The following is a 72089-nucleotide window of genomic DNA, read 5'->3' as shown; positions in this document are numbered from 1 at the left end:
ACAAAGTGAATAAAGTTGGAATGGGTTGAATCGGTTGAAAAATGTGGAAAAAAGAGTAGAAAAACGAAATTGTAGAGAATTTTGGTAAGTGGAAAGTTGTGGAATAGGCAGGCAAAGGATGAACAGTTGAATGTTGGAACGGGTTGAATCGGTTAAAAAATGTAGAAGTGAGAGCAAATGTTGAATCCCCATAGAGAATGAATGGGAATCAAAAGAAAAAGCAATTGCGCCAAAATATTTTGAAATTTGGAACAAAACGTAAAAAAAAAGCTTCAGGAGGTTCACTTTTGGGGTTAAAATGTTGAAACGGGTTCAATCGGACAAAAAATGCAAAAGTTAGCGCCTAATGTAGCTATTTAGGGCAGTTAATTTTGAAATAAGTTCACTTCCGGGTTGATTTGGGTCACTTCCGGTCTATTTGGGTCACTTCCGGTTTGATTAGAGGCACTTCCGGTCTAGCTGAGGTCACTTCCGGTTTATTTGGGGTCACTTCCGGTTTAAAAAGGTCACTTCCGGTTTAAAAAGGTCACTTCCGGTTTGATTTGGGGTCACTTCCGGTTTACCTAAGGTCACTTCCTGTTTACCTAAGGTCACTTCCGGTTCGATTTGGGGCACTTCCGGTTCATTCTAGGGTCATTGGGAGCACTTCAGGGTCAATCCAAGATGGCCGCCACACTGGAAGTGGGGGTCAAGGGTTGAATTTTGTAAGCATAGTGGAAGTGGGGGTGAAGGTGGTGAATATGGTAAGGATGAGGTGACCAAAGTGAATAAAGTTGGAATGGGTTGAATCGGTTGAAAAATGTAGAAATTAGAGTAGAAAAACCAAATTTTGTAGAATTTGGTTGAATTTCAAAATTGAAAATTTGTAAATTTTGGTAAGTGGGAAGGTGTGGAATAGGTAGGCAAAAGATGAACAGTTGAAAGTTGGAATAGGTTGAATCGGTTGAAAAACGTAGAAGTTAGAGTAGAAAAACGAAATTTTGGAGAATTTGGTTGAATTTCAAATTTGAAATTTTGGAATTTTTGGTAGGTGAGAAGTTGTGGAATAGGCAGGCAAAAGATGAACAGTTGAAAGTTGGAATGGGTTGAATCGGTTGAAAAATGTAGAAGTTAGAGTAGAAAAACGAAATTACGAAGAATTTGGTTGAATTTCAAATTTGAAAATTTGGAATTTTTTTGTAAGTGGGAAGTTGTGGAATAGGTAGGCAAAAGATGAACAGTTGGAAGTTGGAACGGGTTGAATCGGTCGAAAAATGTAGAAATTAGAGGTGAAAAACGAAATTTCGTGAAATTTTGTCGGAATTTTTAACGAGAAAACGTGAAATTTTTGAATTTGGGAATTTTGGGAATGTCGAGAATCATTCCGAATGTGGTTTGAATGTGCTGAATGAGGTGAATGTAAAAGGGGAATGACGTAAATGTGAAATGTCGAATCTGCCATTGAGAATGAATGGGGAAAAATTTGTCGTAAATTCGCGAATTTTGCGAAATCGGAAAATTTTCGGAACGAGAAAAATGGAAGCGCTCATCTCGTGAATATTTGGAATACGTCAAAAGTGGAACGGAGTGAATCGGATGAATTATGTGGAAGAAGAAGCGGGACAAAAAAGTGGCGGGAATAAAATAGAAGAATAATAATAACTAGAAAATGCAATTTCTGGAGAAATTGCGTGTGAAGGCGAAGACTTTGAATCACTTCTTGGGGAATGATGCCGAATGATGTTGAAATGAGTTGAATTTCTTGAGAAATGTGGAAAATAGAAGTGTAATACTAAATTTTGGAGAATGTGGTTGAATTTCAAATTTGAATTTTGGAATTTTTGGTAAGTGGGAGGTTGTGGAATAGGTAGGAAAAAGATGAACAGTTGAAAGTTGGAACGGGTTGAAACGGTTAAAAAATGTAGAAGTTAGAGCAAATCTTGAATCCCCATAGAGAATGACTGGGAATTAAAAGAAAAAGCAATTGCGCCAAAATATTTTGAAATTTGGAACAAAAGGACAAAAAACGGCTTAAGGAGGTTCCCTTTTCCCTTTAAAATGTTGAAACGGGTTTAATCGGACAAAAAATGCAAAAGTTAGCGACTAATGTAGCTATTTAGGGCAGTTAATGTTGAAATAAGGTCACTTCCGGGGTGATTTGGGTCACTTCCGGTCTATTTGGGTCACTTCCGGTTTGAGTAGAGGCACTTCCGGTCTAGCCGAGGTCACTTCCGGTTTATTTGGGGTCACTTCCGGTTTAAAAAGGTCACTTCCGGTTTAAAAAGGTCACTTCCGGTTTGATTTGGGGTCACTTCCGGTTTACTTGAGGTCACTTCCGGTTCATTTGGGGTCACTTCCGGTTTGATTTGGGTCACTTCCGGTCTATTTGGGTCACTTCCGGTTTGACTAGAGGCACTTCCGGTCTAGCTGAGGTCACTTCCGGTTAATTTGGGGTCACTTCCGGTTTAAAAAGGTCACTTCCGGTTTAAAAAGGTCACTTCCGGTTTGATTTGGGGTCACTTCCGGTTTACCTGAGGTCACTTCCTGTTTACCTAAGGTCACTTCCGGTTCGATTTGGGGCACTTCCGGTTCATTCTAGGTTCATTGGGAGCACTTCAGGGTCAATCCAAGATGGCCGCCACACTGGAAGTGGGGGTCAAGGGTTGAATTTTGTAAGCATAGTGGAAGTGGGGGTGAAGGTGGTGAATATGGTAAGGATGAGGTGACCAAAGTGAATAAAGTTGGAATGGGTTGAATCGGTTGAAAAATGTAGAAATTAGAGTAGAAAAACCAAATTTTGTAGAATTTGGTTGAATTTCAAAATTGAAAATTTTGGTAAGTGGGAAGGTGTGGAATAGGTAGGCAAAAGATGAACAGTTGAAAGTTGGAATGGGTTGAATCGGTTGAAAAACGTAGAAGTTAGAGTAGAAAAACGAAATTTTGGAGAATTTGGTTGAATTTCAAATTTGAAATTTTGGAATTTTTGGTAGGTGAGAAGTTGTGGAATAGGCAGGCAAAAGATGAACAGTTGAAAGTTGGAATGGGTTGAATCGGTTGAAAAATGTAGAAGTTAGAGTAGAAAAACGAAATTACGAAGAATTTGGTTGAATTTCAAATTTGAAAATTTGGAATTTTTTTGTAAGTGGGAAGTTGTGGAATAGGTAGGCAAAAGATGAACAGTTGGAAGTTGGAACGGGTTGAATCGGTCGAAAAATGTAGAAATTAGAGGTGAAAAACGAAATTTCGTGAAATTTTGTCGGAATTTTTAACGAGAAAACGTGAAATTTTTGAATTTGGGAATTTTGGGAATGTCGAGAATCATTCCGAATGTGGTTTGAATGTGCTGAATGAGGTGAATTTAAAAGGGGAATGACGTAAATGTGAAATGTCGAATCTGCCATTGAGAATGAATGGGGAAAAATTTGTCGTAAATTCGCGAATTTTGCGAAATCGGAAAATTTTCGGAACGAGAAAAATGGAAGCGCTCATCTCGTGAATATTTGGAATACGTCAAAAGTGGAACGGAGTGAATCGGATGAATTATGTGGAAGAAGAAGCGGGACAAAAAAGTGGCGGGAATAAAATAGAAGAATAATAATAACTAGAAAATGCAATTTCTGGAGAAATTGCGTGTGAAGGCGAAGACTTTGAATCACTTCTTGGCGAATGCTGGCGTATTATGCTGAAACGAGTTGAATTACTTGAGAAATGTAGAAAATAGAGGTGAAAAACGGAATTTTGGAGAATTTGGTGGAATTTCAGAATTTTGGAGAATTTGGTTGAGTTTAAAATCTTAAAATGTGGAATTTATGGCAAGTGGAAATTTGGGGAATAGGTAGGAAAAAGATGAAGAGTTGAAAGTTGGAATGAGTTGAATCGGTTGAACAACGTGAAAATTAGAGTAGAAAAACACATTTTTGGAGAATTTGGTTGAATTTCAAATTTCAAAATTTGGAATTTTTTGTAAGGGGAAGTTGTGGAATAGGTAAGCAAAAGATGAAGAGTTGAAAGTTGGAATGGGTTGAATCGGTAGAGAAATGTAGAAATGAGAGTAGAAAAACGAAATTTTGGAGAATTTGGTTGAATTTCAAATTTGGGATTTTTGGTAAGTGGGAAGTTGTGTAATACGTAGGCAAAAGATGAAGAGTTGAAAGTTGGAATGGGTTGAATCGGTTGAAAAATGTACAAATTAGAGTCGAAAAACGAAATTTTGCAGAATTTGGTTGAATTTCAAATTTGGAATTTTTGGTAAGTGGGAAGTTGTGAAATAGGTAAGCAAAAGATGAAAAGTTGAAAGTTGGAATGGATTGAATCGGTTGCACAATGTAAAGATTAGAGTAGAAAAACAAAATGTTTGAGAATTTGGTTGAATTTCAAATGTTTAATTTTTGGTAAGTGGGAAATTGTGGAATAGGTAGGCAAAAGATGAAGAGTTGAAAGTTGGAATGGGTTGAATCGGTTGAACAATGTAGAAATTACAGTAGAAAAACGAAATTTTGGAGATTTTGGTTGAATTTCAAATTTGGAATTTTTGGTAAGTCGGAAGTTGTGGAATAGGTAGGCCAAAGATGAAGAGTTGAAAGTTGGAATGGGTTGAATCGGTTGAACAATGTAGAAATTAGAGTAGAAAAACAAAATGTTGGAGAATTTGGTTGAATTTCAAATATGGAATTTTTGGTAAGTGGGAAGTTGTGGAATAGGTAGGCAAAAGATGAAGAGTTGAAAGTTGGAATGGGTTGAATCGGTTGAACAATGTAGAAATTAGATTAGAAAAACGAAATTTTTGGAGAATTTGGTTGAATTTCAAATTTGGAATTTTTGGTAAACGGGAAGTTGTGGAATAGGTAGGCAAAACATGAACAGTTGAAAGTTGGAATGAGTTGAATCGGTTAAAAAATGTAGAAATTAGAGTAGAAAAACGAAATTTTGGAGAATTTGGTTGAATTTCAAATTTGGAATTTTTGGTAAACGGGAAGTTGTGGAATAGGTAGGCAAAACATGAACAGTTGAAAGTTGGAATGAGTTGAATCGGTTAAAAAATGTAGAAATTAGAGTAGAAAAACAAAATGTTGGAGAATTTGGTTGAATTTCAAATATGGAATTTTTGGTTAGTGGGAAGTTGTGGAATAGGTAGGCAAAACATGAACAGTTGAAAGTTGGAATGAGTTGAATCGGTTGAAAAATGTAGAAATTAGAGTAGAAAAACAAAATTTTTGAGAATTTGGTTGAATTCCAAATTTGAAAATTTGGAATTTTTCATAAGTTGGAAGTTGTGGAATAGTTAGAAAAAGATGAACAGTTGAAAGTTGGAATGGGTTGAATCGGTTGAAAAACGTAAAAGTTAGAGTGGAAAAACGAATTTTTGGAGAATTTGGTTGAATTTCAAATTTGGAATTTTTGGTAAGTGGGAAGTTGTGGAATAGGTAGGCAAAAGATGAACAGTTGAAAGTTGGAATGAGTTGAATCGGTTGAACAATGTAGAAAAAAGTGGAATGATGTAAATGTGAAATGTCGAATCTGCCATTAAGAATGAATGGGGAAAAATTTGTCGTAAGTTCGCGAATTTTGCGAAATCGGAAAATTTTCGGAACGAGAAAAATGGAAGCGCTCATCTCGTGAATATTTGGAACACGTCAAAAGTGGAACGGAGTGAATCGGATGAACTATGTGGAAGAAGAAGCGGGACAAAAAAGTGTGGAGAATAAAATAGAATAATAATAATAATAACTAGAAAATGCAATTTCTGGAGAAATTGCGTGTGAAGGCGAAGACTTTGAATCACTTCTTGGGGAATGATGCCGAATGATGTTGAAATGAGTTGAATTTCTTGAGAAATGTGGAAAATAGAAGTGTAATACTAAATTTTTGAGAATATGGTTGAATTTCAAATTTGATTTTTGGAATTTTTGGTAAGTGGAAAGTTGTGGAATAGGCAGGCAAAGGATGAACAGTTGAATGTTGGAACGGGTTGAATCGGTTAAAAAATGTAGAAGTGAGAGCAAATGTTGAATCCCCATAGAGAATGAATGGGAATTAAAAGAAAAAGCAATTGCGCCAAAATATTTTGAAATTTGGAACAAAACGTAAAAAAACAGCTTCAGGAGGTTCACTTTTGGGGTTAAAATGTTGAAACGGGTTCAATCGGACAAAAAATGCAAAAGTTAGCGCCTAATGTAGCTATTTATGACAGTTAATGTTGAAATAAGTTCACTTCCGGGTTGATTTGGGTCACTTCCGGTCTATTTGGGTCACTTCCGGTCTGATTAGAGGCACTTCCGGTCCAGCTGAGGTCACTTCCGGTTTATTTGGGGCCACTTCCGGTTTAAAAAGGTCACTTCCGGTTTAAAAAGGTCACTTCCGGTTTGATTTGAGGTCACTTCCGGTTTACCTAAGGTCACTTCCTGTTTACCTAAGGTCACTTCCGGTTCGATTTGGGGCACTTCCGGTTCATTCTAGGGTCATTGGGAGCACTTCAGGGTCAATCCAAGATGGCCGCCACACTGGAAGTGGGGGTCAAGGGTTGAATTGTGTAAGCATAGTGGAAGTTGGGGTGAAGGGGGTGAATATGGTAAGGATGAGGTGACCAAAGTGAATAAAGTTGGAATGGGTTGAATCGGTTGAAAAATGTAGAAATTAGAGTAGAAAAACCAAATTTTGTAGAATTTGGTTGAATTTCAAAATTGAAAATTTGGAAATTTTGGTAAGTGGGAAGGTGTGGAATAGGTAGGCAAAAGATGAACAGTTGAAAGTTGGAATGGGTTGAATCGGTTGAAAAACGTAGAAGTTAGAGTAGAAAAACGAAATTTTGGAGAATTTGGTTGAATTTCAAATTTGAAATTTTGGAATTTTTGGTAGGTGAGAAATTGTGGAATAGGCAGGCAAAAGATGAACAGTTGAAAGTTGGAATGGGTTGAATCGGTTGAAAAATGTAGAAGTTAGAGTAGAAAAACGAAATTACGAAGAATTTGGTTGAATTTCAAATTTGAAAATTTGGAATTTTTTTGTAAGTGGGAAGTTGTGGAATAGGTAGGCAAAAGATGAACAGTTGGAAGTTGGAACGGGTTGAATCGGTCGAAAAATGTAGAAATTAGAGGTGAAAAACGAAATTTCGTGAAATTTTGTCGGAATTTTTAACGAGAAAACGTGAAATTTTTGAATTTGGGAATTTTGGGAATGTCGAGAATCATTCCGAATGTGGTTTGAATGTGCTGAATGAGGTGAATGTAAAAGGGGAATGACGTAAATGTGAAATGTCGAATCTGCCATTGAGAATGAATGGGGAAAAATTTGTCGTAAATTCGCGAATTTTGCGAAATCGGAAAATTTTCGGAACGAGAAAAATGGAAGCGCTCATCTCGTGAATATTTGGAATACGCCAAAAGTGGAACGGAGTGAATCGGATGAATTATGTGGAAGAAGAAGCGGGACAAAAAAGTGGCGGGAATAAAATAGAAGAATAATAATAACTAGAAAATGCAATTTCTGGAGAAATTGCGTGTGAAGGCGAAGACTTAGAATCACTTCTTGGGGAATGATGGCGAATGATGTTGAAATGAGTTGAATTTCTTGAGAAATGTGGAAAATAGAAGTGTAATACTAAATTTTGGAGAATTTGGTTGAATTTCAAATTTGAAGTTTGGAATTTGTGGTAAGTGGGAGGTTGTGGAATAGGTAGGCAAAAGATGAACAGTTGAATATTGGAACGGGTTGAATCGGTTAAAAAATGTAGACGTGAGAGCAAATGTTGAATCTCCATAGAGAATGAATGGGAATTAAAAGAAAAAGCAATTGCGCCAAAATATTTTGAAATTTGGAACAAAACGAAAATAAATAGCTTTAGGAGGTTCACTTTTGGAGTTAAAATGTTGAAACGGGTTCAATCGGACAAAAAATGCAAAAGTTAGCGCCTAATGTAGCTATTTATGGCAGTTAATGTTGAAATAAGGTCACTTCCGGGTTGATTTGGGTCACTTCCGGTCTATTTGGGTCACTTCCGGTCTGATTAGAGGCACTTCCGGTCTAGCCGAGGTCACTTCCGGTTTATTTGGGGTCACTTCCGGTTTAAAAAGGTCACTTCCGGTTTAAAAAGGTCACTTCCGGTTTGATTTGGGGTCACTTCCGGTTTACCTAAGGTCACTTCCTGTTTACCTAAGGTCACTTCCGGTTCGATTTGGGGCACTTCCGGTTCATTCTAGGGTCATTGGGAGCACTTCAGGGTCAATCCAAGATGGCCGCCACACTGGAAGTGGGGGTCAAGGGTTGAATTGTGTAAGCATAGTGGAAGTGGGGGTGAAGGGGGTGAATATGGTAAGGATGAGGTGACCAAAGTGAATAAAGTTGGAATGGGTTGAATCGGTTGAAAAATGTAGAAATTAGAGTAGAAAAACCAAATTTTGTAGAATTTGGTTGAATTTCAAAATTGAAAATTTGGAAATTTTGGTAAGTGGGAAGGTGTGGAATAGGTAGGCAAAAGATGAACAGTTGAAAGTTGGAATGGGTTGAATCGGTTGAAAAACGTAGAAGTTAGAGTAGAAAAACGAAATTTTGGAGAATTTGGTTGAATTTCAAATTTGAAATTTTGGAATTTTTGGTAGGTGAGAAGTTGTGGAATAGGCAGGCAAAAGATGAAAAGTTGAAAATTGGAATGGGTTGAATCGGTTGAAAAATGTAGAAACTAGAGGTGAAAAACGAAATTTCGTGAAATTTTGTCGGAATTTTTAACGAGAAAACGTGAAATTTTTGAATTTGGGAAGTTTGGGAATGTCGAGAATCATTCCGAATGTGGTTTGAATGTGCTGAATGAGGTGAATGTAAAAGGGGAATGACGTAAATGTGAAATGTCGAATCTGCCATTGAGAATGAATGGGGAAAAATTTGTCGTAAATTCGCGAATTTTGCGAAATCGGAAAATTTTCGGAACGAGAAAAATGGAAGCACTCATCTCGTGAATATTTGGAATACGTCAAAAGTGGAACGGAGTGAATCGGATGAATTATGTGGAAGAAGAAGCGGGACAAAAAAGTGGCGGGAATAAAATAGAAGAATAATAATAATAATAATAGAGAATGGTGTAGAATAACATATGTGTGAAGGCCATCGCCTTCACACAATAACTAGAAAATGCAATTTCTGGAGAAATTGCGTGTGAAGGCGAAGACTTTGAATCACTTCTTGGGGAATGATGCCGAATGATGTTGAAATGAGTTGAATTTCTTGAGAAATGTGGAAAATAGAAGTGTAATACTAAATTTTTGAGAATATGGTTGAATTTCAAATTTGATTTTTGGAATTTTTGGTAAGTGGAAAGTTGTGGAATAGGCAGGCAAAGGATGAACAGTTGAATGTTGGAACGGGTTGAATCGGTTAAAAAATGTAGAAGTGAGAGCAAATGTTGAATCCCCATAGAGAATGAATGGGAATTAAAAGAAAAAGCAATTGCGCCAAAATATTTTGAAATTTGGAACAAAACGTAAAAAAACAGCTTCAGGAGGTTCACTTTTGGGGTTAAAATGTTGAAACGGGTTCAATCGGACAAAAAATGCAAAAGTTAGCGCCTAATGTAGCTATTTATGGCAGTTAATGTTGAAATAAGTTCACTTCTGGGTTGATTTGGGTCACTTCCGGTCTATTTGGGTCACTTCCGGTCTGATTAGAGGCACTTCCGGTCCAGCTGAGGTCACTTCCGGTTTATTTGGGGTCACTTCCGGTTTAAAAAGGTCACTTCCGGTTTAAAAAGGTCACTTCCGGTTTGATTTGGGGTCACTTCCGGTTTACCTGAGGTCACTTCCTGTTTACCTAAGGTCACTTCCGGTTTGATTTGGGCCACTTCCGGTTCATTCTAGGTTCATTGGGAGCACTTCAGGGTCAATCCAAGATGGCCGCCACACTGGAAGTGGGGGTCAAGGGTTGAATTTTGTAAGCATAGTGGAAGTGGGGGTGAAGGGGGTGAATATGGTAAGGATGAGGTGACCAAAGTGAATAAAGTTGGAATGGGTTGAATCGGTTGAAAAATGTAGAAATTAGAGTAGAAAAACCAAATTTTGTAGAATTTGGTTGAATTTCAAAATTGAAAATTTGGAAATTTTGGTAAGTGGGAAGGTGTGGAATAGGTAGGCAAAAGATGAACAGTTGAAAGTTGGAATGGGTTGAATCGGTTGAAAAACGTAGAAGTTAGAGTAGAAAAACGAAATTTTGGAGAATTTGGTTGAATTTCAAATTTGAAATTTTGGAATTTTTGATAGGTGAGAAGTTGTGGAATAGGGAGGCAAAAGATGAACAGTTGAAAGTTGGAATGGGTTGAATCGGTTGAAAAATGTAGAAATTAGATTAGAAAAACGAAATTACGAAGAATTTGGTTGAATTTCAAATTTGAAAATTTGGAATTTTTTTGTAAGCGGGAAGTTGTGGAATAGGTAGGCAAAAGATGAACAGTTGGAAGTTGGAACGGGTTCAATCGGTCGAAAAATGTAGAAATTAGAGGTGAAAAACGAAATTTCGTGAAATTTTGTCGGAATTTTTAACGTGAAAACGTGAAATTTTTGAATTTGGGAATTTTGGGAATGTCGAGAATCATTCCGAATGTGGTTTGAATGTGCTGAATGAGGTGAATTTAAAAGGGGAATGACGTAAATGTGAAATGTCGAATCTGCCATTGAGAATGAATGGGGAAAAAATTGTCGTAAATTCGCGAATTTTGCGAAATCGGAAAATTTTCGGAACGAGAAAAATGGAAGCCCTTATCTCGTGAATATTTGGAATACGTCAAAAGTGGAACGGAGTGAATCGGATGAATTATGTGGAAGAAGAAGCGGGACAAAAAAGTGGCGGGAATAAAATAGAAGAATAATAATAATAATAATAGAGAATGGTGTAGAATAACATATGTGTGAAGGCCATCGCCTTCACACAACTAGAAAATGCAATTTCTGGAGAAATTGCGTGTGAAGGCGAAGACTTTGAATCACTTCTTGGGGAATGATGTTGAAATGAGTTGAATTTCTTGAGAAATGTGGAAAATAGAAGTGTAATACTAAATTTTGGAGAATGTGGTTGAATTTCAAATTTGAATTTTGGAATTTTTGGTAAGTAGGAGGTTGTGGAATAGGTAGGCAAAAGATGAACAGTTGAAAGTTGGAACGGGTTGAAACGGTTAAAAAATGTAGAAGTTAGAGCAAATCTTGAATCCCCATAGAGAATGACTGGGAATTAAAAGAAAAAGCAATTGCGCCAAAATATTTTGAAATTTGGAACAAAAGGACAAAAAACGGCTTAAGGAGGTTCCCTTTTCCCTTTAAAATGTTGAAACGGGTTTAATCGGACAAAAAATGCAAAAGTTAGCGACTAATGTAGCTATTTAGGGCAGTTAATGTTGAAATAAGGTCACTTCCGGGGTGATTTGGGTCACTTCCGGTCTATTTGGGTCACTTCCGGTTTGAGTAGAGGCACTTCCGGTCTAGCCGAGGTCACTTCCGGTTTATTTGGGGTCACTTCCGGTTTAAAAAGGTCACTTCCGGTTTAAAAAGGTCACTTCCGGTTTGATTTGGGGTCACTTCCGGTTTACTTGAGGTCACTTCCGGTTCATTTGGGGTCACTTCCGGTTTGATTTGGGTCACTTCCGGTCTATTTGGGTCACTTCCGGTTTGACTAGAGGCACTTCCGGTCTAGCTGAGGTCACTTCCGGTTAATTTGGGGTCACTTCCGGTTTAAAAAGGTCACTTCCGGTTTAAAAAGGTCACTTCCGGTTTGATTTGGGGTCACTTCCGGTTTACCTGAGGTCACTTCCTGTTTACCTAAGGTCACTTCCGGTTCGATTTGGGGCACTTCCGGTTCATTCTAGGTTCATTGGGAGCACTTCAGGGTCAATCCAAGATGGCCGCCACACTGGAAGTGGGGGTCAAGGGTTGAATTTTGTAAGCATAGTGGAAGTGGGGGTGAAGGTGGTGAATATGGTAAGGATGAGGTGAGCAAAGTGAATAAAGTTGGAATGGGTTGAATCGGTTGAAAAATGTAGAAATTAGAGTAGAAAAACCAAATTTTGTAGAATTTGGTTGAATTTCAAAATTGAAAATTTGGAAATTTTGGTAAGTGGGAAGGTGTGGAATAGGTAGGCAAAAGATGAACAGTTGAAAGTTGGAATGGGTTGAATCGGTTGAAAAACGTAGAAGTTAGAGTAGAAAAACGAAATTTTGGAATTTTTGGTAGGTGAGAAGTTGTGGAATAGGCAGGCAAAAGATGAACAGTTGAAAGTTGGAATGGGTTGAATCGGTTGAAAAATGTAGAAGTTAGAGTAGAAAAACGAAATTACGAAGAATTTGGTTGAATTTCAAATTTGAAAATTTGGAATTTTTTTGTAAGTGGGAAGTTGTGGAATAGGTAGGCAAAAGATGAACAGTTGGAAGTTGGAACGGGTTGAATCGGTCGAAAAATGTAGAAATTAGAGGTGAAAAACGAAATTTCGTGAAATTTTGTCGGAATTTTTAACGAGAAAACGTGAAATTTTTGAATTTGGGAATTTTGGGAATGTCGAGAATCATTCCGAATGTGGTTTGAATGTGCTGAATGAGGTGAATTTAAAAGGGGAATGACGTAAATGTGAAATGTCGAATCTGCCATTGAGAATGAATGGGGAAAAATTTGTCGTAAATTCGCGAATTTTGCGAAATCGGAAAATTTTCGGAACGAGAAAAATGGAAGCGCCCATCTCGTGAATATTTGGAATACGTCAAAAGTGGAACGGAGTGAATCGGATGAATTATGTGGAAGAAGAAGCGGGACAAAAAAGTGGCGGGAATAAAATAGAAGAATAATAATAATAACTAGAAAATGCAATTTCTGGAGAAATTGCGTGTGAAGGCGAAGACTTTGAATCACTTCTTGGGGAATGATGCCGAATGATGTTGAAATGAGTTGAATTTCTTGAGAAATGTGGAAAATAGAAGTGTAATACTAAATTTTTGAGAATATGGTTGAATTTCAAATTTGATTTTTGGAATTTTTGGTAAGTGGAAAGTTGTGGAATAGGCAGGCAAAGGATGAACAGTTGAATGTTGGAACGGGTTGAATCGGTTAAAAAATGTAGAAGTGAGAGCAAATGTTGAATCCCCATAGAGAATGAATGGGAATTAAAAGAAAAAGCAATTGCGCCAAAATATTTTGAAATTTGGAACAAAACGTAAAAAAACAGCTTCAGGAGGTTCACTTTTGGGGTTAAAATGTTGAAACGGGTTCAATCGGACAAAAAATGCAAAAGTTAGCGCCTAATGTAGCTATTTATGGCAGTTAATGTTGAAATAAGTTCACTTCCGGGTTGATTTGGGTCACTTCCGGTCTATTTGGGTCACTTCCGGTTTGATTTGGGTCACTTCCGGTCCAGCTGAGGTCACTTCCGGTTTATTTGGGGTTACTTCCGGTTTAAAAAGGTCACTTCCGGTTTAAAAAGGTCACTTCCGGTTTGATTAGGGGTCACTTCCGGTTTACCTGAGGTCACTTCCTGTTTACCTAAGGTCACTTCCGGTTCGATTTGGGCCACTTCCGGTTCATTCTAGGTTCATTGGGAGCACTTCAGGGTCAATCCAAGATGGCCGCCACACTGGAAGTGGGGGTCAAGGGTTGAATTTTGTAAGCATAGTGGAAGTGGGGGTGAAGGGGGTGAATATGGTAAGGATGAGGCGACCAAAGTGAATAAAGTTGGAATGGGTTGAATCGGTTGAAAAATGTAGAAATTAGAGTAGAAAAACCAAATTTTGTAGAATTTGGTTGAATTTCAAAATTGAAAATTTGGAAATTTTGGTAAGTGGGAAGGTGTGGAATAGGTAGGCAAAAGATGAACAGTTGAAAGTTGGAATGGGTTGAATCGGTTGAAAAACGTAGAAGTTAGAGTAGAAAAACGAAATTTTGGAGAATTTGGTTGAATTTCAAATTTGAAATTTTGGAATTTTTGATAGGTGAGAAGTTGTGGAATAGGCAGGCAAAAGATGAACAGTTGAAAGTTGGAATGGGTTGAATCGGTTGAAAAATGTAGAAATTAGAGTAGAAAAACGAAATTACGAAGAATTTGGTTGAATTTCAAATTTGAAAATTTGGAATTTTTTTGTAAGTGGGAAGTTGTGGAATAGGTAGGCAAAAGATGAACAGTTGGAAGTTGGAACGGGTTGAATCGGTCGAAAAATGTAGAAACTAGAGGTGAAAAACGAAATTTCGTGAAATTTTGTCGGAATTTTTAACGTGAAAACGTGAAATTTTTGAATTTGGGAATTTTGGGAATGTCGAGAATCATTCCGAATGTGGTTTGAATGTGCTGAATGAGGTGAATTTAAAAGGGGAATGACGTAAAAGTGAAATGTCGAATCTGCCATTGAGAATGAATGGGGAAAAATTTGTCGTAAATTCGCGAATTTTGCGAAATCGGAAAATTTTCGGAACGAGAAAAATGGAAGCGCTCATCTCGTGAATATTTGGAATACGTCAAAAGTGGAACGGAGTGAATCGGATGAATTATGTGGAAGAAGAAGCGGGACAAAAAAGTGTGGAGAATAAAATATAATAATAATAATAATAATAGAGAATGGTGTAGAATAACATATGTGTGAAGGCCATCGCCTTCACACAACTAGAAAATGCAATTTCTGGAGAAATTGCGTGTGAAGGCGAAGACTTTGAATCACTTCTTGGGAAAAATGGCGAATGATGTTGAAATGAGTTGAATTTCTTGAGAAATGTGGAAAATAGAAGTGTAATACTAAATTTTGGAGAATTTGGTTGAATTTCAAATTTGAAGTTTGGAATTTGTGGTAAGTGGGAGGTTGTGGAATAGGTAGGCAAAAGATGAATAGTTGAATGTTGGAACGGGTTGAATCGGTTAAAAAATGTAGAAGTGAGAGCAAATGTTGAATCTCCGTAGAGAATGAATGGGAATTAAAAGAAAAAGCAATTGCGCCAAAATATTTTGAAATTTGGAACAAAACGAAAAAAAACAGCTTCAGGAGGTTCACTTTTGGGGTTAAAATGTTGAAACGGGTTCAATCGGACAAAAAAAGCAAAAGTTAGCGCCTAATGTAGCTATTTAGGGCAGTTAATGTTGAAATAAGGTCACTTCCGGGTTGATTTGGGTCACTTCCGGTCTATTTGGGTCACTTCCGGTTTGATTAGAGGCACTTCCGGTCTAGCTGAGGTCACTTCCGGTTTATTTGGGGTCACTTCCGGTTTAAAAAGGTCACTTCCGGTTTAAAAAGGTCACTTCCGGTTTGATTTGGGGTCACTTCCGGTTTACCTAAGGTCACTTCCTGTTTACCTAAGGTCACTTCCGGTTCGATTTGGGGCACTTCCGGTTCATTCTAGGGTCATTGGGAGCACTTCAGGGTCAATCCAAGATGGCCGCCACACTGGAAGTGGGGGTCAAGGGTTGAATTGTGTAAGCATAGTGGAAGTGGGGGTGAAGGGGGTGAATATGGTAAGGATGAGGTGACCAAAGTGAATAAAGTTTGAATGGGTTGAATCGGTTGAAAAATGTAGAAATTAGAGTAGAAAAACCAAATTTTGTAGAATTTGGTTGAATTTCAAAATTGAAAATTTGGAAATTTTGGTAAGTGGGAAGGTGTGGAATAGGTAGGCAAAAGATGAACAGTTGAAAGTTGGAATGGGTTGAATCGGTTGAAAAACGTAGAAGTTAGAGTAGAAAAACGAAATTTTGGAGAATTTGGTTGAATTTCAAATTTGAAATTTTGGAATTTTTGGTAGGTGAGAAGTTGTGGAATAGGCAGGCAAAAGATGAACAGTTGAAAATTGGAATGGGTTGAATCGGTTGAAAAATGTAGAAACTAGAGGTGAAAAACGAAATTTCGTGAAATTTTGTCGGAATTTTTAACGTGAAAACGTGAAATTTTTGAATTTGGGAATTTTGGGAATGTCGAGAATCATTCCGAATGTGGTTTGAATGTGCTGAATGAGGTGAATTTAAAAGGGGAATGACGTAAATGTGAAATGTAGAATCTGCCATTGAGAATGAATGGGGAAAAATTTGTCGTAAATTCGCGAATTTTGCGAAATCGGAAAATTTTCGGAACGAGAAAAATGGAAGCGCTCATCTCGTGAATATTTGGAATACGTCAAAAGTGGAACGGAGTGAATCGGATGAATTATGTGGAAGAAGAAGCGGGACAAAAAAGTGTGGAGAATAAAATATAATAATAATAATAATAATAATAATAGAGAATGGTGTAGAATAACATATGTGTGAAGGCCATCGCCTTCACACAATAATAATAATAATAGAGAATGGTGTAGAATAACATATGTGTGAAGGCCATCGCCTTCACACAATAATAATAACTAGAAAATGCAATTTCTGGAGAAATTGCGTGTGAAGGCGAAGACTTTGAATCACTTCTTGGGGAATGATGCCGAATGATGTTGAAATGAGTTGTATTTCTTGAGAAAATAGAAGTGTAATACTAAATTTTGGAGAATTTGGTTGAATTTCAAATTTGAAAGTTTGGAATTTTTGGTAAGTAGAAAGTTGTGGAATAGGTAGAAAAATGATGAACAGTTGAAAGTTGGAATGGGTAGAATCGGTTGAAAAATGTAGAAATTAGAGTAGAAAGACGAAATTTAGAAAAATTTGGTTGAATTTCAAATTTGGAATTTTTGGCAAATGGGAAGTTGCGGAATAGGTTGGCAAAAGATGAACAGTTGAAAGTTGGAATGAGTTGAATAAGTTGAAAAATGTAGAAATTAGAGTCGAAAAACGAAAATTTGGAGAATTTGGTTGAATTTCAAATTTGGAATTTTTGATCAACGGGAAGTTGTGGAATAGGTAGGCAAAAGATGAACAGTTGAAAGTTGGAATGGGTTAAATCGGTTGAACAATGTAGAAATTAGAGTAGAAAAATGAAATTTTGGGTAATTTGGTTGAATTTCAAATTTGGAATTTTTGGTAGGTGGGACGTTGTGCAATAGGTAGGCAAAAGATGAACAGTTGAAAGTTGGAATGGGTAGAATCGGTTGAAAAATGTAGAAATTAGAGTAGAAAAACGAAATTTAGAAAAATTTGGTTGAATTTCAAATTTGGAATTTTTGGCAAATGGGAAGTTGTGGAATAGGTTGGCAAAAGATGAACAGTTGAAAGTTGGAATGAGTTGAATCGGTTGAAAAATGTAGAAGTTAGAGTAGAAGAACGAAATTTTGGAGAATTTGGTTGAATTTCAAATTTAAAAATTTGGAGTTTTTGGTAGGTGAGAAGTTGTGGAATAGGCAGGCAAAAGATGAACAGTTGAAAGTTGGAATGGGTTGAATCGGTTGAAAAACGTAGAAGTTAGAGTAGAAAAACGAAATTTTGGAGAATTTGGTTGAATTTCAAATTTGAAATTTTGGAATTTTTGGTAGGTGAGAAGTTGTGGAATAGGCAGGCAAAAGATGAACAGTTGAAAGTTGGAATGGGTTGAATCGGTTGAAAAATGTAGAAGTTAGAGTAGAAAAACGAAATTACGAAGAATTTGGTTGAATTTCAAATTTGAAAATTTGGAATTTTTTTGTAAGTGGGAAGTTGTGGAATAGGTAGGCAAAAGATGAACAGTTGGAAGTTGGAACGGGTTGAATCGGTCGAAAAATGTAGAAATTAGAGGTGAAAAACGAAATTTCGTGAAATTTTGTCGGAATTTTTAACGAGAAAACGTGAAATTTTTGAATTTGGGAATTTTGGGAATGTCGAGAATCATTCCGAATGTGGTTTGAATGTGCTGAATGAGGTGAATGTAAAAGGGGAATGACGTAAATGTGAAATGTCGAATCTGCCATTGAGAATGAATGGGGAAAAATTTGTCGTAAATTCGCGAATTTTGCGAAATCGGAAAATTTTCGGAACGAGAAAAATGGAAGCGCTCATCTCGTGAATATTTGGAATACGTCAAAAGTGGAACGGAGTGAATCGGATGAATTATGTGGAAGAAGAAGCGGGACAAAAAAGTGGCGGGAATAAAATAGAATAATAATAATAACTAGAAAATGCAATTTCTGGAGAAATTGCGTGTGAAGGCGAAGACTTTGAATCACTTCTTGGGGAATGATGCCGAATGATGTTGAAATGAGTTGAATTTCTTGAGAAATGTGGAAAATAGAAGTGTAATACTAAATATTTGAGAATATGGTTGAATTTCAAATTTGATTTTTGGAATTTTTGGTAAGTGGAAAGTTGTGGAATAGGCAGGCAAAGGATGAACAGTTGAATGTTGGAACGGGTTGAATCGGTTAAAAAATGTAGAAGTGAGAGCAAATGTTGAATCCCCATAGAGAATGAATGGGAATTAAAAGAAAAAGCAATTGCGCCAAAATATTTTGAAATTTGGAACAAAACGTAAAAAAACAGCTTCAGGAGGTTCACTTTTGGGGTTAAAATGTTGAAACGGGTTCAATCGGACAAAAAATGCAAAAGTTAGCGCCTAATGTAGCTATTTATGGCAGTTAATGTTGAAATAAGTTCACTTCCGGGTTGATTTGGGTCACTTCCGGTCTATTTGGGTCACTTCCGGTCTGATTAGAGGCACTTCCGGTCCAGCTGAGGTCACTTCCGGTTTATTTGGGGTCACTTCCGGTTTAAAAAGATCACTTCCGGTTTAAAAAGGTCACTTCCGGTTTGATTTGGGGTCACTTCCGGTTTACCTGAGGTCACTTCCTGTTTACCTAAGGTCACTTCCGGTTTGATTTGGGCCACTTCCGGTTCATTCTAGGTTCATTGGGAGCACTTCAGGGTCAATCCAAGATGGCCGCCACACTGGAAGTGGGGGTCAAGGGTTGAATTTTGTAAGCATAGTGGAAGTGGGGGTGAAGGGGGTGAATATGGTAAGGATGAGGTGACCAAAGTGAATAAAGTTGGAATGGGTTGAATCGGTTGAAAAATGTAGAAATTAGAGTAGAAAAACCAAATTTTGTAGAATTTGGTTGAATTTCAAAATTGAAAATTTGGAAATTTTGGTAAGTGGGAAGGTGCTGAATAGGTAGGCAAAAGATGAACAGTTGAAAGTTGGAATGGGTTGAATCGGTTGAAAAACGTAGAAGTTAGAGTAGAAAAACGAAATTTTGGAGAATTTGGTTGAATTTCAAATTTGAAATTTTGGAATTTTTGGTAGGTGAGAAGTTGTGGAATAGGCAGGCAAAAGATGAACAGTTGAAAATTGGAATGGGTTGAATCGGTTGAAAAATGTAGAAACTAGAGGTGAAAAACGAAATTTCGTGAAATTTTGTCGGAATTTTTAACGTGAAAACGTGAAATTTTTGAATTTGGGAATTTTGGGAATGTCGAGAATCATTCCGAATGTGGTTTGAATGTGCTGAATGAGGTGAATTTAAAAGGGGAATGACGTAAATGTGAAATGTAGAATCTGCCATTGAGAATGAATGGGGAAAAATTTGTCGTAAATTCGCGAATTTTGCGAAATCGGAAAATTTTCGGAACGAGAAAAATGGAAGCGCTCATCTCGTGAATATTTGGAATACGTCAAAAGTGGAACGGAGTGAATCGGATGAATTATGTGGAAGAAGAAGCGGGACAAAAAAGTGTGGAGAATAAAATAGAATAATAATAATAATAATAATAATAATAGAGAATGGTGTAGAATAACATATGTGTGAAGGCCATCGCCTTCACACAATAATAATAATAATAATAATAATAGAGAATGGTGTAGAATAACATATGTGTGAAGGCCATCGCCTTCACACAATAATAGAGAATGGTGTAGAATAACATATGTGTGAAGGCCATCGCCTTCACACAATAACTAGAAAATGCAATTTCTGGAGAAATTGCGTGTGAAGGCGAAGACTTTGAATCACTTCTTGGGGAATGCTGGCGAATTATGCTGAAACGAGTTGAATTACTTGAGAAATGTAGAAAATAGAGGTGAAAAACGGAATTTTGGAGAATTTGGTGGAATTTCAGAATTTTGGAGAATTTGGTTGAGTTTAAAATCTTAAAATGTGGAATTTATGGCAAGTGGAAATTTGGGGAATAGGTAGGAAAAAGATGAAGAGTTGAAAGTTGGAATGAGTTGAATCGGTTGAACAATGTGAAAATTAGAGTAGAAAAACAAATTTTTGGAGAATTTGGTTGAATTTCAAATTTCAAAATTTGGAATTTTTTGTAAGGGGAAGTTGTGGAATAGGTAAGCAAAAGATGAAGAGTTGAAAGTTGGAATGGGTTGAATCGGTAGAGAAATGTAGAAATGAGAGTAGAAAAACGAAATTTTGGAGAATTTGGTTGAATTTCAAATTTGGGATTTTTGGTAAGTGGGAAGTTGTGTAATACGTAGGCAAAAGATGAAGAGTTGAAAGTTGGAATGGGTTGAATTGGTTGAAAAATGTACAAATTAGAGTCGAAAAACGAAATTTTGCAGAATTTGGTTGAATTTCAAATTTGGAATTTTTGGTAAGTGGGAAGTTGTGAAATAGGTAAGCAAAAGATAAAAAGTTGAAAGTTGGAATGGATTGAATCGGTTGCACAATGTAAAGATTAGAGTAGAAAAACAAAATGTTTGAGAATTTGGTTGAATTTCAAATTTTTAATTTTTAATTTTTGGTAAGTGGGAAGTTGTGGAATAGGTAGGCAAAAGATGAAGAGTTGAAAGTTGGAATGGGTTGAATCGGTTGAACAATGTAGAAATTACAGTAGAAAAACGAAATTTTGGAGATTTTGGTTGAATTTCAAATTTGGAATTTTTGGTAAGTCGGAAGTTGTGGAATAGGTAGGCAAAAGATGAAGAGTTGAAAGTTGGAATGGGTTGAATCGGTTGAACAATGTAGAAATTACAGTAGAAAAACAAAATGTTGGAGAATTTGGTTGAATTTCAAATATGGAATTTTTGGTAAGTGGGAAGTTGTGGAATAGGTAGGCAAAAGATGAAGAGTTGAAAGTTGGAATGGGTTGAATCGGTTGAACAATGTAGAAATTAGATTAGAAAAACGAAATTTTGGAGAATTTGGTTGAATTTCAAATTTGGAATTTTTGGTAAACGGGAAGTTGTGGAATAGGTAGGCAAAACATGAACAGTTGAAAGTTGGAATGAGTTGAATCGGTTAAAAAATGTAGAAATTAGAGTAGAAAAACAAAATTTTTGAGAATTTGGTTGAATTCCAAATTTGGAATTTTTGGTAAGTCGGAAGTTGTGGAATAGGTAGGCAAAAGATGAAGAGTTGAAAGTTGGAATGGGTTGAATCGGTTGAACAATGTAGAATTTAGAGTAGAAAAACCAAATGTTGGAGAATTTGGTTGAATTTCAAATATGGAATTTTTGGTAAGTGGGAAGTTGTGGAATAGGTAGGCAAAAGATGAAGAGTTGAAAGTTGGAATGGGTTGAATCGGTTGAACAATGTAGAAATTAGATTAGAAAAACGAAATTTTGGAGAATTTGGTTGAATTTCAAATTTGGAATTTTTGGTAAACGGGAAGTTGTGGAATAGGTAGGCAAAACATGAACAGTTGAAAGTTGGAATGAGTTGAATCGGTTAAAAAATGTAGAAATTAGAGTAGAAAAACAAAATGTTGGAGAATTTGGTTGAATTTCAAATATGGAATTTTTGGTAAGTGGGAAGTTGTGGAATAGGTAGGCAAAACATGAACAGTTGAAAGTTGGAATGAGTTGAATCGGTTGAAAAATGTAGAAATTAGATTAGAAAAACAAAATTTTTGAGAATTTGGTTGAATTCCAAATTTGAAAATTTGGAATTTTTCATAAGTTGGAAGTTGTGGAATAGTTAGAAAAAGATGAACAGTTGAAAGTTGGAATGGGTTGAATCGGTTGAAAAACGTAAAAGTTAGAGTGGAAAAACGAAATTTTGGAGAATTTGGTTGAATTTCAAATTTGGAATTTTTGGTAAGTGGGAAGTTGTGGAATAGGTAGGCAAAAGATGAACAGTTGAAAGTTGGAATGAGTTGAATCGGTTGAACAATGTAGAAAAAAGTGGAATGATGTAAATGTGAAATGTCGAATCTGCCATTAAGAATGAATGGGGAAAAATTTGTCGTAAGTTCGCGAATTTTGCGAAATCGGAAAATTTTCGGAACGAGAAAAATGGAAGCGCTCATCTCGTGAATATTTGGAACGCGTCAAAAGTGGAACGGAGTGAATCGGATGAACTATGTGGAAGAAGAAGCGGGACAAAAAAGTGTGGAGAATAAAATAGAAGAATAATAATAACTAGAAAATGCAATTTCTGGAGAAATTGCGTGTGAAGGCGAAGACTTTGAATCACTTCTTGGGGAATGCTGGCGAATTATGCTGAAACGAGTTGAATTACTTGAGAAATGTAGAAAATAGAGGTGAAAAACGGAATTTTGGAGAATTTGGTGGAATTTCAGAATTTTGGAGAATTTGGTTGAGTTTAAAATCTTAAAATGTGGAATTTATGGCAAGTAGAAATTTGGGGAATAGGTAGGAAAAAGATGAAGAGTTGAAAGTTGGAATGAGTTGAATCGGTTGAACAATGTGAAAATTAGAGTAGAAAAACACATTTTTGGAGAATTTGGTTGAATTTCAAATTTCAAAATTTGGAATTTTTTGTAAGGGGAAGTTGTGGAATAGGTAAGCACAAGATGAAGAGTTGAAAGTTGGAATGGGTTGAATCGGTAGAGAAATGTAGAAATGAGAGTAGAAAAACGAAATTTTGGAGAATTTGGTTGAATTTCAAATTTGGGTTTTTTGGTAAGTGGCAAGTTGTGTAATACGTAGGCAAAAGATGAAGAGTTGAAAGTTGGAATGGGTTGAATGGGTTGAAAAATGTACAAATTAGAGTCGAAAAACGAAATTTTGCAGAATTTGGTTGAATTTCAAATTTGGAATTTTTGGTAAGTGGGAAGTTGTGAAATAGGTAAGCAAAAGATGAAAAGTTGAAAGTTGGAATGGATTGAATCGGTTGCACAATGTAAAGATTAGAGTAGAAAAACAAAATGTTTGAGAAAATTTTTTGAATTTCAAATTTTTAATTTTTGGTAAGTGGGAAATTGTGGAATAGGTAGGCAAAAGATGAAGAGTTGAAAGTTGGAATGGGTTGAATCGGTTGAACAATGTAGAAATTACAGTAGAAAAACGAAATTTTGGAGATTTTGGTTGAATTTCAAATTTGGAATTTTTGGTAAGTCGGAAGTTGTGGAATAGGTAGGCCAAAGATGAAGAGTTGAAAGTTGGAATGGGTTGAATCGGTTGAACAATGTAGAAATTAGAGTAGAAAAACAAAATGTTGGAGAATTTGGTTGAATTTCAAATATGGAATTTTTGGTAAGTGGGAAGTTGTGGAATAGGTAGGCAAAAGATGAAGAGTTGAAAGTTGGAATGGGTTGAATCGGTTGAACAATGTAGAAATTAGATTAGAAAAACGAAATTTTGGAGAATTTGGTTGAATTTCAAATTTGGAATTTTTGGTAAACGGGAAGTTGTGGAATAGGTAGGCAAAACATGAACAGTTGAAAGTTGGAATGAGTTGAATCGGTTAAAAAATGTAGAAATTAGAGTAGAAAAACAACATTTTTGAGAATTTGGTTGAATTCCAAATTTGGAATTTTTGGTAAGTCGGATGTTGTGGAATAGGTAGGCAAAAGTTGAAGAGTTGAAAGTTGGAATGGGTTGAATCGGTTGAACAATGAAGAAATTAGAGTAGAAAAACAAAATGTTGGAGAATTTGGTTGAATTTCAAATATGGAATTTTTTGGTAAGTGGGAAGTTGTGGAATAGGTAGGCAAAAGATGAAGAGTTGAAAGTTGGAATGGGTTGAATCGGTTGAACAATGTAGAAATTAGATTAGAAAAACGAAATTTTGGAGAATTTGGTTGAATTTCAAATTTGGAATTTTTGGTAAACGGGAAGTTGTGGAATAGGTAGGCAAAACATGAACAGTTGAAAGTTGGAATGAGTTGAATCGGTTAAAAAATGTAGAAATTAGAGTAGAAAAACAAAATGTTGGAGAATTTGGTTGAATTTCAAATATGGAATTTTTGGTAAGTGGGAAGTTGTGGAATAGGTAGGCAAAACATGAACAGTTGAAAGTTGGAATGAGTTGAATCGGTTGAAAAATGTAGAAATTAGAGTAGAAAAACAAAATTTTTGAGAATTTGGTTGAATTCCAAATTTGAAAATTTGGAATTTTTCATAAGTTGGAAGTTGTGGAATAGTTAGAAAAAGATGAACAGTTGAAAGTTGGAATGGGTTGAATCGGTTGAAAAACGTAAAAGTTAGAGTGGAAAAACGAAATTTTGGAGAATTTGGTTGAATTTCAAATTTGGAATTTTTGGTAAGTGGGAAGTTGTGGAATAGGTAGGCAAAAGATGAACAGTTGAAAGTTGGAATGAGTTGAATCGGTTGAACAATGTAGAAAAAAGTGGAATGATGTAAATGTGAAATGTCGAATCTGCCATTAAGAATGAATGGGGAAAAATTTGTCGTAAGTTCGCGAATTTTGCGAAATCGGAAAATTTTCGGAACGAGAAAAATGGAAGCGCTCATCTCGTGAATATTTGGAACACGTCAAAAGTGGAACGGAGTGAATCGGATGAACTATGTGGAAGAAGAAGCGGGACAAAAAAGTGTGGAGAATAAAATATAATAATAATAATAATAATAATAATAATAATAGAGAATGGTGTAGAATAACATATGTGTGAAGGCCATCGCCTTCACACAATAACTAGAATTTGCAATTCCTGAAGAAATTGCGTGTGAAGGTGAAGAGGTTGAATAAATACTTGGGGAATGTTGCAGAATGATGTTGAAAAGGGTTGAATCGGTTGAAAAATGTAGAAATTACAAGGGAAAAAGGAAATTTGGGAAAATTGGGTGTGAGTTACAAAATTGAAAATTTGGAATTTTGGGTAAGTGGGAAGTTGTGGAATAGGTAGGAAAATGATGAACAGTTGAAAGGTCGAATGGGTTGAATAAGTTGAAAAATGTAGAAATTAGATTAGAAAAACAAAATTGTAGAGAATTTTTGGTAAGTGGGTAGTTGTGGAATAGGAAGGCAAAAGAAGAACAGTTCAAAGTTGGAACAAGTTGAATCGGTTAAAAAATGTAGAAGTTAGAGCAAATCTTGAATCCTAATAGAGAATGAATGGGAATTAAAAGAAAAAAAATTGCACCAAAATTTTTTGAAATTTGGAACAAAAGGAAAAAAAACAGCTTTAGGAGGTTCACTTTTGGGGTTAAAATGTTGAAATGGGTTTAATCGGGCAAAATTTGCAAAAGTTAGCGCAAATGTAGGTATTTAGGGCACTTAATGTTGAAATATGGTCACTTCCGGTTTGATTTGGGTCACTTCCGGTCTATTTGGGTCACTTCCGGTTTGATTAGAGGCACTTCCGGTCTAGCTGAGGTCACTTCCGGTTTATTTGGGGTCACTTTCGGTTTTAAAAGGTCACTTCCGGTTTGATTTGGGGTCACTTCCGGTTTGATTTGGGGTAACTTCCGGTTTACCTGAGGTCACTTCCGGTTCATTTGGGGTCAATTCCGGTTTGATTTGGGGCACTTCCGGTTCATTCCGAGTTCATTGGGGCACTTCAGGGTCAATCCAAGATGGCCGCCACTCTGGAAGTGGGGGTCAAGGGTTGAATTGTGGAAGTGGGGGTGAAGGGGGTGAATATGGTAAGCATAAGGTGAACAAAGTGAATAAAGTTGGAATTGGTTGAATCGGTTGAAAAATGTAGAAATTAGAAGGGAAAAACTAAATTTTTGGAAAATTTGGTGTCAATTTCAAAATTGAAAATTTGGAAATTTTGCTAAGTGGGAAGGTGTGGAATAGGTAGGCAAAAGATGAACAGTTGAAAGTTGGAACGAGTTGAATCGGCGGAAAAATGTAGAAATTAGAAGTGAAAAACTGAATTTAGCGAAATTTTGCAAAATTTTGTGCAAATTTTAAAAGTGAAAACGTGAAATTTTTGAATTTGGCAAGTTTGGGAATGTCCCCAATGTGATTTGAATGTGTTGAAATAAGTGAATTTCAAACTGGAACAACAAAAATGTGAAATGTTGAATCTGCCATTAAGAATGAATGGGGAAAAAATTGCCATAAAATCGTGAATTTTGTGAAAACGGAAAATTTTTTGAACGAAAAAAATGTAAGCACCTATGTCATGAATATTTGGAATAAGTGAAAAGTGGAACGGAGTCAATCGGTTGAAGTATGTGGAAGTAGTTAACGGACAAAAAAGTGAGCGGAATAAGTAGAATAATAATAATAATAAAGGACAGCAATAACAATAGTGTGAAGGTCTTCACCTTCACACTAACTAGAAAATGCAATTTCTGGAGAAATTGCGTGTGAAGGCGAAGACTTTGAATCACTTCTTGGGGAATGCTGGCGAATTATGCTGAAACGAGTTGAATTACTTGAGAAATGTAGAAAATAGAGGTGAAAAACGGAATTTTGGAGAATTTGGTGGAATTTCAGAATTTTGGAGAATTTGGTTGAGTTTAAAATCTTAAAATGTGGAATTTATGGCAAGTGGAAATTTGGGGAATAGGTAGGAAAAAGATGAAGAGTTGAAAGTTGGAATGGGTTGAATCGGTTCAACAATGTGAAAATTAGAGTAGAAAAACACATTTTTGGAGAATTTGGTTGAATTTCAAAATTCAAAATTTGGAATTTTTTGTAAGGGAAAGTTGTGGAATAGGTAAGAAAAGATGAAGAGTTGAAAGTTGGAATGGGTTGAATCGGTAGAGAAATGTAGAAATGAGAGTAGAAAAACAAAATTTTGGAGAATTTGGTTGAATTTCAAATTTGGGATTTTTGGTAAGTGGGAAGTTGTGTAATACGTAGGCAAAAGATGAGTTGAAAGTTGGAATGGGTTGAATCGGTTGAAAAATGTACAAATTAGAGTCGAAAAATGAAATTTCGCAGAATTTGGTTGAATTTCAAATTTGGAATTTTTGGTAAGTGGGAAGTTGTGAAATAGGTAAGCAAAAGATGAAAAGTTGAAAGTTGGAATGGATTGAATCGGTTGCACAATGTAAAGATTAGAGAAGAAAAACAAAATGTTTGAGAATTTGGTTGAATTTCAAATTTTGAATTTTTTGTAAGTGGGAAGTTGTGGAATAGGTAGGCAAAAGATGAAGAGTTGAAAGTTGAAACGGGTTGAATCGGTTGAACAATGTAGAAATTAGAGTAGAAAAACGAAGTTTTGGAGATTTTGGTTGAATTTCAAATTTGGAATTTTTGGTAAGTCGGAAGTTGTGGAATAGGTAGGCAAAACATGAACAGTTGAAAGTTGGAATGAGTTGAATCGGTTAAAAAATGTGGAAATTAGAGTAGAAAAACAAAATTTTTGAGAATTTGGTTGAATTTCAAATTTGGAATTTTTGGTAAGTCGGAAGTTGTGGAATAGGTAGGCAAAAGATGAAGAGTTGAAAGTTGGAATGGGTTGAATCGGTTGAACAATGTAGAAATTAGAGTAGAAAAACAAAATGTTGGAGAATTTGGTTGAATTTCAAATATGGAATTTTTGGTAAGTGGGAAGTTGTGGAATAGGTAGGCAAAAGATGAAGAGTTGAAAGTTGGAATGGGTTGAATCGGTTGAACAATGTAGAAATTAGATTAGAAAAACGAAATTTTGGAGAATTTGGTTGAATTTCAAATTTGGAATTTTTGGTAAACGGGAAGTTGTGGAATAGGTAGGCAAAACATGAACAGTTGAAAGTTGGAATGAGAATAATCGGTTAAAAAATGTAGAAATTAGAGTAGAAAAACAAAATTTTTGAGAATTTGGTTGAATTCCAAATTTGGAATTTTTGATAAGTGGGAAGTAAGCAAAAGATGAAAAGTTGAAAGTTGGAATGGATTGAATCGGTTGCACAATGTAAAGATTAGAGAAGAAAAACAAAATGTTTGAGAATTTGGTTGAATTTCAAATTTGGAATTTTTGGTAAGTCGGAAGTTGTGGAATAGGTAGGCAAAAGATGAAGAGTTGAAAGTTGGAATGGGTTGAATCGGTTGAACAATGTAGAAATTAGAGTAGAAAAACAAAATGTTGGAGAATTTGGTTGAATTTCAAATATGGAATTTTTGGTAAGTGGGAAGTTGTGGAATAGGTAGGCAAAAGATGAAGAGTTGAAAGTTGGAATGGGTTGAATCGGTTGAACAATGTAGAAATTAGAGTAGAAAAACAAAATGTTGGAGAATTTGGTTGAATTTCAAATATGGAATTTTTGGTAAGTGGGAAGTTGTGGAATAGGTAGGCAAAAGATGAAGAGTTGAAAGTTGGAATGGGTTGAATCGGTTGAACAATGTAGAAATTAGATTAGAAAAACGAAATTTTGGAGAATTTGGTTGAATTTCAAATTTGGAATTTTTGGTAAACGGGAAGTTGTGGAATAGGTAGGCAAAACATGAACAGTTGAAAGTTGGAATGAGTTGAATCGGTTAAAAAATGTAGAAATTAGAGTAGAAAAACAAAATTTTTGAGAATTTGGTTGAATTCCAAATTTGGAATTTTTGGTAAGTGGGAAGTTGTGAAATAGGTAAGCAAAAGATGTAAAGTTGAAAGTTGGAATGGATTGAATCGGTTTCACAATGTAAAGATTAGAGAAGAAAAACCAAATGTTTGAGAATTTGGTTGAATTTCAAATTTGGAATTTTTGGTAAGTGGGAAGTTGTGGAATAGGTAGGCAAAAGATGAAGAGTTGAAAGTTGGAACGGGTTGAATCGGTTGAACAATGTAGAAATTAGAGTAGAAAAACGAAATTTTGGAGATTTTGGTTGAATTTCAAATTTGGAATTTTTGGTAAGTCGGAAGTTGTGGAATAGGTAGGCAAAAGATGAAGAGTTGAAAGTTGGAATGGGTTGAATCGGTTGAACAATGTAGAAATTAGAGTAGAAAAACAAAATGTTGGAGAATTTGGTTGAATTTCAAATATGGAATTTTTGGTAAGTGGGAAGTTGTGGAATAGATAGGCAAAAGATGAACAGTTGAAAGTTGGAATGAGTTGAATCGGTTGAACAATGTAGAAATTAGAGTAGAAAAACGAAATTTAGAAAGATTTGGTTGAATTTCAAATTTGGAATTTTTGGTAAACGGGAAGTTGTGGAATAGGTAGGCAAAACATGAACAGTTGAAAGTTGGAATGAGTTGAATCGGTTGAAAAATGTAGAAATTAGAGTAGAAAAACAAAATTTTTGAGAATTTGGTTGAATTCCAAATTTGAAAATTTGGAATTTTTCATAAGTTGGAAGTTGTGGAATAGTTAGAAAAAGATGAACAGTTGAAAGTTGGAATGGGTTGAATCGGTTGAAAAACGTAAAAGTTAGAGTGGAAAAACGAAATTTTGGAGAATTTGGTTGAATTTCAAATTTGGAATTTTTGGTAAGTGGGAAGTTGTGGAATAGGTAGGCAAAAGATGAACAGTTGAAAGTTGGAATGAGTTGAATCGGTTGAACAATGTAGAAAAAAGTGGAATGATGTAAATGTGAAATGTCGAATCTGCCATTAAGAATGAATGGGGAAAAATTTGTCGTAAGTTCGCGAATTTTGCGAAATCGGAAAATTTTCGGAACGAGAAAAATGGAAGCGCTCATCTCGTGAATATTTGGAACGCGTGAAAAGTGGAACGGAGTGAATCGGATGAACTATGTGGAAGAAGAAGCGGGACAAAAAAGTGTGGAGAATAAAATATAATAATAACTAGAAAATGCAATTTCTGGAGAAATTGCGTGTGAAGGCGAAGACTTTGAATCACTTCTTGGGGAATGCTGGCGAATTATGCTGAAACGAGTTGAATTACTTGAGAAATGTAGAAAATAGAGGTGAAAAACGGAATTTTGGAGAATTTGGTGGAATTTCAGAATTTTGGAGAATTTGGTTGAGTTTAAAATCTTAAAATGTGGAATTTATGGCAAGTGGAAATTTGGGGAATAGGTAGGAAAAAGATGAAGAGTTGAAAGTTGGAATGGGTTGAATCGGTTGAACAATGTGAAAATTAGAGTAGAAAAACACATTTTTGGAGAATTTGGTTGAATTTCAAATTTCAAATTTAGAATTTTTTGTAAGGGGAAGTTGTGGAATAGGTAAGCAAAAGATGAAGAGTTGAAAGTTAGAATGGGTTGAATCGGTAGAGAAATGTAGAAATGAGAGTAGAAAAACGAAATTTTGGAGAATTTGGTTGAATTTCAAATTTGGGATTTTTGGTAAGTGGGAAGTTGTGTAATACGTAGGCAAAAGATGAAGAGTTGAAAGTTGGAATGGGTTGAATCGGTTGAAAAATGTACAAATTAGAGTCGAAAAACGAAATTTTGCAGAATTTGGTTGAATTTCAAATTTGGAATTTTTGGTAAGTGGGAAGTTGTGAAATAGGTAAGCAAAAGATGAAAAGTTGAAAGTTGGAATGGATTGAATCGGTTGCACAATGTAAAGATTAGAGTAGAAAAACAAAATGTTTGAGAATTTGGTTGAATTTCAAATTTTTAATTTTTAATTTTTGGTAAGTGGGAAGTTGTGGAATAGGTAGGCAAAAGATGAAGAGTTGAAAGTTGGAATGGGTTGAATCGGTTGAACAATGTAGAAATTACAGTAGAAAAACGAAATTTTGGAGATTTTGGTTGAATTTCAAATTTGGAATTTTTGGTAAGTGGGAAGTTGTGGAATAGGTAGGCAAAAGATGAAGAGTTGAAAGTTGGAATGGGTTGAATTGGTTGAACAATGTAGAAATTAGAGTAGAAAAACAAAATGTTGGAGAATTTGGTTGAATTTCAAATATGGAATTTTTGGTAAGTGGGAAGTTATGGAATAGGTAGGCAAAAGATGAAGAGTTGAAAGTTGGAATGGGTTGAATCGGTTGAACAATGTAGAAATTAGATTAGAAAAACGAAATTTTGGAGAATTTGGTTGAATTTCAAATTTGGAATTTTTGGTAAACGGGAAGTTGTGGAATAGGTAGGCAAAACATGAACAGTTGAAAGTTGGAATGAGTTGAATCGGTTAAAAAATGTAGAAATTAGAGTAGAAAAACAAATTTTTTTGAGAATTTGGTTGAATTCCAAATTTGGAATTTTTGGTAAGTCGGAAGTTGTGGAATAGGTAGGCAAAAGATGAAGAGTTGAAAGTTGGAATGGGTTGAATCGGTTGAACAATGTAGAAATTAGAGTAGAAAAACAAAATGTTGGAGAATTTGGTTGAATTTCAAATATGGAATTTTTGGTAAGTGGGAAGTTGTGGAATAGGTAGGCAAAAGATGAAGAGTTGAAAGTTGGAATGGGTTGAATCGGTTGAAAAATGTACAAATTAGATTAGAAAAACGAAATTTTGGAGAATTTGGTTGAATTTCAAATTTGGAATTTTTGGTAAACGGGAAGTTGTGGAATAGGTAGGCAAAACATGAACAGTTGAAAGTTGGAATGGGTTGAATCGGTTGAACAATGTAGAAATTAGATTAGAAAAACGAAATTTTGGAGAATTTGGTTGAATTTCAAATTTGGAATTTTTGGTAAACGGGAAGTTGTGGAATAGGTAGGCAAAACATGAACAGTTGAAAGTTGGAATGAGTTGAATCGGTTAAAAAATGTAGAAATTAGAGTAGAAAAACAAAATTTTTGAGAATTTGGTTGAATTCCAAATTTGGAATTTTTGGTAAGTCGGAAGTTGTGGAATAGGTAGGCAAAAGATGAAGAGTTGAAAGTTGGAATGGGTTGAATCGGTTGAACAATGTAGAAATTAGAGTAGAAAAACAAAATGTTGGAGAATTTGGTTGAATTTCAAATATGGAATTTTTGGTAAGTGGGAAGTTGTGGAATAGGTAGGCAAAAGATGAAGAGTTGAAAGTTGGAATGGGTTGAATCGGTTGAACAATGTAGAAATTAGATTAGAAAAATGAAATTTTGGAGAATTTGGTTGAATTTCAAATTTGGAATTTTTGGTAAACGGGAAGTTGTGGAATAGGTAGGCAAAACATGAACAGTTGAAAGTTGGAATGAGTTGAATCGGTTAAAAAATGTAGAAATTAGAGTAGAAAAACAAAATGTTGGAGAATTTGGTTGAATTTCAAATATGGAATTTTTGGTAAGTGGGAAGTTGTGGAATAGGTAGGCAAAACATGAACAGTTGAAAGTTGGAATGAGTTGAATCGGTTGAAAAATGTAGAAATTAGAGTAGAAAAACAAAATTTTTGAGAATTTGGTTGAATTCCAAATTTGAAAATTTGGAATTTTTCATAAGTTGGAAGTTGTGGAATAGTTAGAAAAAGATGAACAGTTGAAAGTTGGAATGGGTTGAATCGGTTGAAAAACGTAAAAGTTAGAGTGGAAAAACGAAATTTTGGAGAATTTGGTTGAATTTCAAATTTGGAATTTTTGGTAAGTGGGAAGTTGTGGAATAGGTAGGCAAAAGATGAACAGTTGAAAGTTGGAATGAGTTGAATCGGTTGAACAATGTAGAAAAAAGTGGAATGATGTAAATGTGAAATGTCGAATCTGCCATTAAGAATGAATGGGGAAAAATTTGTCGTAAGTTCGCGAATTTTGCGAAATCGGAAAATTTTCGGAACGAGAAAAATGGAAGCGCTCATCTCGTGAATATTTGGAACACGTCAAAAGTGAAACGGAGTGAATCGGATGAACTATGTGGAAGAAGAAGCGGGACAAAAAAGTGTGGAGAATAAAATAGAAGAATAATAATAATAACTAGAAAATGCAATTTCTGGAGAAATTGCGTGTGAAGGCGAAGACTTTGAATCACTTCTTGGGGAATGATGCTGAATGAAAAGATGAACAGTTGAAAGTTGGAATGGGTTGAATCGGTCAAAAAATGTAGAAATTAGAGGTGAAAAACGGAATTTTGTGAAATTTTGTCGAAATTTTTAACGTGAAAACGTGAAATTTTTGAATTTGGGAATTTTGGGAATGTCGAGAATCATTCCGAATGTGGTTTGAATGTGCTGAATGAGGTGAATTTAAAAGGGGAATGACGTAAATGTGAATTGTCGAATCTGCCATTGAGAATGAATGGGGAAAAATTTGTCGTAAATTCGCGAATTTCGCGAAATCGGAAAATTTTCGGAACGAGAAAAATGGAAGCGCTCATCTCGTGAATATTTGGAATACAACAAAAGTGGAACGGAGTGAATCGGATGAATTATGTGGAAGAAGAAGCGGGACAAAAAAGTGGCGGGAATAAAATAGAAGAATAATAATAATAATAGAGAATGGTGTAGAATAACATATGTGTGAAGGCCATCGCCTTCACACAATAATAATAATAATAGAGAATGGTGTAGAATAACATATGTGTGAAGGCCATCGCCTTCACACAATAATAATAACTAGAATTTGCAATTCCTGAAGAAATTGCGTGTGAAGGTGAAGAGGTTGAATAAATACTTGGGGAATGCTGCAGAATGATGTTGAAAAGAGTTGAATCGGTTGAAAAATGTAGAAATTACAAGGGAAAAAGGAAATTTGGGAAAATTGGGTGTGAATTTCAAAATTGAAAATTTGGAATTTTGGGTAAGTGGGAAGTTGTGAAATAGGTAGGAAAATGATGAACAGTTGAAAGGTGGAATGGGTTGAATAAGTTGAAAATGTAGAAATTAGAGTAGAAAAACAAAATTGTAGAGAATTTTTGGTAAGTGGGAAGTTGTGGAATAGGAAGGCAAAAGAGGAACAGTTGAAAGTTGGAACGAGTTGAATCAGTTAAAAAATGTAGAAGTTAGAGCAAATCTTGAATCCTAATAGAGAATGAATGGGAATTAAAAGAAAAAAAAATGCACCAAAAGTTTCTGAAATTTGGAACAAAAGAAAAAAACGGCTTCAGGAGGTTCACTTTTGGGGTTAAAATGTTGAAATGGGTTTAATCGGGCAAAATTTGCAAAAGTTAGCGCAAATGTAGGTAATTAGGGCACTTAATGTTGAAATATGGTCATTTCCGGTTTGATTTGGGTCACTTCCGGTTTGATTAGAGGCACTTCCGGTCTAGCTCAGGTCACTTCCGGTTTATTTGGGGTCACTTCCGGTTTAAAAAGGTCACTTCCGGTTGAAAAAGGTCACTTCCGGTTTGATTTGGGGTCACTTCCGGTTTGATTTGGGGTCACTTCCGGTTTACCTGAGGTCACTTCCGGTTCATTTGGGGTCAATCCCGGTTTGATTTGGGGCACTTCCAGTTCATTCCGCGTACATTGGGGCACTTCAGGGTCAATCCAAGATGGCCGCCACTCTGGAAGTGGGGGTCAAGGGTTGAATTGTGGAAGTGGGGGTGAAGGGGGTGAATATGGTAAGCATAAGGTGAACAAAGTGAATAAAGTTGGAATGGGTTGAATCGGTCGAAAAATATAGAAATTAGAAGGGAAAAACTAAATTTTTGGAAAATTTGGTGTGAATTTCAAAATTGAAAATTTGGAAATTTTGCTAAGTGGGAAGGTGTGGAATAGGTAGGCAAAAGATGAACAGTTGAAAGTTGGAACGAGTTGAATCGGTGGAAAAATGTAGAAATTAGAAGTGAAAAACTAAATTTAGTGAAATTTAGCAAAATTTTGTGCAAATTTTAAAAGTGAAAACGTGAAATTTGTGAATTTGGCAAGTTTGGGAATGTCCCAAATGTGATTTGAATGTGTTGAAATAAGTGAATTTCAAACTGGAACAACAAAAATGTGAAATGTTGAATCTGCCATTAAGAATGAATGGGGAAGAATTTGCCGGAATTTTGTGAATTTTGCGAAAACGGAAAATTTTTTGAACGAAAAAAATGTAAGCACCCGTGTCATGAATATTTGGAATCAGTGAAAAGTGGAATGGAGTGAATCGGTTGAAGTATGTGGAAGTAGTTAACGGACAAAAAAGTGAGCGGAATAAGTAGAATAATAATAATAATAATAACTAGAATTTGCAATTCCTGAAGAAATTGCGTGTGAAGGTGAAGAGGTTGAATAAATACTTGGGGAATGCTGCAGAATGATGTTGAAAAGAGTTGAATCGGTTGAAAAATGTAGAAATTACAAGGGAAAAGGAAATTTGGGAAAATTCGGTGTGAATTTCAAAACTGAAAATTTGGAATTTTGGGTAAGTGGGAAGTTGTGGAATAGGTAGGAAAATGATGAACAGTTGAAAGGTGGAATGGGTTGAATAAGTTGAATGGGTCGAATAAGTTGAAAAAAGTAGAAATTAGAGTAGAAAACCAAAATTGAACAGTTGAAAGTTGGAACGAGTTGAATCGGTTAAAAAATGTAGAAGTTAGAGCAAATCTTGAATCCTAATAAAGAATGAATGGGAATTAAAAGAAAAAAAAATTGCGCCAAAATCTTTTGAAATTTGGAACAAAAGGAAAAAAACGGCTTCAGGAGGTTCACTTTTGGGGTTAAAATGTAGAAACGGGTTTAATCGGTCAAAATTTGCAAAAGTTAGCGCAAATGTAGGTATTTTGGGCACTTAATGTTGAAATATGGTCACTTCCGGTTTGATTTGGGTCACTTCCGGTCTATTTGAGTCACTTCCGGTTTGAATAAAGGCACTTCCGGTCTAGCTGAGGTCACTTCCGGTTTATTTGTGGTCACTTCCGGTTTAAAAAGGTCACTTCCGGTTTAAAAAGGTCACTTCCGGTTTGATTTGGGGTCACTTCCGGTTTACCTGAGGTCACTTCCGGTTCATTTGGGGTCAATTCCGGTTTGATTTGGGGCACTTCCAGTTCATTCCGGGTTCATTGGGGCACTTCAGGGTCAATCCAAGATGGCCGCCACTCTGGAAGTGGGGGTCAAGGGTTGAATTGTGGAAGTGGGGGTGAAGGGGGTGAATATGGTAAGCATAAGGTGAACAAAGTGAATAAAGTTGGAATGGGTTGAATCGGTTGAAAAATGTAGAAATTAGAAGGGAAAAACTAAATTTTGGGAAAATTTGGTGTGAATTTCAAAATTGAAAATTTGGAAATTTTGCTAAGTGGGAAGGTGTGGAATAGGTAGGCAAAAGATGAACAGTTGAAAGTTGGAACGAGTTGAATCGGTGGAAAAATGTAGAAACTAGAAGTGAAAAACTAAATTTTGTGAAATTTTGCAAAATTTTGTGCAAATTTTAAAAGTGAAAATGTGAAATTTTTGAATTTGGCAAGTTTGGGAATGTCCCCAATGTGATTTGAATGTGTTGAAATAAGTGAATTTCAAACTGGAACAACAAAAATGTGAAATGTTGCATCTGCCATTAAGAATGAATGGGGAAAAAAATGCCACAAAATCGTGAATTTTGTGAAAACGGAAAATTTTTCGAACAAAAAAAATGTAAGCAGCCGTGTCATGAATATTTGGAATAAGTGAAAAGTGGAACGGAGTGAATCGGTTGAAGTATGTGGAAGGAGTTAAGCGTCAAAAAAGTGAGCGGAATAAGTAGAATAATAATAATAATAACTAGAATTTGCAATTCCTGAAGAAATTGCGTGTGAAGGTGAAGAGGTTGAATAAATACTTGGGGAATGCTGCAGAATGATGTTGAAAAGAGTTGAATCGGTTGAAAAATGTAGAAATTACAAGGGAAAAGGAAATTTGGGAAAATTGGGTGTGAATTTCAAAACTGAAAATTTGGAATTTTGGGTAAGTGGGAAGTTGTGGAATAGGTAGGAAAATGATGAACAGTTGAAAGGTGGAATGGGTTGAATAAGTTGAATGGGTTGAATAAGTTGAAAAAAGTAGAAATTAGAGTAGAAAACCAAAATTGAACAGTTGAAAGTTGGAACGAGTTGAATCGGTTAAAAAATGTAGAAGTTAGAGCAAATCTTGAATCCTAATAAAGAATGAATGGGAATTAAAAGAAAAAAAAATTGCGCCAAAATCTTTTGAAATTTGGAACAAAAGGAAAAAAACGGCTTCAGGAGGTTCACTTTTGGGGTTAAAATGTAGAAACGGGTTTAATCGGTCAAAATTTGCAAAAGTTAGCGCAAATGTAGGTATTTTGGGCACTTAATGTTGAAATATGGTCACTTCCGGTTTGATTTGGGTCACTTCCGGTCTATTTGAGTCACTTCCGGTTTGAATAGAGGCACTTCCGGTCTAGCTGAGGTCACTTCCGGTTTAAAAAGGTCACTTCCGGTTTAAAAAGGTCACTTCCGGTTTGATTTGGGGTCACTTCCGGTTTGATTTGGGTCACTTCCGGTCTATTTAGGTCACTTTCGGTTTGATTAGAGGCACTTCCGGTCTATTTAGGTCACTTCCGGTTTGATTAGAGGCACTTCCGGTCTAGCTGAGGTCACTTCCGGTTTATTTGGGGTCACTTCCGGTTTAAAAAGGTCACTTCCGGTTTGATTTGGGGTCACTTCCGGTTTGATTTGGGGTCACTTCCGGTTTACCTGAGGTCACTTCCGGTTCATTTGGGGTCAATTCCGGTTTGATTTGGGGCACTTCCAGTTCATTCCGGGTTCATTGGGGCACTTCAGGGTCAATCCAAGATGGCCGCCACTCTGGAAGTGGGGGTCAAGGGTTGAATTGTGGAAGTGGGGGTGAAGGGGGTGAATATGGTAAGCATAAGGTGAACAAAGTGAATAAAGTTGGAATGGGTTGAATCGGTTGAAAAATGTAGAAATTAGAAGGGAAAAACTAAATTTTGGGAAAATTTGGTGTGAATTTCAAAATTGAAAATTTGGAAATTTTGCTAAGTGGGAAGGTGTGGAATAGGTAGGCAAAAGATGAACAGTTGAAAGTTGGAACGAGTTGAATCGGTGGAAAAATGTAGAAACTAGAAGTGAAAAACTAAATTTTGTGAAATTTTGCAAAATTTTGTGCAAATTTTAAAAGTGAAAACGTGAAATTTTTGAATTTGGCAAGTTTGGGAATGTCCCCAATGTGATTTGAATGTGTTGAAATAAGTGAATTTCAAACTGGAACAACAAAAATGTGAAATGTTGAATCTGCCATTAAGAATGAATGGGGAAAAAAATGCCACAAAATCGTGAATTTTGTGAAAACGGAAAATTTTTCGAACAAAAAAAATGTAAGCAGCCGTGTCATGAATATTTGGAATAAGTGAAAAGTGGAACGGAGTGAATCGGTTGAAGTATGTGGAAGGAGTTAAGCGTCAAAAAAGTGAGCGGAATAAGTAGAATAATAATAATAATAATAATAATAATAATAAAGGACAGCAATAACAATAGTGTGAAGGTCTTCACCTTCACACTAATAACTAGAATTTGCAATTCCTGAAGAAATTGCGTGTGAAGGTGAAGAGGTTGAATAAATACTTGGGGAATGCTGCAGAATGATGTTGAAAAGAGTTGAATCGGTTGAAAAATGTAGAAATTACAAGGGAAAAGGAAATTTGGGAAAATTGGGTGTGAATTTCAAAACTGAAATTTTGGAATTTTGGGTAAGTGGGAAGTTGTGGAATAGGTAGGAAAATGATGAACAGTTGAAAGGTGGAATGGGTTGAATAAGTTGAATGGGTTGAATAAGTTGAAAAAAGTAGAAATTAGAGTAGAAAACCAAAATTGAACAGTTGAAAGTTGGAACGAGTTGAATCGGTTAAAAAATGTAGAAGTTAGAGCAAATCTTGAATCCTAATAAAGAATGAATGGGAATTAAAAGAAAAAAAAATTGCGCCAAAATCTTTTGAAATTTGGAACAAAAGGAAAAAACGGCTTCAGGAGGTTCACTTTTGGGGTTAAAATGTAGAAACGGGTTTAATCGGTCAAAATTTGCAAAAGTTAGCGCAAATGTAGGTATTTTGGGCACTTAATGTTGAAATATGGTCACTTCCGGTTTGATTTGGGTCACTTCCGGTCTATTTGGGTCACTTCCGGTTTGATTAGAGGCACTTCCGGTCCAGCTGAGGTCACTTCCGGTTTATTTGGGGTCACTTCCGGTTTTAAAAGGTCACTTCCGGTTTGATTTGGGGTCACTTCCGGTTTGATTTGGGGTCACTTCCGGTTTACCTGAGGTCACTTCCGGTTCATTTGGGGTCAATTCCGGTTTGATTTGGGGCACTTCCAGTTCATTCCGGGTTCATTGGGGCACTTCAGGGTCAATCCAAGATGGCCGCCACTCTGGAAGTGGGGGTCAAGGGTTGAATTGTGGAAGTGGGGGTGAAGGGGGTGAATATGGTAAGCATAAGGTGAACAAAGTGAATAAAGTTGGAATGGGTTGAATCGGTTGAAAAATGTAGAAATTAGAAGGGAAAAACTAAATTTTTGGAAAATTTGGTGTGAATTTCAAAATTGAAAATTTGGAAATTTTGGTAAGTGGGAAGGTGTGGAATAGGTAGGCAAAAGATGAACAGTTGAAAGTTGGAACGAGTTGAATCGGTGGAAAAATGTAGAAATTAGAAGTGAAAAACTAAATTTTGTGAAATTTTGCAAAATTTTGTGCAAATTTTAAAAGTGAAAACGTGAAATTTTCTAATTTGGCAAGTTTGGGAATGTCCCCAATGTGATTTGAATGTGTTGAATTAAGTGAATTTCAAACTGGAGCAACGTAAATGTGAAATGTTGAATCTGCCATTAAGAATGAATGGGGAAGAATTTGCCGGAATTTTGTGAATTTTGCGAAAACGGAAAATTTTTTGAACGAAAAAAATGTAAGCACCCGTGTCATGAATATTTGGAATCAGTGAAAAGTGGAATGGAGTGAATCGGTTGAAGTATGTGGAAGTAGTTAACGGACAAAAAAGTGAGCGGAATAAGTAGAATAATAATAATAATAATAAAGGACAGCAATAACAATAGTGTGAAGGTCTTCACCTTCACACTAATAATAAAGGACAGCAATAACAATAGTGTGAAGGTCTTCACCTTCACACTAATAATAGAGAATGGTGTAGAATAACATATGTGTGAAGGCCATCGCCTTCACACAACTAGAAAATGCAATTTCTGGAGAAATTGCGTGTGAAGGCGAAGACTTTGAATCACTTCTTGGGGAATGATGCCGAATGATGTTGAAATGAGTTGAATTTCTTGAGAAATGTGGAAAATAGAAGTGTAATACTAAATTTTTGAGAATATGGTTGAATTTCAAATTTGATTTTTGGAATTTTTGGTAAGTGGAAAGTTGTGGAATAGGCAGGCAAAGGATGAACAGTTGAATGTTGGAACGGGTTGAATCGGTTAAAAAATGTAGAAGTGAGAGCAAATGTTGAATCCCCATAGAGAATGAATGGGAATTAAAAGAAAAAGCAATTGCGCCAAAATATTTTGAAATTTGGAACAAAACGTAAAAAAACAGCTTCAGGAGGTTCACTTTTGGGGTTAAAATGTTGAAATGTGTTTAATCGGGCAAAATTTGCAAAAGTTAGCGCAAATGTAGGTATTTAGGGCACTTAATGTTGAAATATGGTCACTTCCGGTTTGATTTGGGTCACTTCCGGTCTATTTGGGTCACTTCCGGTTTGACTAGAGGCACTTCCGGTCTAGCTGAGGTCACTTCCGGTTAATTTGGGGTCACTTCCGGTTTAAAAAGGTCACTTCCGGTTTAAAAAGGTCACTTCCGGTTTGATTTGGGGTCACTTCCGGTTTACCTGAGGTCACTTCCTGTTTACCTAAGGTCACTTCCGGTTCGATTTGGGGCACTTCCGGTTCATTCTAGGTTCATTGGGAGCACTTCAGGGTCAATCCAAGATGGCCGCCACACTGGAAGTGGGGGTCAAGGGTTGAATTTTGTAAGCATAGTGGAAGTGGGGGTGAAGGTGGTGAATATGGTAAGGATGAGGTGACCAAAGTGAATAAAGTTGGAATGGGTTGAATCGGTTGAAAAATGTAGAAATTAGAGTAGAAAAACCAAATTTTGTAGAATTTGGTTGAATTTCAAAATTGAAAATTTGGAAATTTTGGTAAGTGGGAAGGTGTGGAATAGGTAGGCAAAAGATGAACAGTTGAAAGTTGGAATGGGTTGAATCGGTTGAAAAACGTAGAAGTTAGAGTAGAAAAACGAAATTTTGGAGAATTTGGTTGAATTTCAAATTTGAAATTTTGGAATTTTTGGTAGGTGAGAAGTTGTGGAATAGGCAGGCAAAAGATGAACAGTTGAAAGTTGGAATGGGTTGAATCGGTTGAAAAATGTAGAAGTTAGAGTAGAAAAACGAAATTACGAAGAATTTGGTTGAATTTCAAATTTGAAAATTTGGAATTTTTTTGTAAGTGGGAAGTTGTGGAATAGGTAGGCAAAAGATGAACAGTTGGAAGTTGGAACGGGTTGAATCGGTCGAAAAATGTAGAAATTAGAGGTGAAAAACGAAATTTCGTGAAATTTTGTCGGAATTTTTAACGAGAAAACGTGAAATTTTTGAATTTGGGAATTTTGGGAATGTCGAGAATCATTCCGAATGTGGTTTGAATGTGCTGAATGAGGTGAATTTAAAAGGGGAATGACGTAAATGTGAAATGTCGAATCTGCCATTGAGAATGAATGGGGAAAAATTTGTCGTAAATTCGCGAATTTTGCGAAATCGGAAAATTTTCGGAACGAGAAAAATGGAAGCGCTCATCTCGTGAATATTTGGAATACGTCAAAAGTGGAACGGAGTGAATCGGATGAATTATGTGGAAGAAGAAGCGGGACAAAAAAGTGGCGGGAATAAAATAGAAGAATAATAATAACTAGAAAATGCAATTTCTGGAGAAATTGCGTGTGAAGGCGAAGACTTTGAATCACTTCTTGGGGAATGATGGCGAATGATGTTGAAACGAGTTGAATTTCTTGAGAAATGTGGAAAATAGAAGTGTAATACTAAATTTTGGAGAATTTGGTTGAATTTCAAATTTGAAGTTTGGAATTTGTGGTAAGTGGGAGGTTGTGGAATAGGTAGGCAAAAGATGAACAGTTGAATGTTGGAACGGGTTGAATCGGTTAAAAAATGTAGACGTGAGAGCAAATGTTGAATCTCCATAGAGAATGAATGGGAATTAAAAGAAAAAGCAATTGCGCCAAAATATTTTGAAATTTGGAACAAAACGTAAAAAAACAGCTTCAGGAGGTTCACTTTTGGGGTTAAAATGTTGAAACGGGTTCAATCGGACAAAAAATGCAAAAGTTAGCGCCTAATGTAGCTATTTATGGCAGTTAATGTTGAAATAAGTTCACTTCCGGGTTGATTTGGGTCACTTCCGGTCCATTTGGGTCACTTCCGGTCTGATTAGAGGCACTTCCGGTCCAGCTGAGGTAACTTCCGGTTTATTTGGGGTCACTTCCGGTTTATAAAGGGCACTTCCGGTTTAAAAAGGTCACTTCCGGTTTGATTTGGGGTCACTTCCGGTTTACCTAAGGTCACTTCCTGTTTACCTAAGGTCACTTCCGGTTCGATTTGGGGCACTTCCGGTTCATTCTAGGGTCATTGGGAGCACTTCAGGGTCAATCCAAGATGGCCGCCACACTGGAAGTGGGGGTCAAGGGTTGAATTTTGTAAGCATAGTGGAAGTTGGGGTGAAGGGGGTGAATATGGTAAGGATGAGGTGACCAAAGTGAATAAAGTTGGAATGGGTTGAATCGGTTGAAAAATGTAGAAATTAGAGTAGAAAAACCAAATTTTGTAGAATTTGGTTGAATTTCAAAATTGAAAATTTGGAAATTTTGGTAAGTGGGAAGGTGTGGAATAGGTAGGCAAAAGATGAACAGTTGAAAGTTGGAATGGGTTGAATCGGTTGAAAAACGTAGAAGTTAGAGTAGAAAAATGACATTTTGGAGAATTTGGTTGAATTTCAAATTTGAAATTTTGGAATTTTTGATAGGTGAGAAGTTGTGGAATAGGCAGGCAAAAGATGAACAGTTGAAAGTTGGAATGGGTTGAATCGGTTGAAAAATGTAGAAATTAGAGTAGAAAAACGAAATTACGAAGAATTTGGTTGAATTTCAAATTTGAAAATTTGGAATTTTTTTGTAAGTGGGAAGTTGTGGAATAGGTAGGCAAAAGATGAACAGTTGGAAGTTGGAACGGGTTGAATCGGTCGAAAAATGTAGAAATTAGAGGTGAAAAACGAAATTTCGTGAAATTTTGTCGGAATTTTTAACGTGAAAACGTGAAATTTTTGAATTTGGGAATTTTGGGAATGTCGAGAATCATTCCGAATGTGGTTTGAATGTGCTGAATGAGGTGAATTTAAAAGGGGAATGACGTAAATGTGAAATGTCGAATCTGCCATTGAGAATGAATGGGGAAAAATTTGTCGTAAATTCGCGAATTTTGCGAAATCGGAAAATTTTCGGAACGAGAAAAATGGAAGCGCTCATCTCGTGAATATTTGGAATACATCAAAAGTGGAACGGAGTGAATCGGATGAACTATGTGGAAGAAGAAGCGGGACAAAAAAGTGTGGAGAATAAAATAGAAGAATAATAATAATAACTAGAAAATGCAATTTCTGGAGAAATTGCGTGTGAAGGCGAAGACTTTGAATCACTTCTTGGGGAATGATGTTGAAATGAGTTGAATTTCTTGAGAAATGTGGAAAATAGAAGTGTAATACTAAATTTTGGAGAATCCATCCATCCATTTTCTGAACCGCTTAGTCCCCACGGGGGTCGCGGGCGTGCTGGAGCCTATCCCAGCCGTCATCGGGCAGTAGGCGGGGGACACCCTGAATTGGTTGCCAGCCAATCGCAGGGCACACAGAGACAGACAACCAATCGCACTCACACTCACACCTAGGGACAATTTGGAGTCTTCAATCGGCCTACCAAGCATGTTTTTGGAATGTGGGAGGAAACCGGAGTGCCCGGAGAAAACCCACGCGGGCCCGGGGAGAACATGCAAACTCCACACAGGGAGGGCCGGAGGTGGAATCGAACCCGCACCCTCCTAACTGTGAGGCGGACGTGCTACCCAGTGCGCCACCGAGCCGCCCGAGAATTTTGGAGAATGTGGTTGAATTTCAAATTTGAATTTTGGAATTTTTGGTAAGTAGGAGGTTGTGGAATAGGTAGGCAAAAGATGAACAGTTGAAAGTTGGAACGGGTTGAAACGGTTAAAAAATGTAGAAGTTAGAGCAAATCTTGAATCCCCATAGAGAATGACTGGGAATTAAAAGAAAAAGCAATTGCGCCAAAATATTTTGAAATTTGGAACAAAAGGACAAAAAACGGCTTAAGGAGGTTCCCTTTTCCCTTTAAAATGTTGAAACGGGTTTAATCGGACAAAAAATGCAAAAGTTAGCGACTAATGTAGCTATTTAGGGCAGTTAATGTAGAAATAAGGTCACTTCCGGGGTGATTTGGGTCACTTCCGGTCTATTTGGGTCACTTCCGGTTTGAGTAGAGGCACTTCCGGTCTAGCCGAGGTCACTTCCGGTTTATTTGGGGTCACTTCCGGTTTAAAAAGGTCACTTCCGGTTTAAAAAGGTCACTTCCGGTTTGATTTGGGGTCACTTCCGGTTTACTTGAGGTCACTTCCGGTTCATTTGGGGTCACTTCCGGTTTGATTTGGGTCACTTCCGGTCTATTTGGGTCACTTCCGGTTTGACTAGAGGCACTTCCGGTCTAGCTGAGGTCACTTCCGGTTAATTTGGGGTCACTTCCGGTTTAAAAAGGTCACTTCCGGTTTAAAAAGGTCACTTCCGGTTTGATTTGGGGTCACTTCCGGTTTACCTAAGGTCACTTCCTGTTTACCTAAGGTCACTTCCGGTTCGATTTGGGGCACTTCCGGTTCATTCTAGGTTCATTGGGAGCACTTCAGGGTCAATCCAAGATGGCCGCCACACTGGAAGTGGGGGTCAAGGGTTGAATTTTGTAAGCATAGTGGAAGTGGGGGTGAAGGTGGTGAATATGGTAAGGATGAGGTGACCAAAGTGAATAAAGTTGGAATGGGTTGAATCGGTTGAAAAATGTAGAAATTAGAGTAGAAAAACCAAATTTTGTAGAATTTGGTTGAATTGCAAAATTGAAAATTTGGAAATTTTGGTAAGTGGGAAGGTGTGGAATAGGTAGGCAAAAGATGAACAGTTGAAAGTTGGAATGGGTTGAATCGGTTGAAAAACGTAGAAGTTAGAGTAGAAAAACGAAATTTTGGAGAATTTGGTTGAATTTCAAATTTGAAATTTTGGAATTTTTGGTAGGTGAGAAGTTGTGGAATAGGCAGGCAAAAGATGAACAGTTGAAAGTTGGAATGGGTTGAATCGGTTGAAAAATGTAGAAGTTAGAGTAGAAAAACGAAATTACGAAGAATTTGGTTGAATTTCAAATTTGAAAATTTGGAATTTTTTTGTAAGTGGGAAGTTGTGGAATAGGTAGGCAAAAGATGAACAGTTGGAAGTTGGAACGGGTTGAATCGGTCGAAAAATGTAGAAATTAGAGGTGAAAAACGAAATTTCGTGAAATTTTGTCGGAATTTTTAACGAGAAAACGTGAAATTTTTGAATTTGGGAATTTTGGGAATGTCGAGAATCATTCCGAATGTGGTTTGAATGTGCTGAATGAGGTGAATTTAAAAGGGGAATGACGTAAATGTGAAATGTCGAATCTGCCATTGAGAATGAATGGGGAAAAATTTGTCGTAAATTCGCGAATTTTGCGAAATCGGAAAATTTTCGGAACGAGAAAAATGGAAGCGCTCATCTCGTGAATATTTGGAATACATCAAAAGTGGAACGGAGTGAATCGGATGAACTATGTGGAAGAAGAAGCGGGACAAAAAAGTGTGGAGAATAAAATAGAAGAATAATAATAATAACTAGAAAATGCAATTTCTGGAGAAATTGCGTGTGAAGGCGAAGACTTTGAATCACTTCTTGGGGAATGATGGCGAATGATGTTGAAACGAGTTGAATTTCTTGAGAAATGTGGAAAATAGAAGTGTAATACTAAATTTTGGAGAATTTGGTTGAATTTCAAATTTGAAGTTTGGAATTTGTGGTAAGTGGGAGGTTGTGGAATAGGTAGGCAAAAGATGAACAGTTGAATGTTGGAACGGGTTGAATCGGTTAAAAAATGTAGACGTGAGAGCAAATGTTGAATCTCCATAGAGAATGAATGGGAATTAAAAGAAAAAGCAATTGCGCCAAAATATTTTGAAATTTGGAACAAAACGTAAAAAAACAGCTTCAGGAGGTTCACTTTTGGGGTTAAAATGTTGAAACGGGTTCAATCGGACAAAAAATGCAAAGGTTAGCGCCTAATGTAGCTATTTATGGCAGTTAATGTTGAAATAAGTTCACTTCCGGGTTGATTTGGGTCACTTCCGGTCCATTTGGGTCACTTCCGGTCGGATTAGAGGCACTTCCGGTCCAGCTGAGGTCACTTCCGGTTTATTTGGGGTCACTTCCGGTTTAAAAAGGTCACTTCCGGTTTGATTTGGGGTCACTTCCGGTTTGATTTGGGGTCACTTCCGGTTTACCTGAGGTCACTTCCTGTTTACCTAAGGTCACTTCCGGTTTGATTTGGGCCACTTCCGGTTCATTCTAGGTTCATTGGGAGCACTTCAGGGTCAATCCAAGATGGCCGCCACACTGGAAGTGGGGGTCAAGGGTTGAATTTTGTAAGCATAGTGGAAGTGGGGGTGAAGGGGGTGAATATGGTAAGGATGAGGTGACCAAAGTGAATAAAGTTGGAATGGGTTGAATCGGTTGAAAAATGTAGAAATTAGAGTAGAAAAACCAAATTTTGTAGAATTTGGTTGAATTTCAAAATTGAAAATTTGGAAATTTTGGTAAGTGGGAAGGTGTGGAATAGGTAGGCAAAAGATGAACAGTTGAAAGTTGGAATGGGTTGAATCGGTTGAAAAACGTAGAAGTTAGAGTAGAAAAATGACATTACGAAGAATTTGGTTGAATTTCAAATTTGAAAATTTGGAATTTTTTTGTAAGTGGGAAGTTGTGGAATAGGTAGGCAAAAGATGAACAGTTGGAAGTTGGAACGGGTTGAATCGGTCGAAAAATGTAGAAATTAGAGGTGAAAAACGAAATTTCGTGAAATTTTGTCGGAATTTTTAACGTGAAAACGTGAAATTTTTGAATTTGGGAATTTTGGGAATGTCGAGAATCATTCCGAATGTGGTTTGAATGTGCTGAATGAGGTGAATTTAAAAGGGGAATGACGTAAATGTGAAATGTCGAATCTGCCATTGAGAATGAATGGGGAAAAATTTGTCGTAAATTCGCGAATTTTGCGAAATCGGAAAATTTTCGGAACGAGAAAAATGGAAGCGCTCATCTCGTGAATATTTGGAATACATCAAAAGTGGAACGGAGTGAATCGGATGAACTATGTGGAAGAAGAAGCGGGACAAAAAAGTGTGGAGAATAAAATAGAAGAATAATAATAATAATAATAATAGAGAATGGTGTAGAATAACATATGTGTGAAGGCCATCGCCTTCACACAATAATAATAGAGAATGGTGTAGAATAACATATGTGTGAAGGCCATCGCCTTCACACAACTAGAAAATGCAATTTCTGGAGAAATTGCGTGTGAAGGCGAAGACTTTGAATCACTTCTTTGGGAATGCTGGCGAATTATGCTGAAACGAGTTGAATTACTTGAGAAATGTAGAAAATAGAGGTGAAAAACGGAATTTTGGAGAATTTGGTGGAATTTCAGAATTTTGGAGAATTTGGTTGAGTTTAAAATCTTAAAATGTGGAATTTATGGCAAGTGGAAATTTGGGGAATAGGTAGGAAAAAGATGAAGAGTTGAAAGTTGGAATGGGTTGAATCGGTTGAACAATGTGAACATTAGAGTAGAAAAACACATTTTTGGAGAATTTGGTTGAATTTCAAATTTCAAAATTTGGAATTTTTTGTAAGGGGAAGTTGTGGAATAGGTAAGCAAAAGATGAAGAGTTGAAAGTTGGAATGGGTTGAATCGGTAGAGAAATGTAGAAATGAGAGTAGAAAAACGAAATTTTGGAGAATTTGGTTGAATTTCAAATTTGGGATTTTTGGTAAGTGGGAAGTTGTGTAATACGTAGGCAAAAGATGAAGAGTTGAAAGTTGGAATGGGTTGAATCGGTAGAGAAATGTAGAAATGAGAGTAGAAAAACGAAATTTTGGAGAATTTGGTTGAATTTCAAATGTGGGATTTTTGGTAAGTGGGAAGTTGTGTAATACGTAGGCAAAAGATGAAGAGTTGAAAGTTGGAATGGGTTGAATCGGTTGAAAAATGTACAAATTAGAGTCGAAAAACGAAATTTTGCAGAATTTGGTTGAATTTCAAATTTGGAATTTTTGGTAAGTGGGAAGTTGTGAAATAGGTAAGCAAAAGATGACAAGTTGAAAGTTGGAATGGATTGAATCGGTTTCACAATGTAAAGATTAGAGTAGAAAAACAAAATGTTTGAGAATTTGGTTGAATTTCAAATTTTTAATTTTTGGTAAGTGGGAAGTTGTGGAATAGGTAGGCAAAAGATGAAGAGTTGAAAGTTGGAATGGGTTGAATCGGTTGAACAATGTAGAAATTACAGTAGAAAAACGAAATTTTGGAGATTTTGGTTGAATTTCAAATTTGGAATTTTTGGTAAATGGGAAGTTGTGGAATAGGTAGGCAAAAGATGAAGAGTTGAAAGTTGGAATGGGTTGAATTGGTTGAACAATGTAGAAATTAGAGTAGAAAAACAATGTTGGAGAATTTGGTTGAATTTCAAATATGGAATTTTTGGTAAGTGGGAAGTTATGGAATAGGTAGGCAAAAGATGAAGAGTTGAAAGTTGGAATGGGTTGAATCGGTTGAACAATGTAGAAATTAGATTAGAAAAACGAAATTTTGGAGAATTTGGTTGAATTTCAAATTTGGAATTTTTGGTAAACGGGAAGTTGTGGAATAGGTAGGCAAAACATGAACAGTTGAAAGTTGGAATGAGTTGAATCGGTTAAAAAATGTAGAAATTAGAGTAGAAAAACAAATTTTTTTGAGAATTTGGTTGAATTCCAAATTTGGAATTTTTGGTAAGTCGGAAGTTGTGGAATAGGTAGGCAAAAGATGAAGAGTTGAAAGTTGGAATGGGTTGAATCGGTTGAACAATGTAGAAATTAGAGTAGAAAAACAAATTGTTGGAGAATTTGGTTGAATTTCAAATATGGAATTTTTGGTAAGTGGGAAGTTGTGGAATAGGTAGGCAAAAGATGAAGAGTTGAAAGTTGGAATGGGTTGAATCGGTTGAACAATGTAGAAATTAGATTAGAAAAACGAAATTTTGGAGAATTTGGTTGAATTTCAAATTTGGAATTTTTGGTAAACGGGAAGTTGTGGAATAGGTAGGCAAAACATGAACAGTTGAAAGTTGGAATGGGTTGAATCGGTTGAACAATGTAGAAATTAGATTAGAAAAACGAAATTTTGGAGAATTTGGTTGAATTTCAAATTTGGAATTTTTGGTAAACGGGAAGTTGTGGAATAGGTAGGCAAAACATGAACAGTTGAAAGTTGGAATGAGTTGAATCGGTTAAAAAATGTAGAAATTAGAGTAGAAAAACACAATTTTTGAGAATTTGGTTGAATTCCAAATTTGGAATTTTTGGTAAGTCGGAAGTTGTGGAATAGGTAGGCAAAAGATGAAGAGTTGAAAGTTGGAATGGGTTGAATCGGTTGAACAATGTAGAAATTAGAGTAGAAAAACAAAATGTTTGAGAATTTGGTTGAATTTCAAATATGGAATTTTTGGTAAGTGGGAAGTTGTGGAATAGGTAGGCAAAAGATGAAGAGTTGAAAGTTGGAATGGGTTGAATCGGTTGAACAATGTAGAAATTAGATTAGAAAAACGAAATTTTGGAGAATTTGGTTGAATTTCAAATTTGGAATTTTTGGTAAACGGGAAGTTGTGGAATAGGTAGGCAAAACATGAACAGTTGAAAGTTGGAATGAGTTGAATCGGTTAAAAAATGTAGAAATTAGAGTAGAAAAACAAAATGTTGGAGAATTTGGTTGAATTTCAAATATGGAATTTTTGGTAAGTGGGAAGTTATGGAATAGGTAGGCAAAAGATGAAGAGTTGAAAGTTGGAATGGGTTGAATCGGTTGAACAATGTAGAAATTACAGTAGAAAAACGAAATTTTGGAGAATTTGGTTGAATTTCAAATTTGGAATTTTTGGTAAACGGGAAGTTGTGGAATAGGTAGGCAAAACATGAACAGTTGAAAGTTGGAATGAGTTGAATCGGTTTAAAAATGTAGAAATTAGAGTAGAAAAACAAAATTTTTGAGAATTTGGTTGAATTCCAAATTTGAAAATTTGGAATTTTTCATAAGTTGGAAGTTGTGGAATAGTTAGAAAAAGATGAACAGTTGAAAGTTGGAATGGGTTGAATCGGTTGAAAAACGTAAAAGTTAGAGTGGAAAAACGAAATTTTGGAGAATTTGGTTGAATTTCAAATTTGGAATTTTTGGTAAGTGGGAAGTTGTGGAATAGGTAGGCAAAAGATGAACAGTTGAAAGTTGGAATGAGTTGAATCGGTTGAACAATGTAGAAAAAAGTGGAATGATGTAAATGTGAAATGTCGAATCTGCCATTAAGAATGAATGGGGAAAAATTTGTCGTAAGTTCGCGAATTTTGCGAAATCGGAAAATTTTCGGAACGAGAAAAATGGAAGCGCTCATCTCGTGAATATTTGGAACACGTCAAAAGTGGAACGGAGTGAATCGGATGAACTATGTGGAAGAAGAAGCGGGACAAAAAAGTGTGGAGAATAAAATATAATAATAATAATAATAATAATAATAATAATAATAGAGAATGGTGTAGAATAACATATGTGTGAAGGCCATCGCCTTCACACAATAACTAGAAAATGCAATTTCTGGAGAAATTGCGTGTGAAGGCGAAGACTTTGAATCACTTCTTGGGGAATGATGTTGAAATGAGTTGAATTTCTTGAGAAAATAGAAGTGTAATACTAAATTTTGGAGAATTTGGTTGAATTTCAAATTTGAAAGTTTGGAATTTTTGGTAAGTGGAAAGTTGTGGAATAGGTAGAAAAATGATGAACAGTTGAAAGTTGGAATGGGTAGAATCGGTTGAAAAATGTAGAAATTAGAGTAGAAAGACGAAATTTAGAAAAATTTGGTTGAATTTCAAATTTGGAATTTTTGGCAAATGGGAAGTTGTGGAATAGGTTGGCAAAAGATGAACAGTTGAAAGTTGGAATGAGTTGAATAAGTTGAAAAATGTAGAAATTAGAGTAGAAAAACGAAAATTTGGAGAATTTGGTTGAATTTCAAATTTGGAATTTTTGATCAGTGGGAAGTTGTGGAATAGGTAGGCAAAAGATGAACAGTTGAAAGTTGGAATGGGTAGAATTGGTTGAAAAATGTAGAAATTAGAGTAGAAAAACGAAATTTTGAAAAATTTGGTTGAATTTCAAATTTGGAATTTTTGGTAAACGGGAAGTTGTGGAATAGGTAGGCAAAAGATGAACAGTTGAAAGTTGGAATGGGTTGAATCGGTTGAACAATGTAGAAATTAGAGTAGAAAAACAAAATTTTTGAGAATTTGGTTGAATTCCAAATTTGAAAATTTGGAATTTTTCATAAGTTGGAAGTTGTGGAATAGTTAGAAAAAGATGAACAGTTGAAAGTTGGAATGGGTTGAATCGGTTGAAAAACGTAAAAGTTAGAGTGGAAAAACGAAATTTTGGAGAATTTGGTTGAATTTCAAATTTGGAATTTTTGGTAAGTGGGAAGTTGTGGAATAGGTAGGCAAAAGATGAACAGTTGAAAGTTGGAATGAGTTGAATCGGTTGAACAATGTAGAAATGAGAGTAGAAAAACGAAATTTTGGAAATTTTGGTTGAATTTCAAATTTGGAATTTTTGGTAAGTCGGAAGTTGTGGAATAGGTAGGCAAAAGATGAAGAGTTGAAAGTTGGAATGGGTTGAATCGGTTGAACAATGTAGAAATTAGAGTAGAAAAACAAAATGTTGGAGAATTTGGTTGAATTTCAAATATGGAATTTTTGGTAAGTGGGAAGTTGTGGAATAGGTAGGCAAAAGATGAAGAGTTGAAAGTTGGAATGGGTTGAATCGGTTGAACAATGTAGAAATTAGAGTAGAAAAACAAAATGTTGGAGAATTTGGTTGAATTTCAAATATGGAATTTTTGGTAAGTGGGAAGTTGTGGAATAGGTAGGCAAAAGATGAAGAGTTGAAAGTTGGAATGGGTTGAATCGGTTGAACAATGTAGAAATTAGATTAGAAAAACGAAATTTTGGAGAATTTGGTTGAATTTCAAATTTGGAATTTTTGGTAAACGGGAAGTTGTGGAATAGGTAGGCAAAACATGAACAGTTGAAAGTTGGAATGAGTTGAATCGGTTAAAAAATGTAGAAATTAGAGTAGAAAAACAAAATTTTTGAGAATTTGGTTGAATTCCAAATTTGGAATTTTTGGTAAGTGGGAAGTTGTGAAATAGGTAAGCAAAAGATGTAAAGTTGAAAGTTGGAATGGATTGAATCGGTTTCACAATGTAAAGATTAGAGAAGAAAAACCAAATGTTTGAGAATTTGGTTGAATTTCAAATTTGGAATTTTTGGTAAGTGGGAAGTTGTGGAATAGGTAGGCAAAAGATGAAGAGTTGAAAGTTGGAACGGGTTGAATCGGTTGAACAATGTAGAAATTAGAGTAGAAAAACGAAATTTTGGAGATTTTGGTTGAATTTCAAATTTGGAATTTTTGGTAAGTCGGAAGTTGTGGAATAGGTAGGCAAAAGATGAAGAGTTGAAAGTTGGAATGGGTTGAATCGGTTGAACAATGTAGAAATTAGAGTAGAAAAACAAAATGTTGGAGAATTTGGTTGAATTTCAAATATGGAATTTTTGGTAAGTGGGAAGTTGTGGAATAGATAGGCAAAAGATGAACAGTTGAAAGTTGGAATGAGTTGAATCGGTTGAACAATGTAGAAATTAGAGTAGAAAAACGAAATTTAGAAAGATTTGGTTGAATTTCAAATTTGGAATTTTTGGTAAACGGGAAGTTGTGGAATAGGTAGGCAAAACATGAACAGTTGAAAGTTGGAATGAGTTGAATCGGTTGAAAAATGTAGAAATTAGAGTAGAAAAACAAAATTTTTGAGAATTTGGTTGAATTCCAAATTTGAAAATTTGGAATTTTTCATAAGTTGGAAGTTGTGGAATAGTTAGAAAAAGATGAACAGTTGAAAGTTGGAATGGGTTGAATCGGTTGAAAAACGTAAAAGTTAGAGTGGAAAAACGAAATTTTGGAGAATTTGGTTGAATTTCAAATTTGGAATTTTTGGTAAGTGGGAAGTTGTGGAATAGGTAGGCAAAAGATGAACAGTTGAAAGTTGGAATGAGTTGAATCGGTTGAACAATGTAGAAAAAAGTGGAATGATGTAAATGTGAAATGTCGAATCTGCCATTAAGAATGAATGGGGAAAAATTTGTCGTAAGTTCGCGAATTTTGCGAAATCGGAAAATTTTCGGAACGAGAAAAATGGAAGCGCTCATCTCGTGAATATTTGGAACGCGTGAAAAGTGGAACGGAGTGAATCGGATGAACTATGTGGAAGAAGAAGCGGGACAAAAAAGTGGCGGGAATAAAATAGAATAATAATAATAATAATAATAATAATAATAATAGAGAATGGTGTAGAATAACATATGTGTGAAGGCCATCGCCTTCACACAACTAGAAAATGCAATTTCTGGAGAAATTGCGTGTGAAGGCGAAGACTTTGAATCACTTCTTGGGGAATGCTGGCGAATTATGCGGAAACGAGTTGAATTACTTGAGAAATGTAGAAAATAGAGGTGAAAAACGGAATTTTGGAGAATTTGGTGGAATTTCAGAATTTTGGAGAATTTGGTTGAGTTTAAAATCTTAAAATGTGGAATTTATGGCAAGTGGAAATTTGGGGAATAGGTAGGAAAAAGATGAAGAGTTGAAAGTTGGAATGAGTTGAATCGGTTGAACAATGTGAAAATTAGAGTAGAAAAACACATTTTTGGAGAATTTGGTTGAATTTCAAAATTTGGAATTTTTTGTAAGGGGAAGTTGTGGAATAGGTAAGCAAAAGATGAAGAGTTGAAAGTTGGAATGGGTTGAATCGGTAGAGAAATGTAGAAATGAGAGTAGAAAAACGAAATTTAGGAGAATTTGGTTGAATTTCAAATTTGGGATTTTTGGTAAGTGGGAAGTTGTGTAATACTTTGGCAAAAGATGAAGAATTGAAAGTTGGAATGGGTTGAATCGGTTGAAAAATGTACAAATTAGAGTCGAAAAACGAAATTTTGCAGAATTTGGTTGAATTTCAAATTTGGAATTTTTGGTAAGTGGGAAGTTGTGAAATAGGTAAGCAAAAGATGAAAAGTTGAAAGTTGGAATGGATTGAATCGGTTGCACAATGTAAAGATTAGAGTAGAAAAACAAAATGTTTGAGAATTTGGTTGAATTTCAAATTTTTAATTTTTGGGAAGTGGGAAATTGTGGAATAGGTAGGCAAAAGATGAAGAGTTGAAAGTTGGAATGGGTTGAATCGGTTGAACAATGTAGAAATTACAGTAGAAAAACGAAATTTTGGAGATTTTGGTTGAATTTCAAATTTGGAATTTTTGGTAAGTCGGAAGTTGTGGAATAGGTAGGCCAAAGATGAAGAGTTGAAAGTTGGAATGGGTTGAATCGGTTGAACAATGTAGAAATTAGAGTAGAAAAACAAAATGTTGGAGAATTTGGTTGAATTTCAAATATGGAATTTTTGGTAAGTGGGAAGTTGTGGAATAGGTAGGCAAAAGATGAAGAGTTGAAAGTTGGAATGGGTTGAATCGGTTGAACAATGTAGAAATTAGATTAGAAAAACAAAATTTTGGAGAATTTGGTTGAATTTCAAATTTGGAATTTTTGGTAAACGGGAAGTTGTGGAATAGGTAGGCAAAACATGAACAGTTGAAAGTTAGAATGAGTCGAATCGGTTAAAAAAATGTAGAAATTAGAGTAGAAAAACAAAATTTTTGAGAATTTGGTTGAATTCCAAATTTGGAATTTTTGGTAAGTCGGAAGTTGTGGAATAGGTAGGCAAAAGTTGAAGAGTTGAAAGTTGGAATGGGTTGAATCGGTTGAACAATGTAGAAATTAGAGTAGAAAAACAAAATGTTGGAGAATTTGGTTGAATTTCAAATATGGAATTTTTGGTAAGTGGGAAGTTGTGGAATAGGTAGGCAAAAGATGAAGAGTTGAAAGTTGGAATGGGTTGAATCGGTTGAACAATGTAGAAATTAGATTAGAAAAACGAAATTTTGGAGAATTTGGTTGAATTTCAAATTTGGAATTTTTGGTAAACGGGAAGTTGTGGAATAGGTAGGCAAAACATGAACAGTTGAAAGTTGGAATGAGTTGAATCGGTTAAAAAATGTAGAAATTAGAGTAGAAAAACAAAATGTTGGAGAATTTGGTTGAATTTCAAATATGGAATTTTTGGTAAGTGGGAAGTTGTGGAATAGGTAGGCAAAACATGAACATTTGAAAGTTGGAATGAGTTGAATCGGTTGAAAAATGTAGAAATTAGAGTAGAAAAACAAAATTTTTGAGAATTTGGTTGAATTCCAAATTTGAAAATTTGGAATTTTTCATAAGTTGGAAGTTGTGGAATAGTTAGAAAAAGATGAACAGTTGAAAGTTGGAATGGGTTGAATCGGTTGAAAAACGTAAAAGTTAGAGTGGAAAAACGAAATTTTGGAGAATTTGGTTGAATTTCAAATTTGGAATTTTTGGTAAGTGGGAAGTTGTGGAATAGGTAGGCAAAAGATGAACAGTTGAAAGTTGGAATGAGTTGAATCGGTTGAACAATGTAGAAAAAAGTGGAATGATGTAAATGTGAAATGTCGAATCTGCCATTAAGAATGAATGGGGAAAAATTTGTCGTAAGTTCGCGAATTTTGCGAAATCGGAAAATTTTCGGAACGAGAAAAATGGAAGCGCTCATCTCGTGAATATTTGGAACACGTCAAAAGTGGAACGGAGTGAATCGGATGAATTATGTGGAAGAAGAAGCGGGACAAAAAAGTGTGGAGAATAAAATATAATAATAATAATAATAACTAGAAAATGCAATTTCTGGAGAAATTGCGTGTGAAGGCGAAGACTTTGAATCACTTCTTGGCGAATGCTGGCGAATTATGCTGAAACGAGTTGAATTACTTGAGAAATGTAGAAAATAGAGGTGAAAAACGGAATTTTGGAGAATTTGGTGGAATTTCAGAATTTTGGAGAATTTGGTTGAGTTTAAAATCTTAAAATGTGGAATTTATGGCAAGTGGAAATTTGGGGAATAGGTAGGAAAAAGATGAAGAGTTGAAAGTTGGAATGGGTTGAATCGGTTGAAAAATGTACAAATTAGAGTCGAAAAACGAAATTTTTCCGAATTTGGTTGAATTTCAAATTTGGAATTTTTGGTAAGTGGGAAGTTGTGAAATAGGTAAGCAAAAGATGAAAAGTTGAAAGTTGGAATGGATTGAATCGGTTGCACAATGTAAAGATTAGAGTAGAAAAACAAAATGTTTGAGAATTTGGTTGAATTTCAAATTTTTAATTTTTAATTTTTGGTAAGTGGGAAGTTGTGGAATAGGTAGGCAAAAGATGAAGAGTTGAAAGTTGGAATGGGTTGAATCGGTTGAACAATGTAGAAATTACAGTAGAAAAACGAAATTTTGGAGATTTTGGTTGAATTTCAAATTTAGAATTTTTGGTAAGTCGGAAGTTGTGGAATAGGTAGGCAAAAGATGAAGAGTTGAAAGTTGGAATGGGTTGAATCGGTTGAACAATGTAGAAATTAGAGTAGAAAAACAAAATGTTGGAGAATTTGGTTGAATTTCAAATATGGAATTTTTGGTAAGTGGGAAGTTGTGGAATAGGTAGGCAAAAGATGAAGAGTTGAAAGTTGGAATGGGTTGAATCGGTTGAACAATGTAGAAATTAGATTAGAAAAAACAAATTTTTGAGAATTTGGTTGAATTTCAAATTTGGAATTTTTGGTAAACGGGAAGTTGTGGAATAAGTAGGCAAAACATGAACAGTTGAAAGTTGGAATGAGTTAAATCGGTTAAAAAATGTCGAAATTAGAGTAGAAAAACAAAATTTTTGAGAATTTGGTTGAATTCCAAATTTGGAATTTTTTGTAAGTGGGAAGTTGTGAAATAGGTAAGCAAAAGATGAAAAGTTGAAAGTTGGAATGGATTGAATCGGTTTCACAATGTAAAGATTAGAGAAGAAAAACAAAATGTTTGAGAATTTGGTTGAATTTCAAATTTTGAATTTTTGGTAAGTGGGAAGTTGTGGAATAGGTAGGCAAAAGATGAAGAGTTAAAAGTTGGAACGGGTTGAATCGGTTGAACAATGTAGAAATTAGAGTAGAAAAAGGAAATTTTGGAGATTTTGGTTGAATTTCAAATTTGGAATTTTTGGTAAGTCGGAAGTTGTGGAATAGGTAGGCAAGAGATGAAGAGTTGAAAGTTGGAATGGGTTGAATCGGTTGAACAATGTAGAAATTAGAGTAGAAAAACGAAATTTTGGAAATTTTGGTTGAATTTCAAATTTGGAATTTTTGGTAAGTCGGAAGTTGTGGAATAGGTAGGCAAAAGATGAAGAGTTGAAAGTTGGAATGGGTTGAATCGGTTGAACAATGTAGAAATTAGAGTAGAAAAACAAAATGTTGGAGAATTTGGTTGAATTTCAAATATGGAATTTTTGGTAAGTGGGAAGTTGTGGAATAGATAGGCAAAAGATGAACAGTTGAAAGTTGGAATGAGTTGAATCGGTTGAACAATGTAGAAATTAGAGTAGAAAAACGAAATTTAGAAAGATTTGGTTGAATTTCAAATTTGGAATTTTTGGTAAACGGGAAGTTGTGGAATAGGTAGGCAAAACATGAACAGTTGAAAGTTGGAATGAGTTGAATTGGTTGAAAAATGTAGAAATTAGAGTAGAAAAACAAAATTTTGAGAATTTGGTTGAATTCCAAATTTGAAAATTTGGAATTTTTCATAAGTTGGAAGTTGTGGAATAGTTAGAAAAAGATGAACAGTTGAAAGTTGGAATGGGTTGAATCGGTTGAAAAACGTAAAAGTTAGAGTGGAAAAACGAAATTTTGGAGAATTTGGTTGAATTTCAAATTTGGAATTTTTGGTAAGTGGGAAGTTGTGGAATAGGTAGGCAAAAGATGAACAGTTGAAAGTTGGAATGAGTTGAATCGGTTGAACAATGTAGAAATTAGAGTAGAAAAACGAAATTTTGGAAATTTTGGTTGAATTTCAAATTTGGAATTTTTGGTAAGTCGGAAGTTGTGGAATAGGTAGGCAAAAGATGAAGAGTTGAAAGTTGGAATGGGTTGAATCGGTTGAACAATGTAGAAATTAGAGTAGAAAAACAAAATGTTGGAGAATTTGGTTGAATTTCAAATATGGAATTTTTGGTAAGTGGGAAGTTGTGGAATAGGTAGGCAAAAGATGAAAAGTTGAAAGTTGGAATGGGTTGAATCGGTTGAACAATGTAGAAATTAGAGTAGAAAAACAAAATGTTGGAGAATTTGGTTGAATTTCAAATATGGAATTTTTGGTAAGTGGGAAGTTGTGGAATAGGTAGGCAAAAGATGAAGAGTTGAAAGTTGGAATGGGTTGAATCGGTTGAACAATGTAGAAATTAGATTAGAAAAACGAAATTTTGGAGAATTTGGTTGAATTTCAAATTTGGAATTTTTGGTAAACGGGAAGTTGTGGAATAGGTAGGCAAAACATGAACAGTTGAAAGTTGGAATGAGTTGAATCGGTTAAAAAATGTAGAAATTAGAGTAGAAAAACAAAATTTTTGAGAATTTGGTTGAATTCCAAATTTGGAATTTTTGGTAAGTGGGAAGTTGTGAAATAGGTAAGCAAAAGATGTAAAGTTGAAAGTTGGAATGGATTGAATCGGTTTCACAATGTAAAGATTAGAGAAGAAAAACCAAATGTTTGAGAATTTGGTTGAATTTCAAATTTGGAATTTTTGGTAAGTGGGAAGTTGTGGAATAGGTAGGCAAAAGATGAAGAGTTGAAAGTTGGAACGGGTTGAATCGGTTGAACAATGTAGAAATTAGAGTAGAAAAACGAAATTTTGGAGATTTTGGTTGAATTTCAAATTTGGAATTTTTGGTAAGTCGGAAGTTGTGGAATAGGTAGGCAAAAGATGAAGAGTTGAAAGTTGGAATGGGTTGAATCGGTTGAACAATGTAGAAATTAGAGTAGAAAAACAAAATGTTGGAGAATTTGGTTGAATTTCAAATATGGAATTTTTGGTAAGTGGGAAGTTGTGGAATAGATAGGCAAAAGATGAACAGTTGAAAGTTGGAACGAGTTGAATCGGTTGAACAATGTAGAAATTAGAGTAGAAAAACGAAATTTAGAAAGATTTGGTTGAATTTCAAATTTGGAATTTTTGGTAAACGGGAAGTTGTGGAATAGGTAGGCAAAACATGAACAGTTGAAAGTTGGAATGAGTTGAATCGGTTGAAAAATGTAGAAATTAGAGTAGAAAAACAAAATTTTTGAGAATTTGGTTGAATTCCAAATTTGAAAATTTGGAATTTTTCATAAGTTGGAAGTTGTGGAATAGTTAGAAAAAGATGAACAGTTGAAAGTTGGAATGGGTTGAATCGGTTGAAAAACGTAAAAGTTAGAGTGGAAAAACGAAATTTTGGAGAATTTGGTTGAATTTCAAATTTGGAATTTTCGGTAAGTGGGAAGTTGTGGAATAGGTAGGCAAAAGATGAACAGTTGAAAGTTGGAATGAGTTGAATCGGTTGAACAATGTAGAAAAAAGTGGAATGATGTAAATGTGAAATGTCGAATCTGCCATTAAGAATGAATGGGGAAAAATTTGTCGTAAGTTCGCGAATTTTGCGAAATCGGAAAATTTTCGGAACGAGAAAAATGGAAGCGCTCATCTCGTGAATATTTGGAACACGTCAAAAGTGGAACGGAGTGAATCGGATGAACTATGTGGAAGAAGAAGCGGGACAAAAAAGTGTGGAGAATAAAATAGAATAATAATAATAATAATAATAATAATAATAATAGAGAATGGTGTAGAATAACATATGTGTGAAGGCCATCGCCTTCACACAATAATAATAATAGAGAATGGTGTAGAATAACATATGTGTGAAGGCCATCGCCTTCACACAATAATAATAATAATAATAATAGAGAATGGTGTAGAATAACATATGTGTGAAGGCCATCGCCTTCACACAACTAGAAAATGCAATTTCTGGAGAAATTGCGTGTGAAGGCGAAGACTTTGAATCACTTCTTGGGGAATGATGCCGAATGATGTTGAAATGAGTTGAATTTCTTGAGAAATGTGGAAAATAGAAGTGTAATACTAAATTTTTGAGAATATGGTTGAATTTCAAATTTGATTTTTGGAATTTTTGGTAAGTGGAAAGTTGTGGAATAGGCAGGCAAAGGATGAACAGTTGAATGTTGGAACGGGTTGAATCGGTTAAAAAATGTAGAAGTGAGAGCAAATGTTGAATCCCCATAGAGAATGAATGGGAATTAAAAGAAAAAGCAATTGCGCCAAAATATTTTGAAATTTGGAACAAAACGTAAAAAAACAGCTTCAGGAGGTTCACTTTTGGGGTTAAAATGTTGAAACGGGTTCAATCGGACAAAAAATGCAAAAGTTAGCGCCTAATGTAGCTATTTATGACAGTTAATGTTGAAATAAGTTCACTTCCGGGTTGATTTGGGTCACTTCCGGTCTATTTGGGTCACTTCCGGTCTGATTAAAGGCACTTCCGGTCCAGCTGAGGTCACTTCCGGTTTATTTGGGGTCACTTCCGGTTTAAAAAGGTCACTTCCGGTTTAAAAAGGTCACTTCCGGTTTGATTTGGGGTCACTTCCGGTTTACCTAAGGTCACTTCCTGTTTACCTAAGGTCACTTCCGGTTCGATTCGGGGCACTTCCGGTTCATTCTAGGGTCATTGGGAGCACTTCAGGGTCAATCCAAGATGGCCGCCACACTGGGAGTGGGGGTCAAGGGTTGAATTGTGTAAGCATAGTGGAAGTGGGGGTGAAGGGGGTGAATATGGTAAGGATGAGGTGACCAAAGTGAATAAAGTTGGAATGGGTTGAATCGGTTGAAAAATGTAGAAATTAGAGTAGAAAAACCAAATTTTGTAGAATTTGGTTGAATTTCAAAATTGAAAATTTGGAAATTTTGGTAAGTGGGAAGGTGTGGAATAGGTAGGCAAAAGATGAACAGTTGAAAGTTGGAATGGGTTGAATCGGTTGAAAAACGTAGAAGTTAGAGTAGAAAAACGAAATTTTGGAGAATTTGGTTGAATTTCAAATTTGAAATTTTGGAATTTTTGGTAGGTGAGAAGTTGTGGAATAGGCAGGCAAAAGATGAACAGTTGAAAATTGGAATGGGTTGAATCGGTTGAAAAATGTAGAAACTAGAGGTGAAAAACGAAATTTCGTGAAATTTTGTCGGAATTTTTAACGTGAAAATGTGAAATTTTTGAATTTGGGAATTTTGGGAATGTCGAGAATCATTCCGAATGTGGTTTGAATGTGCTGAATGAGGTGAATTTAAAAGGGGAATGACGTAAATGTGAAATGTAGAATCTGCCATTGAGAATGAATGGGGAAAAATTTGTCGTAAATTCGCGAATTTTGCGAAATCGGAAAATTTTCGGAACGAGAAAAATGGAAGCGCTCATCTCGTGAATATTTGGAATACGTCAAAAGTGGAACGGAGTGAATCGGATGAATTATGTGGAAGAAGAAGCGGGACAAAAAAGTGTGGAGAATAAAATATAATAATAATAATAATAATAGAGAATGGTGTAGAATAACATATGTGTGAAGGCCATCGCCTTCACACAATAATAGAGAATGGTGTAGAATAACATATGTGTGAAGGCCATCGCCTTCACACAATAATAATAGAGAATGGTGTAGAATAACATATGTGTGAAGGCCATCGCCTTCACACAATAATAATAATAACTAGAAAATGCAATTTCTGGAGAAATTGCGTGTGAAGGCGAAGACTTTGAATCACTTCTTGGGGAATGATGCCGAATGATGTTGAAATGAGTTGAATTTCTTGAGAAATGTGGAAAATAGAAGTGTAATACTAAATTTTTGAGAATATGGTTGAATTTCAAATTTGATTTTTGGAATTTTTGGTAAGTGGAAAGTTGTGGAATAGGCAGGCAAAGGATGAACAGTTGAATGTTGGAACGGGTTGAATCGGTTAAAAAATGTAGAAGTGAGAGCAAATGTTGAATCCCCATAGAGAATGAATGGGAATTAAAAGAAAAAGCAATTGCGCCAAAATATTTTGAAATTTGGAACAAAACGTAAAAAAACAGCTTCAGGAGGTTCACTTTTGGGGTTAAAATGTTGAAACGGGTTCAATCGGACAAAAAATGCAAAAGTTAGCGCCTAATGTAGCTATTTATGGCAGTTAATGTTGAAATAAGTTCACTTCCGGGTTGATTTAGGTCACTTCCGGTCTATTTGGGTCACTTCCGGTCTGATTAGAGGCACTTCCGGTCTAGCTGTGGTCACTTCCGGTTTATTTGGGGTCACTTCCGGTTTAAAAAGGTCACTTCCGGTTTAAAAAGGTCACTTCCGGTTTGATTTGGGGTCACTTCCGGTTTACCTGAGGTCACTTCCTGTTTACCTAAGGTCACTTCCGGTTTGATTTGGGCCACTTCCGGTTCATTCTAGGTTCATTGGGAGCACTTCAGGGTCAATCCAAGATGGCCGCCACACTGGAAGTGGGGGTCAAGGGTTGAATTTTGTAAGCATAGTGGAAGTGGGGGTGAAGGGGGTGAATATGGTAAGGATGAGGTGACCAAAGTGAATAAAGTTGGAATGGGTTGAATCGGTTGAAAAATGTAGAAATTAGAGTAGAAAAACCAAATTTTGTAGAATTTGGTTGAATTTCAAAATTGAAAATTTGGAAATTTTGGTAAGTGGGAAGGTGTGGAATAGGTAGGCAAAAGATGAACAGTTGAAAGTTGGAATGGGTTGAATCGGTTGAAAAACGTAGAAGTTAGAGTAGAAAAACGAAATTTTAAAGAATTTGGTTGAATTTCAAATTTGAAATTTTGGAATTTTTGATAGGTGAGAAGTTGTGGAATAGGCAGGCAAAAGATGAACAGTTGAAAGTTGGAATGGGTTGAATCGGTTGAAAAATGTAGAAATTAGAGTAGAAAAACGAAATTACGAAAAATTTGGTTGAATTTCAAATTTGAAAATTTGGAATTTTTTTGTAAGTGGGAAGTTGTGGAATAGGTAGGCAAAAGATGAACAGTTGGAAGTTGGAACGGGTTGAATCGGTCGAAAAATGTAGAAATTAGAGGTGAAAAACGAAATTTCGTGAAATTTTGTCGGAATTTTTAACGTGAAAACGTGAAATTTTTGAATTTGGGAATTTTGGGAATGTCGAGAATCATTCCGAATGTGGTTTGAATGTGCTGAATGAGGTGAATTTAAAAGGGGAATGACGTAAATGTGAAATGTCGAATCTGCCATTGAGAATGAATGGGGAAAAATTTGTCGTAAATTCGCGAATTTTGCGAAATCGGAAAATTTTCGGAACGAGAAAAATGGAAGCGCTCATCTCGTGAATATTTGGAATACATCAAAAGTGGAACGGAGTGAATCGGATGAACTATGTGGAAGAAGAAGCGGGACAAAAAAGTGTGGAGAATAAAATAGAATAATAATAATAATAACTAGAAAATGCAATTTCTGGAGAAATTGCGTGTGAAGGCGAAGACTTTGAATCACTTCTTGGCGAATGCTGGCGAATTATGCTGAAACGAGTTGAATTACTTGAGAAATGTAGAAAATAGAGGTGAAAAACGGAATTTTGGAGAATTTGGTGGAATTTCAGAATTTTGGAGAATTTGGTTGAGTTTAAAATCTTAAAATGTGGAATTTATGGCAAGTGGAAATTTGGGGAATAGGTAGGAAAAAGATGAAGAGTTGAAAGTTGGAATGGGTTGAATCGGTTGAAAAATGTACAAATTAGAGTCGAAAAACGAAATTTTTCCGAATTTGGTTGAATTTCAAATTTGGAATTTTTGGTAAGTGGGAAGTTGTGAAATAGGTAAGCAAAAGATGAAAAGTTGAAAGTTGGAATGGATTGAATCGGTTGCACAATGTAAAGATTAGAGTAGAAAAACAAAATGTTTGAGAATTTGGTTGAATTTCAAATTTTTAATTTTTGGTAAGTGGGAAGTTGTGGAATAGGTAGGCAAAAGATGAAGAGTTGAAAGTTGGAATGGGTTGAATCGGTTGAACAATGTAGAAATTAGAGTAGAAAAACGAAATTTTGGAAATTTTGGTTGAATTTCAAATTTAGAATTTTTGGTAAGTCGGAAGTTGTGGAATAGGTAGGCAAAAGATGAAGAGTTGAAAGTTGGAACGGGTTGAATCGGTTGAACAATGTAGAAATTAGAGTAGAAAAACGAAATTTTGGAGATTTTGGTTGAATTTCAAATTTGGAATTTTTGGTAAGTCGGAAGTTGTGGAATAGGTAGGCAAAAGATGAAGAGTTGAAAGTTGGAATGGGTTGAATCGGTTGAACAATGTAGAAATTAGAGTAGAAAAACAAAATGTTGGAGAATTTGGTTGAATTTCAAATATGGAATTTTTGGTAAGTGGGAAGTTGTGGAATAGATAGGCAAAAGATGAACAGTTGAAAGTTGGAACGAGTTGAATCGGTTGAACAATGTAGAAATTAGAGTAGAAAAACGAAATTTAGAAAGATTTGGTTGAATTTCAAATTTGGAATTTTTGGTAAACGGGAAGTTGTGGAATAGGTAGGCAAAACATGAACAGTTGAAAGTTGGAATGAGTTGAATCGGTTGAAAAATGTAGAAATTAGAGTAGAAAAACAAAATTTTTGAGAATTTGGTTGAATTCCAAATTTGAAAATTTGGAATTTTTCATAAGTTGGAAGTTGTGGAATAGTTAGAAAAAGATGAACAGTTGAAAGTTGGAATGGGTTGAATCGGTTGAAAAACGTAAAAGTTAGAGTGGAAAAACGAAATTTTGGAGAATTTGGTTGAATTTCAAATTTGGAATTTTTGGTAAGTGGGAAGTTGTGGAATAGGTAGGCAAAAGATGAACAGTTGAAAGTTGGAATGAGTTGAATCGGTTGAACAATGTAGAAAAAAGTGGAATGATATAAATGTGAAATGTCGAATCTGCCATTAAGAATGAATGGGGAAAAATTTGTCGTAAGTTCGCGAATTTTGCGAAATCGGAAAATTTTCGGAACGAGAAAAATGGAAGCGCTCATCTCGTGAATATTTGGAACGCGTGAAAAGTGGAACGGAGTGAATCGGATGAACTATGTGGAAGAAGAAGCGGGACAAAAAAGTGGCGGGAATAAAATAGAATAATAATAATAATAATAATAATAATAATAATAATAATAGAGAATGGTGTAGAATAACATATGTGTGAAGGCCATCGCCTTCACACAATAATAATAGAGAATGGTGTAGAATAACATATGTGTGAAGGCCATCGCCTTCACACAATAATAGAGAATGGTGTAGAATAACATATGTGTGAAGGCCATCGCCTTCACACAATAATAATAGAGAATGGTGTAGAATAACATATGTGTGAAGGCCATCGCCTTCACACAATAATAATAATAATAATAATAGAGAATGGTGTAGAATAACATATGTGTGAAGGCCATCGCCTTCACACAACTAGAAAATGCAATTTCTGGAGAAATTGCGTGTGAAGGCGAAGACTTTGAATCACTTCTTTGGGAATGATGCCGAATGATGTTGAAATGAGTTGAATTTCTTGAGAAATGTGGAAAATAGAAGTGTAATACTAAATTTTGGAGAATGTGGTTGAATTTCAAATTTGAATTTTGGAATTTTTGGTAAGTGGAAAGTTCTGGAATAGGCAGGCAAAAGATGAACAGTTGAATGTTGGAATGGGTTGAATCGGTTAAAAAATGTAGAAGTGAGAGCAAATGTTGAATCTCCATAGAGAATGAATAGGAATTAAAAGAAAAAGCAATTGCGCCAAAATATTTTGAAATTTGGAACAAAACGAAAAAAATAGCTTCAGGAGGTTCACTTTTGGGGTTAAAATGTTGAAACGGGTTCAATCGGACAAGAAAATGCAAAAGTTAGCAACTAATGTAGCTATTTAGGGCAGTTAATGTTGAAATAAGGTCACTTTCGGGGTGATTTGGGTCACTTCCGGTCTATTTGGGTCACTTCCGGTTTGATTAGAGGCACTTCCGGTCTAGCTGATGTCACTTCCGGTTTATTTTGGGTCACTTCCGGTTTAAAAAGGTCACTTCCGGTTTAAAAAGGTCACTTCCGGTTTGATTTGGGGTGACTTCCGGTTTACCTAAGGTCACTTCCTGTTTACCTAAGGTCACTTGCGGTTTGATATGGGGCACTTCCGGTACATTGTGGGTTCATTGGGGGCACTTCCGGGTCAATCCAAGATGGCCGCCAAACTGGAAGTGTGGGTGAAGGAGGTGAATATGGTAAGCATAAGGTAAACAAAGTGAATAAAGTTGGAATGGGTTGAATCGGTTGAAAAATGTGGAAAAAAGAGTAGAAAAACGAAATTGTAGAGAATTTTTGGTAAGTGGAAAGTTGTGGAATAGGCAGGCAAAGGATGAACAGTTGAATGTTGGAACGGGTTGAATCGGTTAAAATGTAGAAGTGAGAGCAAATGTTGAATCCCCATAGAGAATGAATGGGAATTAAAAGAAAAAGCAATTGCGCCAAAATATTTTGAAATTTGGAACAAAAGGACAAAAAACGGCTTCAGGAGTTTCCCTTTTGGGGTTAAAATGTTGAAACGGGTTCAATCGGACAAAAAATGCAAAGGTTAGCGACTAATGTAGCCATTTAGGGCAGTTAATGTTGAAATAAGGTCACTTCCGGTTTGATTTGGGTCACTTCCGGTTTGATTAGAGGCAATTCCGGTCCAGCTGAGGTCACTTCCGGTTTATTTGGGGTCACTTCCGGTTTTAAAAGGTCACTTCCGGTTTAAAAAGGTCACTTCCGGTTTGATTTGGGGTCACTTCCGGTTTACCTAAGGTCACTTCCTGTTTACCTAAGGTCACTTGCGGCTTGATATGGGGCACTTCCGGTACATTCTGGGTTCATTGGGGGCACTTCCGGGTCAATCCAAGATGGCCGCCACACTGGAAGTGTGGGTGAAGGAGGTGAATATGGTAAGCATAAGGTAAACAAAGTGAATAAAGTTGGAATGGGTTGAATCGGTTGAAAAATGTGGAAAAAAGAGTAGAAAAACGAAATTGTAGAGAATTTTTGGTAAGTGGAAAGTTGTGGAATAGGCAGGCAAAGGATGAACAGTTGAATGTTGGAACGGGGTGAATCGGTTAAAAAATGTAGAAGTGAGAGCAAATGTTGAATCCCCATAGAGAATGAATGGGAATTAAAAGAAAAAGCAATTGCGCCAAAATATTTTGAAATTTGGAACAAAACGTAAAAAAAACAGCTTCAGGAGGTTCACTTTTGGGGTTAAAATGTTGAAACGGGCTCAATCGGACAAAAAAAGCAAAAGTTAGCGCCTAATGTAGCTATTTAGGGCAGTTAATGTTGAAATAAGTTCACTTCCGGGTTGATTTAGGTCACTTCCGGTCTATTTGGGTCACTTCCGGTCTGATTAGAGGCACTTCCGGTCTAGCTGTGGTCACTTCCGGTTTATTTGGGGTCACTTCCGGTTTATAAAGGGCACTTCCGGTTTAAAAAGGTCACTTCCGGTTTGATTTGGGGTCACTTCCGGTTTACCTGAGGTCACTTCCTGTTTACCTAAGGTCACTTCCGGTTTGATTTGGGGCACTTCCGGTTCATTCTAGGTTCATTGGGAGCACTTCAGGGTCAATCCAAGATGGCCGCCACACTGCAAGTGGGGGTCAAGGGTTGAATTGTGAAAGCATAGTGGAAGTGGGGGTGAAGGGGTGAATATGGTAAGGATGAGGTGACCAAAGTGAATAGAGTTGTAATGGGTTGAATCAGTTGAAAAATGTAGAAATTAGAGGTGAAAAACGGAATTTTGTGAAATTTTGTCGAAATTTTTAACGTGAAAACGAGAAATTTTTGAATTTGGGAATTTTGGGAATGTCGAGAATCATTCCGAATGTGGTTTGAATGTGCTGAATGTGCTGAATCACACTAATAATAATAATAATAATAAAGGACAGCAATAACAATAGTGTGAAGGTCTTCACCTTCACACTAATAATAATAATATTAATAATAAAGGACAGCAAGAACAATAGTGTGAAGGTCTTCACCTTCACACTAATAATAAAGGACAGCAATAACAATAGTGTGAAGGTCTTCACCTTCACACTAATAAAGGACAGCAATAACAATAGTGTGAAGGTCTTCACCTTCACACTAATAATAAAGGACAGCAATAACAATAGTGTGAAGGTCTTCACCTTCACACTAATAAAGGACAGCAATAACAATAGTGTGAAGGTCTTCACCTTCACACTAATAAAGGACAGCAATAACAATAGTGTGAAGGTCTTCACCTTCACACTAATAATAAAGGACAGCAATAACAATAGTGTGAAGGTCTTCACCACACTAATAAAGGACAGCAATAACAATAGTGTGAAGGTCTTCACCTTCACACTAATAAAGGACAGCAATAACAATGTGTGAAGGCCTTCGCCTTCACACAATAATAATAATAATAATAATAATAATAATAATAATAATAATAATAATAAAGTAGAATAACAATGTGTGAAGGCGAAGCCCATCCATCCATCCATTTTCTGAACCGCTTAGTCCCCACGGGGGTCGCGGGCGTGCTGGAGCCTATCCCAGCCGTCATCGGGCAGTAGGCGGGGGACACCCTGAACCGGTTGCCAGCCAATCGCAGGGCACACAGAGACAGACAACCATTCGCACTCACACTCACACCTAGGGACAATTTGGAGTCTTCAATCGGCCTACCAAGCATGTTTTTGGAATGTGGGAGGAAACCGGAGCGCCCGGAGAAAACCCACGCGGGCCCGGGGAGAACATGCAAACTCCACACAGGGAGGGCCGGAGGTGGAATCGAACCCCGGAGGTGGAATCGAACCTGAAGGCGAAGCCTTCACACAATAATAATAATAAAGGACAGCAATAACAATAGTGTGAAGGTCTTCACCTTCACACTAATAATAATAAAGTAGAATAACAATGTGTAAAGGTGAAGCCTTCACACAATAATAACTAGAATTGCAATTTCTGGAGAAATTGCGTATGAAGGCGAAGACCTTCGCACTATTGTTATTCTACTTTTTTCGAAATGAAAGAAAAGAAAAATGAAAAAGGGAAATTAATGATGATAAATGATGATGAATAAAATAAATGGGTAAAATGATGAGTGTTAAAATGATAAGCAGGAAAAATAAAAAGGGAAATAAATGATGATAAATGAAATAAATGGGAAAAATAAGAGGGAAAAATAAAAAGGGAAATAATTAATGATAAATGATGATAAATAAAATAAATGGTAAAAATGATAAGTGGGAAAAATAAAAAGGGAAATAAATTATGAGAAATGGTGAGAAATAAAATGAATGGGAAAAATGATAAACGGGTAAAATAAAAAGGGAAATAAATGCTAAAGATAAATGGGCAAAATGATAAACAAGAAAACTAAAAAGGGAAATAAATGATGGAGATAAATGGGAAAAATTATGAATGGGAAAACTATAAAGGGAAATAAATAATGATGATGAAGATAAATGGGAAAAATGATAAACAAGAAAAATAAAAATAAATGATGATCAAGATAAATAGGAAAATAGTTACAAATGATAAGCGTTAAAAATGATAAGCGGGAAGAATAAATAGTAAATTGAATTATTATTAAAATAACTGGTACAATGACGAGTTACAAATGATAAGCGTTAAAAATGATAAAATGATTCATGATGGGACATGCCTGGAACACCTCCCCAGCGTCCAGGAGGCATTCTGATGAGATAACCGAGCCAAGTCAAGTCAAATTTATTTGTATAGCCTTAAATCACAAGCAGTCTCAAAGGGCTTCACATAGACAAACAAATTGACAATTATTCTCAAAGGATCCCCTGATCTTAAGCTCCCAAAAGGGCAAGGAAAAAATCATGGATGGAGGCGTCCAGGAGGCGTCCATGAGGCATCCTGATGAGACGCCCGAGCCACCTCATCTGGCTCCTCTCAACGTGGAGGAGTAGCGACTCTACTCCGAGTCTCTCCCGGATGACCGAACCTCTCACCCTATCTCTAAGGGAGAGCCCGGACATCCTGCGGAGAAAACTCATTTCGGCTGCTTGTGTCCGGGATCTCGTTCTTTCGCTCACGACCCATAGCTCGTGACTATAGGTGAGGGTAGAAGCGTAAATTGACCGGTAAATTGAGAGCTTTACCTTTTGGCTCAGCTCTCTCTTTACCACGACAGACCGGTACAGAGTCCGCATTACTGCCGACGCTGCACCGATCCGCCTGTTGATCTCGCTCTCCATCCTCCCCTCGCTCGTGAACAAGATACTTGAACTCCTCCACTTGGGGCAGGATCTCATCCCTGATCCGGAGAGGGCATTCCACCCTTTTCTTACTGAGGAGGTGACCCTCATCCCGACCGCTTCACACTCGGCTGCGAACCGCTCCAGTGAGAGCTGGAGATCACGGCTTGAAGAAGCCAATAGCACCACGTCGTCTGCAAAAAGCAGACTTGCTGAAGGCCCCAAACCGGACCCCCTCAACGCCTCGGCTGCGCCTAGAAATTCTGTCCATAAAAATCATGAACAGAATCGGTGACAAAGGGCAGCCTTGGCGGAGTCCAACCCTCACTGGGAACGAATCTGACTTACTGCCGGAAATCAAGTCAAGTCAAGTTTATTTGTATAGCCCTAAATCACAAACAGTCTCAAAGGGCTTCACATAGCCAAAATTGACAATTATTCTCAAAGCATCCCCTGATCTTAAGCTCCCAAAAGCGCAAGGAAAAACTCAAAAAACCCTGCCAGGGGAAAATGAGAAACCTTGAGAAGGGACCACAGATGGAAGGATCCCCCTTTCAGGATCACCAGGTTGCAATGGATGCAGAGAGTGCACAAGTAATACATAATATGAAAATCAATGAAAAAATGGATGTCGGAGGTGCCCTCGATTGTCCTGGCAGTGTCCTCAAGGGGGTTGAGCCGCAGCCTCCCCATCCCGAATTGGTCCCCGAGAATCCAGCCAGCCGCTATCAGCTTTTGAGCCACCTAACCCCCTCCCCAGCCGTGGGCAGAGAGAACAAAACAAACTCCGGCCAAATCGGCCACTACAAGTTAGTTAAAGGCCCACATTAATCTCATAGAAATGTGTCTTTAAACGTGTCTTAAATGTTTCTACTGAGGTAGTAGTTCTAATATCCATTGGTAGGGCATTCCAAAGCTCTGGAGCCCGAATAGAGAATGCTCTAGACCCTGCAGACATTTTCTTGGCCCTCGATCTAACTAAAAGACTAGCGTTTTGCGAACGAAGGTTACGAGATGGAACATAAGGAACGACTAGGTCGACGAGATATGAAGGCGCTAAGCCATGCAGTGATTTATAGGTTAGTAGAAGAACCTTGAAGTCACATCTTAAATGGACCGGGAGCCAATGTAATTTGGCTAATATTGGGGTAATGTGATCAAATTTTCTTGACCGTGAGAGCAGCCTCGCAGCGGCATTTTGCACTAACTGTAGACTTTTGATACTGGACTTAGGAAGACCAGAGAATAATACATTACAGTAGTCCAGGCGCGACGTGACTAACGCATGTATAATAGTTTCCGCATCCCCGGTCGAGAGGATAGGACGAATCTTGGCAATATTACGAAGGTGAAAAAACGTAATCCTGGTTATATTCTTAATGTGTTTTTGAAAGTCAAGTCAAGTCAAGTCAAGTTTATTTGTATAGCCCTAAATCACAAACAGTCTCAAAGGGCTTCACATAGCCAAAATGGACAATTATTATTATTATTATTAAAGGAGAGCGTTTGGTCAAATATTACCCCGAGATTAGTTACCGTATTACTCTGAGTGATAGTACGGTTATCTATAGTTATAGTGGTTTCCTTAAATAAGTGTTGATAACGAGTAGGACCAATTATCAACATCTCAGTTTTATCTGGGTTAAGACGAAGGAAGTTGAGAGACATCCATTGCTTGATCTCCGCAAGGCACACCTCGAGATTACAACAGTCCCGTGGATCTGTCATCGATAACGC

At 36.1% G+C, this 72089-nt stretch overlaps 1 long non-coding RNA gene across 1 annotated transcript; it reads left to right on the top strand.

Moving 5' to 3' along the window:
* The first annotated feature begins 27844 nt into the window (after nt 1-27844).
* LOC137840303 (uncharacterized) lies at nt 27845-44441 on the top strand. The gene is made up of 2 exons (XR_011086857.1): nt 27845-28749; nt 30443-44441. It is a non-coding gene; the product is annotated as an uncharacterized lncRNA (long non-coding RNA).
* Nucleotides 44442-72089: the final 27648 nt, after the last annotated feature.

Source organism: Syngnathus scovelli, chromosome 5, assembly GCF_024217435.2.
Source record: "Syngnathus scovelli strain Florida chromosome 5, RoL_Ssco_1.2, whole genome shotgun sequence".
Classification (NCBI taxonomy): Eukaryota; Metazoa; Chordata; class Actinopteri; order Syngnathiformes; family Syngnathidae; genus Syngnathus; species Syngnathus scovelli.
Note: the sequence above shows the minus strand (reverse complement) of the source record. Positions and strands in the feature narration are given on the sequence as shown.